Source organism: Falco cherrug, chromosome 2 (genome assembly GCF_023634085.1).
Source record: "Falco cherrug isolate bFalChe1 chromosome 2, bFalChe1.pri, whole genome shotgun sequence".
Taxonomy (NCBI): Eukaryota; Metazoa; Chordata; class Aves; order Falconiformes; family Falconidae; genus Falco; species Falco cherrug.
The window spans coordinates 49,094,822-49,166,910 of record NC_073698.1 but is presented as its reverse complement, the minus strand read 5'-3'; positions in this window follow the sequence as shown (position 1 = coordinate 49,166,910).

Here is a 72,089-nt window from a genome sequence, read left to right as displayed (position 1 = left end):
TAATAACTTAGGTTTCAACCAAATCTAATCAAATATGTGTTCAATTTAAGTACACACGCATGAGTACATAGGCATACACAGTTAAAAAAAAACTACATAAGTTTATAAGCATGAACACATATATGTAAAGAGCTTCCAATAAAAGCAACAGCAAAACCAAACCCAACCACTGAATAAAGAAGACATGACAACACAAAACACAATGGGTAAAAATTATAAGGGGGGGTGGGGGAGGTCAGCTTCAATTTACATATACCGAAACAAACTTCTATTTTTGCAAAAACTGTTTGTCCTTTTATTGAAATTTTGAAAGCTAATGATGTCTAAAGTAGAGAAGCACAACTGTTTGTTCAGTTAATGTGCTGCTTATTTTCGCACAAGTTTTAATGGGGCACATATATTACACAAAAGGAGAAAAAAAAAAGTCAGTGGAGATTTTTATTTGTATTTCTCTAATTTAAGAAGTTCCTTGTAGCTTTTTGCATGAGAGACCAGTTTCGAGAATAATCAACTTTAATTAATTGCTTTTCATAAAGGTGCTGAAAGACTCAATTTCTTGTGTTCAGTTCAGCTGGTGTGCCTCTGTGTATTCTGGAAAACTCATCTCATTTTAAAGACATGGATGATGGTATCTGTTATGACAGTTTAATATTTCCTATAAGGCTATATGCTGCAACTATTACTATTGTCACAATGAAACAGTGGAAGGATAACATTTTTAAGGACTTTATCTTGCATTAAGCTTTTAGTAAAAAAGTTTACTTCTACAGAGGCTTGGAAAGGGTAATTTATACCAATTCATTCATCTTTACACATGAACATGGCATTAAACATGGAAAAGCAAGTTGTCATGCATACAACTGAAAAAATAAAGATATAAAATTCAGTCAGGGAGTTACCTTAGTTATAGAAAGAAAATGCTGGGATAGCAGGAATGTCAGTCAGAATATTCACAGCCTAACGTATTTTTATAATGGGGAAATAAAATAGGAAATTAAATTCTAAAGTGCAGTTTGTCCAGGGAAAGTTGCATTCATTTTACATAGATGTCTGTCTTTATCATAAATAATGACTAAAGCATCCTTTTCAGGAAGAACATGAATACTGACACATCTATTTGTTGTGACTACAGTATGTCATAAAGGTTATTTACTCACCGGGGGGGGGAAAAAAATCTGAGCAAAGAAAGGAAGAGGCAGTTTTCTGTTATAAGAAAGAGGCAGCAATTCTGAGTTTAGGTCTTGTCTGCTGAGCTTGATTCAAAGGATTAAAGAAGCTTCTGAATTCCGTTCATTTTTTTTGTTGGTTTGTCTTTTTGCTTTTACCATCCATAGGATTTATTTTAATTTTCTGTATAAACTAATAGTGTTGGTTTTAATGTTTACTGAAGTTTTAACCAGTGATTTAGTATTAATTGTTGATGATATATTATCATATGTGGTTATGTAATAATGACAAAGTTAGGTAGGAAAGTAATACAAATACACACATATACTTTAAATGATAAGTATTTAGTGGATATCACCTACTATTTAATTTTAATTTCTATACAATTTTGATGACAGTAGTAATAGACTAATAATCAGGATGTTTGCTTTACTATTCAGGAAAAAAAGTGTTGAATGTAACTACTCAGTTATCATAACTAGTGCCTTATTCAAATTAATTCATTTATCTTGAAGAAAGGAGCTGAAGCCAACTCCATGTCTTGGTTCACCATCCTAAACTGATTTGTAGGGGACGTGGAAAATGGCAAAGTAGCTAGTGCAAATGACTTCAATAAAACGCTTTAACAGGAGCAAACATTTTTACACTTTGTGTTCAATCACTCTTTTCTGGTGGTTCAGAAGGGTTCAGCATGGATTTGAGCATGACAGTCAGTTGCACAGTAGAATTTTGTTTAAATCATGCACATTTCTGCTGTATGGTCATTTTCTTGAATTTCCCTGCTGGTATTAAAGATCTGTAGCTTAAAGACAAGGACAGACTTAGTTATTATGTGAATGGAGAAGAAAAAGGGCACAAGGAATTTCCAAGGAGGGTGGTTAGCTGTTTGTGGGAGTATGCCAACTACAGTGACTGGTGCTAATGGAGGAGCAAGAATTGTGTCAGTCACCTTAGCTTTGTCAAAGTCTGTCAAGAGCTGGTCAAGAACTAGTGCACCCATGCTAAAGAACACTGGTGAATACACATGTTAACAGACTAAATGCATAGCATGAGTCTTCAGGATTGCTTTGATAGGAACAATACTGAAACATACATCAGTCGCTGTGATGAGAATCTATCCTATATTTACTTTATAGAGGGACAATGTCTACACTAAAAGCAATTCTGAAATCTCCAGTGCTTGATGGCTGTGCAACCTTTTATAGTGTTGATAGTTGAACGTATGTACCAATTTATTTATATTTTCTTAGAATAATTCAATTCAAATTCCATATACATATTTATAGATCTAAGATCAGACTAGAATATTGTAATTCAATTGTATCTAATCCATAAAAAAGAGTGTATTTGAACTCCAGCTTTAAGCTTAATAATCCTGATTAATTCTAATTAAACGGTCCTTAAAAAAAGAAAGAAAAGATATTGAAAATCCAATATTGCAACAAAGATTCCAGTTACAGAAAGTTTTGGGGTCCTGCTGACACTGAAGACCTGACTGAGCTTGCCTGCCTGCCCCCAGGACTCCCTTTGCCCTGACCATGGCCCAGGACCAAATGTGACCCCCCCAAGGGCCATCAATCCCTGCACCAGCAATACTAGAGCAGGGTCAGTCTCCAGCTCCCCACAGCCCTGCCTTGCCTGGCCATAGGCCCACCAAGCTAGGCCCACACGTGGGCCCATGTCCTTCCTGGCCCATCACCCTGTTCTGGTCCCCATGGCCTGCTGGCCACCCTGGTATTGTGCCCACAGGGACCTGCCAGCCTGTGCTCCATCTGATGGCAAGACTAACTTTTTAAGTTGTAGCAAATTTTCCTTTTCTCCCATCTGTCTGAATTAATCTGTTTGCAACTTCTAGACACTGTGCAACCAATATGCTAATATGTATGGTATATAAAAGAACATAGGTTTAAAAATAAGCTACCATGCAACATTTGTATTGCATTTTTAAGACTACAATAACAGAATGATCACAGCCTTGTTCACACTTTATTATATAGAGAATACCTTTATTATATAAGGAAATAATAAACTTTCATAATTTCCTGGTATATGAGTATACATGTTTACTTATACCTACATCGAGATTCTTGATGCACAACTCATACATCAATGAAAGAAGTAAAGAAGTTGTATACAGCTTGAATACTTGTCTGACATGAATTCTTGTCAGATGGGTGGGAAGTGAAATCAAAGCACAGATTCACCAAGCTGTACGCTTAGTCCCAACATCTGAATACACAAAAAAAAAATATATATATATATATAAGGTATTGGAAAATGATACCATGTTGTAGATGCAGTAAAGTAATTTTATTTTAGGGGTGGTTTGGGGTTTTTTTGGTTTTGGGTTTTGGTTTTTTTTTTAATATTTTATGAAACTTGGAGAATCTGAATAAACTATCATGAATTCACACATGAAAGAATTCCAAAAAGCAAGTTTTGTTTTTTTTTTTCCCCCATCTGGAATCACTTACAGTTCTTTTCTAGAGTTATGAACCACAAAGGGCCTCTATACACATCAAATAATAAAAAGCATGCTGTCCCATTATAACTGGAATCTATAGAGTGATAATGGAGACAACTGCTGAAACATTAATTTATGGAAAGCAGAGTAAAAGATTATTTTCCTAATTCAGCTTATTTCAAGAGCAGCACGTTCTCTTAGATGTTATTGGCTGACGATTTAAATTATTCTTTATACTTAAATGTCAAAAAGGAAAAGAAAGCAAGTGTTGCTTGAAAATGTTAAAGAATGAAAGGGAAAGTTTACATTCAAAACATATGTTTAGGTGAAGTACTAGTAAAGCTTCTACTTTGTGGACTCTCAAAGTCACCCTGTTATTTAAATTAAAATCAGTACATGCCTCTCAATGATCACTCAGTTATCACTGTAATAGCATTCAAATACCAAAAGAATAACGTGGCATATTATCTTCATTAATTAATTGTAGGTAATATTTAAATTACTAAGAAAAAAATTAAAATTTTATTTTTTAAGAGAGAAAAATGAGTCTTTGAGAGCGAGATAATCTTTAGTCCATTTGCTATACTTAAATTAACATTGAATATTTTCCCTACTACTGTCAGTGTAAAGACTGCAGTTTTGGTACCATTTCTGTGATTGTGTTTATTCATCACAGTATGGCACTATAATTTCAGAACTGATAGATATAATTCTTGTTTAAAAATGCACTTTATTATTATGGTCTAATCAACACATGAGTTTATCTGATCAAATAAGAAATCAGCTCCAGATTAAGACTTCTAAATGAAGGTGTACTCCTGTGAACAAGGCATTTATGCTCCTGTCACACTCAATAGGGAATTAGGCAATATACTCAAGGGAGCCTATGGTGTGTTATAGAGCACCCTACCTTAGATACTTATGAGCAAACTTCAGTTGACAAAATGTAGGTATCTGAGTTATTTTTGTTCCTGCAAGGCCCAGCTTCCAGTAGCTAGTCCAAAACAGTGCAGGTCTGCATTCAGTTGTATTCCTGGATGACCTAGGGTGTCACACATGGCAATGTGTGCCCGTGTCTGGGTAATTGAAACACCTTTTTGATCTGACTGACTCTCTTCACTAAACATATTGACCAGGAATGAAATTGTAAATAAGCTATTGAGTTGTCCTGAAATGGCAAAGACACTTACCTGAGGCTGTCACTGCACAGGACATAAGGGAGATGTGTGCTCTTCCAGGGTGATAACTGGAGACAAGCTGGGATAACCTGGGGAATTTCAAAAAATCATCTACATTTAGGCAACAGAACTAAATCCTAGTTCTCCAATAGATATAATGACAGATTTCACACCTAGACAACTCTTCAGTTTCCTATACAGAGGCACCTATTTTTATTTATGAAGACTTAACGATAGCTAAAACATCTGGATTGTGCTGAAAGCTATTACAAAGGACCTATGGAGGATGTGCACCTTCCTGGACTGCCAGCTGGAAGCCAGACAGTTTATCATAAGCCTTAATACTTTTAAGATTCATTGCTTATATTTGGACAACTAAATTTGGCTCCTATCTCACACATTGACATTACAATTTAGTTATCCTAAAGTTCAAATCAGTTACAATTATCTGAGACATTCTAAGACATAAGAAATGTCCTCAGAGGCCCAGCAGATGCTACAGAGGACTCATGGAGACCCATGCTTTTCAAGAAAACCATCTTAAGTCCATGCAGGATAGCCCAGGACATCTCAAAGAACACTGGGCATTTAAGTGTGGAAAAAGGAATCAAGTCATAGATGTCTATATCTGAATAATTATTATACATTAGCTATAAGTATGTGTGGCCATATAAAGGATATTCCAAATAAATTAGTTGAATTATGCCTTTGTGAGTCTCACTTTCTCTTTTCATTTACAGGGAGCCAAAGTTCATGTAAACATGGGTGAGATTAATCTTGTTTTCAGTGTGAATTAGACATCATTTGTGGAAATGATTCCTTGTTACAGATAATGATTTGTTTCCATTCCTGTGGTTATTAGTTGCACTAAGGTAAGTTAACGTTACCGAGACAAATTACCCATAAATAAAACACATTAAAAAGTAAGGCTAGCTATCCGTTAGCTATGTTCTTGTTATGTTCTTGCATGAAATGTGATTTTATTTTTAATCTGAGTGGCTTTAAGACAGTGTAAGGCATTAGTGAAAAAAAAAAAAAGGCCTTGAAGAGTTTAAGGAAAGAATGAAACTATTCTCAGAAGGGCATCAGGAACAGAGATGTTTCTGAGGAAAAAAGGAGTCATGACCATAGCGAAAGAATTACAGTGACTGATAATTTTAAGAGTGGAGGGGGAAGTTCTAAAATGATAAAAAATGCATAGAAACAGGACAATCAGTGCTGAATGAGAAGGAACATAATACTAGCATGTCTGAGTCAAAATTTTAAGAGCTGTATTTGAGGTGAGCATCACAGTAGCTAAAGCCATGTAAGATAAGGCATTGAAGATTAGTAGCAGGAACAAGTATTAATGAACTGTGTGGATGGCTTTTAATATTTCTTCAGATTTTCTTTTGTTATAGAGGCTTCATGCAACTTATTTGTAAAGTAGGAGACTTTCAATCTCTAATAATCTGCACTGGTATGTAATTTTACCTTTCATTTTACATTGCTTTTATAACTTCAGTTCTTGTGGTGAATTTGCCTGGTTTTATTTTTTTTTCTTTAATATTACTTATTATAAAAGTTGTTATAGAAAATATTGACTACGTTAAATGTTTAGTTGGCTTCTATTACTACAACTATACTTATTCACTTTTTCTTTAGAAAATTAGAAATTTTTATGAAGTAGTTGAATTTTTTCTCAAATACAAAATGTTGAATTTCAATGGATTGTGTTTATTTCAAACACCTTTTGAAGTAATCTCTTGATCTTCTGAATTTCATGTTGTTATATGTAGGATCCAGTTGGATTGTTTTTTGTGACATTTTTACAAATGGTATAGAGCAGAAATACATTTTAAGTAGCAGAAATCAACAGAAGTGGGGGTTGTGCTATTCTCTCAAGGATCATTTATAGTGGGAGAATCACTGGGTATGGATAGAAAATGCAATTTAGAGGAAAGATGGTCTGAAACCATCAAGGATCCAGGACTGACAGGAAAAAAACAAAATAAATTCCTTCCCCCCCTGCCTCCTGCTGAATTGCTGGTCCTTTTTGTTTTACTCTCTGTTGAGTTCATAACCAAACCAAAGCCACTGATACGTGAATCAATCAATTTCTGTATATGAACTAATCTACTTAGAAAACTAAGTTATACATGTAGAAAATGACACTCTCAAAATGTGCATGCATCATTCGAAGTCGTCTCTCTGTCATTCCAAAGCTATGCACTGTTACCAAAGTAATTCTACATGGATTTTAATCAAAATACTATAGATATTCTTTTTAAGCTTTCTGCTTCCGTTTCAGTCCAAGCAAGTCAAGTCATTGCATAGATGAGGCATTGAGCCTGAGGGGATGTGGGGTGGGCACAGTGCTACTGCAATGCAATGCCATGCTACAGTGCACAAGTTTGGAGCAGCTTAGAGCACCGTTCTGTTAGCTTGGACATAACATCAGATTTGTATAATCCCATGACTTCTGGAGAAAATTTGTTTAGCAAAGGTCAAGTCTGGATCTGTCTGAAGACACATCTTAGTAATACTGCCCAAGGACCAGTCAAAACCTCTTTCTATCTGAGAGGCAAGGATGTCTAAAATGGAACTTTCTTCTTCAGGTATGGTGGCTGGAAATTATGTCAAATCTGGTACCAGAAGCAAAATAGACTGAAAATAAAATCTCCTATCTATTTCAGTTTCAGAGGTTCTTAGTAATCCTACCCATACGGTGCTGGAGGCTACCAAAATGTATATGCTTCCAGAGTTCCTGCATACGTCTTTTCATCCAGACTGTGGAACAGGGACTGGGAACTCTTCACATTTTCCTCAGACACAGGTTGGGCACCGGTTCCTATGCTAACAGAGGCTAGCACAGAATCAACCTAACAATATCAACATTATTGGTTGGCTGGTTTTTTTGTTTTTTTTTTTTTTTTTTTTCTTTTTCATATTGTTTTCTTAGTTTTCAGGTTATTCGCTGTGTATCCCAAAGAAGATTAAAAAAGTCACTAGGTACATGACCATGTTTTCTTGGTTTTCCCATGACCGAGGAGCTCTATTTCTTTGACAGCAATACAGAAAATTGCAGAAGGATATTTTAATAATGGGAATTTAAAAGGTAAAATACCAAGATAGAGAAATACACAAAATTTTTGCTTTCATTCTTAACAAATATTTATTCAGGGAAAAATCAGAAAGACAAAACCAGCAAATCCGTCCTCTTCCACATACTTGAAATATGTTTCCTTCACATTTCCTTGCATCAGATTACCTGTATAAAGAAATAACTTAATTACAGCCTGTTCTGATACATTTTTCATCCACGGTGAGCAACTAATTAAACCCCTTAGGGATCTATAGCATTGTAGTGATTATCTACTTTCAGTCAGTTGATAAGAAGGAAGAAGGATTCTCAAAAAGACTGGTTGGTTTTTGTTTTTATTTTGTTTTGTTTTGTTTTGTTTTCCCAGGGATTTGCTTTCTTCTATTGATTATGAGAAGACAGTTTTGTTCAATATGTCATTTTCTTCTTTTAGGAGCATTTCAGGAATTAATTACTTGAAGGACTGTTCAATTTGTTTCATACTACCATTATCTGGTGTGAATAAAGATCTAGCTATCTAACGATGTTCGTTGCAGTACAAGTGCAATGAAAGTCCTATTAGCCATTTTGAATTTGTTTTGCAGCCATATAGTACAAAGACATTTTGCAGTCTACCAGGAGACAAACAATCTGCTCATATTCCTGATAAATGAACAGTGATCTTTAAGATTTCCTGGGTTACTATAGATACCAACACATATTGTGTCTAACACGAAGTCACAAGATGTACACTGTGTCTGCATTAAAAATCAGTTTTCAAAATTGTTAAACATGATAGAACAGTAGAGTTCGGGTTTTTGGTTTGGTTTTTTCTTCTCCCCCCCCCCCCCCCCCCCCCCCCCCCAAAGAAGGCATAGTAATACTAAAGGTAGGGGGGGGGGGGAAAAACAAAAAGATACTCACGAGTAATCATTTACAACTAGGCATCTGCATCAGCTGAGTTGTCTTCCTTAGTTGCTGAGTGATAATGATTTCATTTTATGCAATTTTACTTTGAACTACTAAAGGTTACTATGGAAACCTCTACTCTTTCCCCTCTTCACATTCTTTGAACAGGTAGTGAGTCTGTGTGGGGGAAGTGGCATATCCACCAAGACTTGAATATCAGCTCCAAATTGCTTTTACCATTCATGAAGCAATGTTAAACTAAGATTTGTCAGACAGTGTGGTAGAATAAGAGAATATTTTCGGGGGTGGGGGAAGTTTACTTAAATAATATCAGTCAAAATCCTATTTTTGACTTATTGAAGTTTCATCTTTACTTGATTATCATGTTTTATTTTTATAGTTTTTCCGAATTTTCTAAGATGGAATATAAATGATTCCAGCAGAAATGAAAATAATATAAAAAGTGCAGGATATTTTCCCACATACTTGCTCTTGCTTTCAGTTTTTGATTAGCTTACCATTAGCTCTTATGTTTTACTTTTCCAACCCTATATGTGGCCTATCTTGGAGCTGCAATAGCCTTTTTTTTTTTTACACACACACACCCCGCCCTTGTCTGAATCATGCTAGCATTTCATTGTCAAACTACAAGTAATGGATAGCACTTGCCAGCTCTTTTTTTATCATCTCCAATTTACTTCTAACATTACCATCAGTTTCTAGTCTGGAATTCATGATGTCAGAACCTTTAAGTGGATTCCGAACTTCTCTTGATCTAAACTTTGGTTCACAATTTAAAGTTTTGAAACATTTAATTTCAGGCCGGTTTTTGTCTTTGGCTATCAAATAATCTCATTCTTCATATATTAAAATCCAGTCGTATACCCAGACTCTAAAAAAAAAAAAAAAAAAAGGTAAAAAAAGATTAATAGTTTTACTCCTTGTCATTGACTCTTATGGGGTTTATCCTTTATTTGGGTTTATCTGCTTTGATTGGAAAATCTCCAATATCAAAATTAAACAACACTTAAAATAAAGCCAATAACAAATCCTTGACAATAATTTCTATAAAGCTTTTGACTGCCAGAATTTAATTTAGTATTTTTGGAAGAGACATCAGTAAAGAACACTTTTTAATTTGCATTCAAAGCAGAATTGAAGGGCAGAAGAGACCAGAGCCTCCTTTGCCAAGAGCAGATGTCACATTACTCATCTCCCAAAGTTGCTCAGGCAATATTCAACTGTAAATCATTTTGTACTGCTACATCAGACTTATCCTTCCTCAGCACCATCAACTAACACCACATTCAAGTACATATATCTTACACTTTGTGTTCATTCTACCTAGTAAGTCTGGGAAAATGTATATTTTTATTAATATTTAAATCATAGAGTTTTTGCATGGAAATTCAGATTCAGGGAAGCTTTTGTAAGAAGTGAAAATGACATTTTTAGCTCCACTTTTTCTTTCATTTTTATTGAAATTACAATGATGAAATCAATACAAAATGCTATATTCCAGATTTAAGTGAAGTTTTCTAGTCTTTCCTTTTCAGCTGTCAGAAAACAATAATCTGATATGTAGGCATATAAAGATGCTCCTTCTCTACCATTTATCCCTTACTTTTATCATTAGCACTTTTTTTTGTGGTTCGCTTTTTAAAAGATATCTAAATACCATAATTTAAAACTTTTAACCAAAACCAGAGGAATGGTCATCCCCCTGCTTTTTTTTTGTATCCCAAATCAGTTCTGATATGGAATTTACTCTCAGAAGTGCAAAAAAGTATGTACATGGTAGTTCATGTTCTCCAAACTGATAAATATTTTGATAAACACACCACATCACATCCACACAATTCTCTTTACTCTTAAATAAACAGCCTTTTATGAGATTTCTGCTAAATCAAGGTTTTAGATTTTTGGTTATTTGCTATAAACCATTATAAACAACTTGATTATCTAAAGGAAGCTAGTAATTTCTGTCTATGTTAATGGACCATACATTTCTAGAGATAGATTAGGCTTAAGGAAGCATGAAAGATAAAAAGGCATTGTTGATGTGTTCAAACTTTATAGTTCTTTTAGAACAGATAACAAAAAATTCATTCATGAATTTAAGAAGCACCATTATATGAAGAATAAAATGTAAGAATGACAATAATAATAATAACACTGAAAGCAATAAAGCAATAAATTATTGGTTGACTTGGTGATGGCAGTGTCATGTTTATGGTTAGACTCAATAATATTAAACCTTTTCCAACTTTTTTTTTTTTTGTAACATATAACCTTTTAATTTTCCAATGTAATTAAAATAAATAATAAATCTATTTCACTAGATGTTATTTATATATTATCAGGTAATCTTTCCCCATTAGTAAAATAAATTATATAAAATACATGGTGTTTTTTTCCCCTGCTTGTATGTTTCCATAGTCATATGCAAAACAATTTACTCAAAACTGCTATAAGGAACCTGGAAAAAAAACCAACTTTGAAAGATTAAAAGTTTGTATTTCCATTTTAAAAACTTAGTTAGTTGCATTTAGTCTTTGAGCCATTAGTTTCCACATATTGGGATGCTGTCTGATTGCACATAATATAGCCTGTATTAATCTGTACAGAATTAAAACTGAGGAAGAAGGTGGAACAGTAGGAAGTGCACACAGATGAGAAAAATGAGAAAATCGTAGTAAGATCAGACCTTCATTAAACTTAGGATTTATCAAATTCCTAGGTGGTAATATTGTCATAAGGTGTTTCTAATCAATATCTTTCTATGTGTTTGATGATAAATATCAGTGAATTAACATAGCCAATACTATCTGTATTCAATATATACGTAGTCAGTACTAGTAGGTACAGTAGGAGGTAGTCAATACTATCTACAATAGCTAACTGTAGGCCTGAAGATTGGTAGTAACTTTGATCATCAGGAGATGGGAGTTTACAATGCAGCTGTTGTCCACATTTTCTGTATCGGGTTTCTAGTTAGGTCACTCACATGTGCTGGCCCATGTTAACTAGAACTCTGTCACTAGCAAGTGTTGGGCAATGGTTGTAGAAGCTCCATAGCTCCTTCTGCTATTGGCACTGGGTTACAAGGAATGAAGAGTTATAGACAAGGGGAAAAAAGACAGCAAATGTTATGGGTCTAGCATATTGGTTAGCATCCAGTATAGCATCCCATAATGGGGAATGGCAGACCTGGAGGTCCTAGGCTGCCTTTGAATTTTAAATTAGAATGCAACTGACAGTAATAAAGGAACAGGATCAAGATCATATCTATTACAGCACAAGTGTGGATCAGCATCCAATAATAAATTATGGTGGTTTTTGTTTGGTTTTTTTTTTTCTACTCATGGTAGTAAGTATGCAAAGTGTATGTGAACATCTTGCTTTTCAGTCATCCTTGATTTAAAGCAGCTGAGGTGAACATGTGAAGATGCCAAAAGGCTTCTCTTTTTGGCCCTATAGAAAAAAAAAACCCAAAAAAGCAACCAAACAAATAAAAAATGAAAAGAAAGAGAATCAAGAATTCCATGACAGGAAGCACTTATACTCAGGCTTTGTGTGGTTTTTCCTCCTTATTATCTTTCTGTATATGAATTTTACTGTCCTGTTGTCTGATTATTGATAATTATGAAAGGAAAATTGTAAGTCTACCTGAAAAAGTCCTTGTGATCTTCAGGTACCATTTGTTTCTAAAAGGATCCCATTATGTATGTTAGATACAGTTATTTTTATTACTTTTGAACAAGTCTTCCATTTTTCATTATTAGTATATCTTTTTGCTATAAGGATGTTACTACTGAAAGTACTTTTAAGGTCCTTTCACTTGTTATTTAACTACATATTGTGTTTGAGGGTTTGAGGTCACCAGTCCTAACATTAGATAAAACAGTGGCTGTGCTAATTCACTGACATTATCATCAAAGAAAATTTACTTTGAAAGCAATTGCTTTTCCTAGCTTGTTAATCTTTAGTTGGGCATAACGACTGTCATTGTGGATGTAATTCTTAACGTCTACCTTAAACAGCCTGTAACAGATTTCACAGATGTCATTACAGTGATGGCTGAGGTAGAAATTTATGGGATACATGACATTATGAATAACAATTTGTAGAGTATATTGGTCTTTAATGAGAATTTGATAAAGGAACACAGTGAATTGGTGCTGCAGGTTTTTTCTGAACTGTTTACCTTTTGTGGTAATGTTTCACTAAAGAAGGCAAGCTGATAGATCTCCTGTAGTTCAGTGGTAATCAATACAGTAAGAGAACAGCTCAAGATGAATTTGAAAGCATTGATGAAGCATTGAAGGAATTAGATGATCTGAAATCACAGAAACAGTTGGAGGAGGGTGAAAGCAAAACAAATGAAAAACCTTTACAGTCTAATTAAAAAATAAATGAAAGATCGGTATGTTTATACACAATTTTTTCTCAGTTACTTTTGTTCAACTTGACTTGACACATTATGAATGACATTTATTCAACCATTTGCTGTCTTTTCAACCGCAAAATTCATATGGATTCCAGTACAGTTATTGATATTCTTTCTCTTTCAATATTGCAAATACAGTCATTAAATTACTGCTGGGAAGTGGTTAAGTGCTGCTCCATGATTATGTGCAAGTGGAGGCTTCCTCAGAGGCTAGAAGCTGGAATTCAAATTATCCTGGATACATGGGTATCTGCTTTGTTTGTTATACAGGTGGGTAGATCTTTGCCTTAAGAACTTTATACCAATCCATGGTATAATCTCACCTTTCTATTATGTAGATTTAGCCTTAGAAAAAATGCTTTAGGTATATCCACTGGCTATTCACCTTTTCAGTTTCTTCCCAGCTGAAATTTTCAAAAGACATAACTAAGCTCCAAGTGACTTTTTTCAAAGTCAAGTAGATTATATGGCATCCAGCCACAGAAACCAATTTACTTATTTGAACAATTAGATTATACATCACTTCTCTTTAAGCTTTCTAATGCAAACACCTAGACCCTCAGATTATCTCAAAATGAAAAACTGTTCAAAAGTACAGAAATTTTACTACCCTTGATAGGCAGTTATTCTGTAGTCTTAAAATATTCATTCAGGTAAGCTATTCTATGTAAGCTAGATAAGAAAATAAAAATAACATTGCTATTGTGAAAGGCAGTTTTATGCACAAAAGCTTAAACTTTATCACAAGCCTAACGGTTTCCGCTAGGCTACACACATAACTTTATTTGATGGTCAAAGTAAAGTTTCAAAACTCAAATCTGTTGTATATAAAACCATTTGAGACAAAACCTGGTCAAATTCTACTAATTATAGGTTTACTGTGAATTTTTTATGTTTTCATTCTATAATTACGATTCTTGAATGAAAAGATGCACATAATAATGAAGTTGATTTTAAAGCAGACAGATTGAATTGGCATTAAGCCAGCCTACTACTTCACTGTATTATGCTTTTGAGTTCTATTTACTATACTTAAATAAGAATAGCTTGCTAGTGGTATGATACATACTGCAAGCAAAAATAATTTGTGGGAGGTAAGCAACAAGCACCACATATTGGTACACAAAGTAGGGCAATTTATAAGAACTAAAGTTGGATAAAAACACTAGCAAAACCACAACAATTTCAGTCTGGTTTCCTAAGCTTACTCCAATTGTGTCATTTTGATTTCTTCCTTCTAGCCCATATATATATATATATATTTTTAATTTTAAATTCCAGTTTCAATGATACCTTACAGTGGATGTGAGATCACAAAGACAAATAAGTTTGTATGTGTTTTCTATAATATTGGTGACAATGTAGGCAAGACTGATGTATATGTAAGTATATGTGGAGATAAAAGCTTATAAAAACTCAGATGTTATGAATTTTAAATTATTAAGTCATACATTAACAGAAGATATATATATTTGAAATTCATCATTGAGAGTTTCCAGAGGTCAGAGAGGTGATTATGGAAATTTTAGAACTGTGAAAACAAAAGAGGATAAAAATTTGGTGGGAAAAATCTTTCTTTTCTTAATTAACTTAGAATTTTGGAAACTTTCAAATGCTACTAAATGTCCATTCTAGTTACTTTTGTAAAAACCTTTTTGAGTTGTTCTGGGTCTTGGCCTTTAATGGGTTTTAAAAACTCTATGAAGCCCTACATGGACATTTGCAAGGCAAGATATAGAGGCCTTTTTGTGCACATTGTGGCTTAGGTCAGCCTCTATCAATCAAAAGTTTTTCTCAGAAGCTGGAAATCATATTTCCCATAGGAATGTTGTGATAACAGAATATGGTGTCTGTGCCATAGAGGAGTTCCCAGTTACCCTTTGGAGTTATAAAGATGATCTTCTTTAGGAAAAGGTGTCTAAATTCCTGCTATGGCATCTGTAGTCTAGTTTTCCAGAGAATCTCTGTTTTAAAAGCAAAACAAAGCAGATAATGCTTTAGAGGCCCATCATCCTGTGGCAACTTACCCAGAGAGTATATATCAAATAAGTTCTACTGAATTTTCAATTTCAATTTTGTGACCTTTTTTTTTAAAGTACTGCCAGATTTTTTCCACTTTATGAGAAAGAACAGGTTTGAAGTCTGCCTTTGTTTCCAGAAAGCAATTTAGCAAACAACTTTTATCTTTTTGAACAAACACTGAGAACTACCAAAAGCTTTTGGTCCTGAGAACAAAAATGACACAAGTGAGACACTGTCAGATATTTTTGAAGCGAGTTTTCATCTATTACTTTAAATACTTCAGCATAAATTACTGAGCCCAGTGAGCCTCTATCTTTTTTCTTTATAAAGATATTGACCTTAATAGACTACATCCAGACTCATGCTATTGTAAGTGTAAAAAGCAAATAATTAAAATGAAGGGAAACTGAAATGCCTGTATTTTCTGGCTACATAAAATGTTCTAAGAAGAACATTGTTTATAAGGAATTAATATGTAAATTGAAATTACTCCAGATAAACTGAAGAGCTACAGATAAAGTCAAGATGGTGAAATAGTTACAAAGACAGCTATTAAATCTAAGTGTCTGCTTTTAAGGAACCTTCACCTGGAAATCCAGAAACATCCAATGAAAAAATAGTAATAATTAAACCAGAAAAATGTCATCTTCACCCCATGTTACATTCTCAGTATTCTCAATGATAGTGATATATCTTGCAAAAATATGCTTTCTCATTTCTTCTTGGCATGCTTGCATTAAGTATATTGTAGTAAAGAAGAATGATAGAGTGGTAAAATATAGTGGTAAAGAGGAGTGTCAAAACAAAATATTTTGAAAATAACTTCACAGAAGTTATAAAGCAATATTCAAAACCTATGTTATTTGTCATTTTTGTACATACTTTATCTACCTTACTATAATGTTTCTTGTATATAACTCCATGAAGTCTGGACAGAGTGCTTGACATATCTGTTGTGCAGCAAGAGTTCTTTCACCTTTCCCTAAGAGACCCAGAATATGGTTTAATATTTGATAACAAAAAAATATTAATCGTCTTACAAAGCAAACCACTTGAAAATAGAGGGGAAAAAATCAGAATTTTTGCAGAATGTGATAAATGTAATTTATGGTTCTTTGCATGTAATTCCACAAAAGTGAATCTAAAGTGCAATCACACTGTTGTATCCAGTTTCTAGCTTCCTCATATCTCCTGTTCTTCCAATAGCTGAATTTTTCTTAACGCAAGCTTTAAAAAAACTGTTCCACTATTCAAGATCACACCTGTTTCCCTAGAGGAAAGGAGGGCGTGTGTGTGTGTTGGTGGGGGGGGCGGGGGAGGTAGGGGGGAAGTTCAATAGATTTAGATTACAGAAATTTCCCTTTCCTTCTCCTTAACCTCTTTCTGTCAGTCCTACAAAGCTCCCTTGGGGGTTTTAAAGTTTTGAGATAGAAGTGGATGGAGTTATAAAAAGAATTCAAATGTTCCAGTAAGGTTTCGGCTGTGTTCTGCAGTAGCCTCACAAGCGTCGTACGGGAGCTCCCTTTTCTGCCTATAGAAAATGACTCCCAAAGGCAGCATGCTGGATCTATTTCTCATCTTTTGAATATTTTCATGAACAGATTTCGAAGTCATTCTAAACATTGCCTTTAAACCACTCTTAATATATTTTTGCTTCACTCAAGTGAAATAGAACATGATATAAATAAATATTTTATGTTGCTCCATTTTTCATCATTAAGGTGTCATATCAATAAAAAAACAACCCTCATGCAGAACTCATTTTTGTTATGGAAAGGACTGTTGTGTACTGTCATTCTTTGCTTTCTGTAAGCCCAGGACATAAAGTTTTCAAAACAGAAGAAATCTAGTCCCTTAACAACCTTGTCCTTGAAAATATAAGAATGTAAGACAAAACAGAACTTAAAATAATTTATCCCAATTTCAAAAAAAAGCTGGAGCAGAGGCAAATTCTTGTTCTTTTAGCTACTACAAAAATAAAGAGCAAAAGGGTAAAATGGGACAAAATTCACACTAGAATGTCATATACTAGTGTATTAACTTTCAAACTTCTGAAATGTATTTTGTAAGGGAAACTTTCCTTTGAAAGGTTGAAATTTAACTGCCTCTGGAACACTTAGGGTGGATTTAGCTGTTAAAATTTGCTGATAAATGGTTTGACATGAAATCTGATATCACTTTCCACTAGATTTTGCTGTTATATTGATTTTTTTCTTAGTTATAATAAAGACTTATTACAGTTATAAATAACAGCTCACAGCTTTCTCTACTTGCCACCTAAAAATATGCCACATGTGGAAAGGAATTACACTGAAAGAGCTGATTAAATTTTAATAAAAAGTTTTTGTCAAGATTGCCAATTTATTGAAAGGAAATGTTTCTTGAGATACCATTGTAATTACACAATGCAGACATTGCTGTGATGGAAACGTAACTTATTTGTCCCTGTCAGCCCTTCCAATTACTCAGATGCCTGGTATATGGGTGTCATAAGACATCTGCTGTTTCTTGAGTGAACCATTTCAAAAGCCATAGCGTAAGCATGGCTAGGGAATCATGAACCCAGTTTCAGAAGAGATCAACAACTTCACTGTATGACAATCAGTACATTCAGGAGGTGAAATCACTAAAAAATCAGTCCAACCAGGCTTTGAAAATCCCACAACCACTGTGTGAATTTATGAGTTTTCTTGTTCTGTGTCAGTGAACAGAAGTACTAAAAATTATATAAATAACTGAACTCATTCAGCCATTGCAAGACACACAGAGTGCATTTCATTCCAGAAATAAATATCAACATTTTCAGCACCAGAGGATTTCTGTTTTGTGTTATTTTGGGTGCAGAAGAGCATTGGTCTGAATTAAAATTTCATATTCAAATCCAAGTTCTGAAATAGCAAAAGAACCACAAAACCTAAGTTTCAGCTTTGTCTACTGGCAATAATTATTCCAGAGAATAGAGTAAATAGGAAAGAAGAGAGGCAAAACCTTGTTTAAATTTTCTTTTGTCAAACTCCCGTCAGAACATTTGAGTCAGCCGGTAAAAGCAAAAAATTTTACAAAGGTATCTAAGAGAATTATTTTGAGATCAGCTTTCATAGTTCAGGTAAGTTTCATTTGGTTTAAGAGATATATGAGCTGTATTAAATTTAGTTTAATTCACAACAAAAAATATCCATTCTAAATTGAGTTGTCTCCCATCTGCTATGCTATGGGATATCAACATGCTAAGCACAAAACCTTATATAAAGAATGCAGACTCATTAAATTGCTAGGAAATTTTATCAGCCCTCTAAGTCCTGGAGGTATTTTAAAGCACAGACAGAATACACATCATATTCTATAAATTAAAATACTTATCAGATAAATGTATTTTTAATATAAAATAAATATCCCTGCTTCAGGAAGGATTTGTCTCTATGATCCTGCCCATATATGAGGCTCCAGTCTTTATTTTTACTGATTATGTGAATAGTTTCTGTTAATATTTCAGGATTTATCCTGTCACACTAGCCAAACAAGTGAACTGTGATGGCACATTTTCAGTCTAGGAAGTGTCTCCAAAATAAAACTGTCTCAGTCCTCTATGATTTATGGATGTTGAATCTCACAAAATTTTGTATTTATCTACAGAGGAAATGCTATTGAAGAAACCTGAACACATTAACTATTGCATATTACTTAGTGGCTACGCCCATAAAGCCAGCTGGCTCTCACCACTAGACACAAAGAAGAAAAGCTTCTTCATTTTGTGTTCATCACTGTGGGATCATATGCCAAACTCCTTAGCTAGTCTTTTGGCCTTTAGTAATCTGCAGGATGTAACAGAATACCAGCTGGAAATGGGACCTAGGATTAAACCCTCAGAAATTCCTACCTGGCACATTTTTCAAGCTGCTATAGCAACAAATAACAGTGCTCCCTGCTAGGATGCTGTTGTAGCAAATAAGCAGCAGTTTGTATTCAGCAGTTTGCTGCCAGCCAGCTCCAGTTGGCTGAATAGTTTGTGCAGCTGTTTTCACAACAGCATCAGCAGTTATGCCACCCCAGCTGCACCAGGAGGAAATGGCAGCAACTTAAATCAGCTGCTACTGAAGGGTCTTAGATGTGCTGTACTTGTTAAAGCACTGTTGATGGACTCACAAAATAATTATCAACATGTCTTCTGGAATCTTCCTTAGCTAGGATGGCCTGGGAAATGGGGTAAAAATAAATAGCCAGAAATACAAGGAGGAAAATGCTGTCTAGTAAACGTAGATATTGGGCCCTGTATAATTATTTTTTTTCAGAATAAGTTGATGTATGAGAAAGTTTTGTAGTCAGATCAGCATGGGTGGATTGCTGTACTGATTTTGGCTGGGGTAGAGTTAAATTTCTTTATAGTTGTTTTTATGGTGTTATGTTTTGGGTTTGTGATGAAATAGTGTTGTTAATGCAGAGACATTTTTGTTATTCCTAAGCAGTGCTTATACAGAGCCAAGGCCTTTTTTCCTTCTTACCCCACTCCACCAGTGAGCAGGCTGGGGGGGCACAAGAAGTTGGGAGGGGACACAGCTGCGACAGCTGACCCCAATGGACCAAAGGAATATTCCATACCATATCATGTCATGCTTTGCAGTAACAGCTGGGTGAGAAGGAAGGTCATTTAAAGTGTTTGTTTTCTCAAGTAACTGTTACATGTGATGGAACCCTGTTTTTCTGGAGATGGATGAACACCTGCCTGCTGATGGGAAGTGGTGAGTTAATTCCTTGTTTTGCTTTGCTTCTGTACCTGATATTTGTTTTACCGATTAAACTATCTTCATTTCAGCCAATGAATTTTCTCACTTTTACTCTTCTGATTCTCTCTCCTATCCCACTGTAGCAGGGAATGAATGAGAGGTTGTGTGAGGCTGAGCTGCTGGCTGGTGTTAAAACATGACTTATCCAGGAGAAGTTACGGTAGTGGCTCATTAACCAGAGAGGAAAAAACCAAGATCAGAGTATTATCCTTTTCTTTTCTTTTTTTTCCTTCTTTTTTTCCCCTTTTCATCTTCTTTCTTTTCTTTTCCTTTTTGGTTAAGTGTTTCTTGCTGGATTCCTTGAGAATAAAGATAGCTGAAATAATAACAAAGTAATGGCAGTAAGATAGGATGTTCCAGCAGAGATTTAAGGGAGCTTGTAAAAATATGTTTTATGTCTTAATGATATTAGATGGAGATACAAACTACAAATATTTTTTTTAAATAAGATTATGGAAAAAAGTGTATAAAATGTTTGAGGACATTGTTCTTAAACTTTTGTTCACACACTTCTCGCTTTGCTATTCCTGTAGCGTTAGGAATCCTGAACTAGTTTTATCTTATTGTATTGTTTCATTTCATGGTGGAAGAAAATTGTTACATGTTAAATAATAAAAGACTAATTCACTTCTCATTCTGGTTTAATATCTATGAAACATTTATGATTTACTTCAATACTTTTAGTGTCAGAGAAAAGTTATCTAGAAAGACAATAAATCAATTCTGCCTACAAAAGCATCAGCCTCTTGCTCTCATCTTTTTCTAGGAACTACATGTTCTACTCCTAAGCATTTTTAGAAATAACTCCAATGTTTTCTGTTCTGTAGAATAATACTGAACTCATCACTAGGGCCAAAGAGAGCACGTTTACTTCCTGAATGCCTGTCCTTCTATTCCCTGTAAGAACATATCAGGAAGTATTTAGCAGTACATAATTAACATCCTTCATTAATTCTGAAACTGAAGTATACTCCCCCCACTCCCTGCTTTTTGATTGCAACCTGTTCAGGAGATCTTTATATTTCATTTATATATATATATGTAATCCTTAACAGAAACATTTTTCAAAATATGCCTATAAACCTAGGAAATTTAGAGAGTTAGGACTTCAGAATGCTGATAACGTATCTATATCTATATGTGAGATCATTACAATCTTATGGGATCCGTGCCTTGTGCTGCCTGTTTGTAGCACTTTGAAAATAGCATTGAGTATATTTATTGAGCATTGGAAAATTAATAAATAAAGCTATTTTTTAAGAATAGGCTTTAAGCACTTAATTATATTCCAATTCAGTCTAATGCTTCTACTAGTCATCCATTATAAGAATTTTGGTTCATAGCATATAGAATCTCTTGTATCAAGATAAATACCATAGGTCCAGAGGGCTCATTTTTACAAACAGTGGTTAAAACACATACTTTTGTGCAATGGTTATAATTTTAATTCCCACCTCTTCTTAATTGTAAATCTATTGATATTTGCAAGGAATTATTTTTATATATATAGCTATTATAATAATGATTACAAAAATATGCTTCTATACAGTAACATAGTACAAGACATTAATACATGAAGAGATTATAAAGTCTGAAGTTACCAACACAATCGTTTTTACTGAGCTATAATTACTGGTGCTGGTTTTGGCTGGGATAGAGTTAATGTTCTTCATAGCAGCTACTATGAGGCCATGTTTTGGATTTGCGATGAAAACAGTGTTGATAATTCAGAGATGTTTTAGCTGTTGCTGAGCAGCGCTTACACAGAGCCAAGGCCTTTTCTGCTCATCACCCCACCCCACTAGTGAGTAGGCCGGAGGGGGCACAAGTTGGGAGGGGACACAGCTGGGACAGCTGACCCCAATGGACCAAGGGGGTATTCCATGCCATATCATGTCATGAATAGCATATAAAGCTTAGGGAAAAAGAATGAAGTGGGGAGGACAGGTTTGGAGTTAAAGTGTTTGTCTTCCCAAGTCACTGTGTCACGTGATGGAGCCCGGCTTTCCTGGAGGCGGCTGAACACCTCCCTGCTGATGGGAAGTGGTGAGATAATTCCTTGTTTTGCTTTGCTTCAGTACATGGTATTTGTTTTGCCTATTAAACTGTATTTATTTCAACCAATGACTTTTTTCACTGTTACTCTTCTGATTCTCTCTCCCATCCCACTGTGGAGGGAGTGAGCAAACAGCTGTGCGGTGCTTAGCTGCTGGCTGGGTTAAACCATGACAATACTATATGAGTCCTTGAAAATTAAGCTCTGTTTGAACTGAAAAAAATCTAAAAATAACTATTTGTGAAGAAATTTTTGTCATCTTTCACGGTTAATTGTTCTGAAGTGTCTCACCCACAATATGATGGGTGAAAAACTGGCTAAAATATCAGACTTGGCCCAATTTTAGGGCCAGTTCTTTTCAAAACCAGACAAAGGGATACAGTGCACAAAAAGTTTGCCAGCTGGTAACCAAGTACCACGCAGCCGCTCTCTAAGTCCTCCCATGGCCAGAGGGATGGGGAGGAGAATCGGAAAAGAATGTGAAGCTCAAGGGTTGAGATAAGAGCAATTTAATAACTGAAATGAAATGAAAAAAATCTAATAATAACTTTTATAATGAAAAGGAGGGAACAGGGAAGAGAAATGAAATCCAAAGGGAAGGATGGAAAGAAAATAGGTGATGCACAATACAGCTTCTCACCACCCACTGACCGATGCCCAGCCAGTCCCTGAGCAACAATCCACAGGCCCCAGCAAACCTATCTCCCAGCTTATGTACTGAGCATGATGTCCTATGGTATGGTATACCTCTTTGGCTAGTGGGGGTCACCTGTCCTGGCTGTGTCCCCTCACAGTTTCCCATGCCCCTCCAGCCCTCTTGCTGGCAGGGCCCAAGAAACTGAAAAGTCCTTGACTGAGTATGAACATCACCCAGCAACAACCAAACCCATCGGTGTGCTATCAACATTGTTCTCACACTAAATCCGAAACACAGCACTGCACCAGCTACTAAGAAGAAAATTAACTCTATCCCAGCTGAAACCAGGTCACCAATAAGTACTAAATTAGGAGGACCTGTTAATTCCCTTAAGTGCGGAGAGGTCTTATACAAAGATCCTGACATGTTAGAGCACTGGACAATTACCACCTGTATGAGATTTAAGAGAGATAAGTGCCAGATTCTGTACCTGGGTCAGTATAATCCTTGATGTACGTATAGACTGGGGGACAAGAGGCTAGAATGCAGACCTGCAGAAAGGGATCTGGAGGTTTTGGTTGATTAGAAGCTCAATATGAGTCTGCAATATACCCTGGCAGCCAATCACATCCTGGGGTACATTAAGCACAATGTGTGTAGCCAACCGGTCTAAAGAACTAATTGTTCCACTATACTCAACATTGGCATGGCCTCAGCTTGGGTACTGTGTGTAGTTTTGGTTTCCACAATATAAGAATAATTTAAAATATTTGAATGTGTCCAAAGGAGGGCAACAAAGATGGTGAACAGGGTAGAGGACGTGACTTATAAGAAGAGACCGAAGATACTAGGTTTGTTTAGCATAGTGGAGAATGAGGGGGTGGCCTTACAGCTGTCTACATCCCCCTCATAAAGGGGGCTGGGGAGTGAGGTGTTGATCTCTTCTTTCTGGTGTTCAGTCATAGGATGTGAGGGAACGGCTTAAGTTCAGATTGGATATTAGGAAAACATTCTTCCCTGACAGGGTAGTCAGCCACTGGAACAAATTTTCCATGGAAGTGATCGTGGCCCCAAGCCTGTTGGCAGGTGTTCAAGAAGCATTTGGACAACATTCTTAGATATATGATTTAACTTTTAGGTTGCCCTGTGTGGAGTCAGGAGTTGGACTCAATGATCCTTGTGGGTCCCTTCCAACTCAGGATGTTCTATGATTAGTATTATTCTGAACAGGTTCAGGTTTAGCTTCAGTTCCATCTGAATTTTTAATACCTTTATCTGATAGGCTAAAGAAGTCTCTGTTATCAGAGTTCAGTTTTCCATGTAGACACTTAAAACTGCTTGAAATTACCCACTAACCTTGTTTTTTATCCAGTTATCAAGCCAATATCTTTGAGCCTTTCATTATGTATTCAGTTTATGCTTTAAATACGGGAATGTTGTAATGGATTGGAAAGTCAAGAATGAGGTGTTAACTTTTCTTATGACAAATTAAATTACATGATGTGATTATTTTGGAGCTTGTTTGTGAACTTTCTGTGCAGGTTTGCTGCACACTGTCAAGAAGTCAAAGTCAGCTCTTCTCTGGAAGCCATGTACCGACCTTGCTAGAGTATCCAGTACTTCTGCAAACATAAAGCAGGTAAACTTGGTCATGAATAAGACTGGTTCATCCTCAGCAGACAATGCAATTGCAACACATTAACTCAAAGATTCACCATGAGTAAAAACAATAGGGAAAAACTACTTATAGAAGAAAGGAGCCATACCACTGTAGATAATCCAAGTGAGATAACAGGCTATAATGATAAAATACCAGATATTTAGTATCAGTACTAAGTATCATTATTAACAACAGTCCCATAATACATTAATGGATTATAGCTTAAATTTTTTATCACGGATTTGGTTTTTTGATGGGATACTGAAATATTCTAGTAAAAGATTACGGATATGAATCCATATTAATCAAAGGCAAGAAATTCAAAGACCTCCTTAAGTCGGCATTTCTGAGTGACTGTACTGCTGAATTAATTAATCTAGCATTGTAAGAATGCAAGATCATGAGATAGATTGTACAGCTTTTCTAATTTATTTCAGCTATTTTTACCCAATACCATAAATGACAATGGCAAGCTTAGGGTTAAATAATTCCTTTCTCATATTTGTGCGTATAAAGGACACATGACAAGCAGTTGTCCAGTTATACGCTACTGGAACAGGAACACTTCAAAAGACTTATTTAAAGGATAGAGGGAAGCTGTATATTACTGCTGCTTTTTTTCCTAGATGCTTCAAGGCTAATGAGTGTGACTGGTAGATAAAGGCATCTTGATGGTTATGATTTTATTTACTCTGTTTTCCTAACAGCAAGAGTATAAGCTATCCATTGTTTTCCTGTTAAGAGATGTCTTTAGAAGCTATGAGTAGATACATTGTAATATTGAACAATGACAACTTCAGTGCCATCATCACATGACATTTTTACCTCCCTTCTTCTGCTGTTTTGTTGCCCCACATCCATACAGTCTGCCATGCTCTGTGCATATTTCTTATTTTTATTGCAAATTCTACAATCTAATTTATGGGATAACTACATTTTCTGATATCTGTAATGCTTTCCTGGCTGTGAGAACTATGTAGTTGAATTCTTAGTTTACATCCAAACTTGCAACCTACACAAGACCAAGACATGGAGTCAGAAGTTTATATGTTATTATGCCAACTCTTTAATAATAACACACCTTAACTTGGTTTTCACCCATGCCAGTTAACTCAAAGACAAAACCTGAGCACTATCCAGAGAATAATATGGCCTGGAGACTTTCCCAATAAGAAAGCAGCCAGTCTGTTCTGGAGGAGAATCCATACATGCTATATAGATGTCAGCTGTGCCATTAATTTTGCCCTCATGTCTGAAGAACACTTATTGCTCATGTCTGTGAACTACCATAGCTGTAGGTTTTACTCTCAGATGAAGTACAGCCCAAAACTCAAGTTTTTCTTTTCCTAAATGAGTTCTCTACTACCAAATGCCTGTGCAATATAACTTTCTGCCTCATAAGATACCCAGTTCAGAAAGAATGCTTGGTAGTGAGAATTAAAAGCAAGGTATTTAGTTTTTCCTATAATTTTGATGTACTAGAGTAATCCTGGAATCAACCATCCTCTCTTCCAGCATAACCTTGAAATACTCAGATTATGGTTAATGAGTTGTTACTCTGTGTGGAAGTTAATATTATTTGGCATACCCCATTTCTCCAGGAATATGAGGTTACAAAATGTTTTTGTGTACAAATTTGATGTAATCCTGAATAAATATGAAGACCTGTACCATACTGAATACTGCATCTCAATAGTTTTCCGCTTATTTTTATTTTGCCCTATACATTTTCTTAGCAATAATCCATGACAAGCAACCCTGAAACTTTGATGACCTGCTTGAATATGACAGAGAAGGCTTACAGAAACAGATGTTGATGTTGTCAATGTGTTGTTAAGGGAATTGCTTAGCACTTAAATCTGGATTGTTTAATTATTTATGATTAAAGAAATTTTATTGTAGATACTGAGTGCTGAGAAAAGAAATAATACTGACTGACCAGTTATTATTGATAGCTATCAGTGCTCCAGAACTCTTCACATAGTGAGCAGAAAAACTGGTGTAAGGTATTTTGATAAAGATCTTTGAAATCTTGTCATACAGGGTATTGGTAATGAGAAGTTCAGAAAACTTATGTTTATGCTCAAAGCCACTGCAGCAGTCCTTATCAGAGGTGGTACATTGATACAAAAGAGTAACTTAAGAGGTGGCTTTAGGAAGGACATGTGAAAATCACACCTAGGGGCTGACGTACAAACGGGAATCAGTGATCATAACATTTTGAACGTGTTTTGGTAAATGTTTCTTTACAGTTGTTTGGCAGCCATTCACAGATGTTACTGTATGAGGAAAAGCTTCAGCAGAACTTTGAATGTTCTGTGAAAGACACTGTAAAAGAGTATTAGAAGACAAATGTTAAGAACCATTAAAAAAAAAGCCCTTCTTCCACCCCCTAATCTATGACCTCATATCGTATCTTGGAACCTGAACTCATGAAAACAGAAACTTTTTTGTGGCAAAAGATGACGTGACAGGGAATTGTGTAGCAAAGTGTTACACACATCAATAGACTGTCTTTTTGATGTCTGAACAGATATATTGCTTCTGGTACACTACGTAGTACTAAAAAGAAATCACCATTAATGATTATTTCAAGTTAAAAATAGCTGCTATTCAAGATTTTATGTAGACTTTTCCATACATGTTGTCTATTTTTATTTTCTTGCTTGATATAGCATTTTTAAGTTTACCTATATAAATCACATACTGACATTTGAGACATCCTGTCATGTAAAAACCCATATTGAACCATATCACTTTTAGCTACACATTTTTCAAAAACATGAAGTCTTTCAGTTGGTATAAAACATTCTAGGTCTACCAGGTACAAATCTGACCCAGGGTGTGAATATCTAAATGTTTAATGTTAAAAATGTTGTCTTGTTAATAGGAAATTTAGATAAGATTTTTAACGCTGTAAATAAAAGTGATTACATGATTTGAAAAAAAAAAAAATATCTAAAGTATTTTGGGCAATTGGACATAAATCTACTTCTTACCAATGCCTTTTTGGAATCTAGATAGTTATATTTCATTGTACTTTCATTGTACCATTTCACAAAATGCCTAATATTTAGGCATAGATTAGGTGGCCAGAACCTCACTGTACAGAATAGAAAGGCTGAGCTGTAAGCCTTAAAAGATCATATTGGAATTCCTGGACAAGTGCATCATAAATTGTTCTATATGTAATTATATACAATATAAATAATTTTAACTATATAGAATATACACTTAAAATTCCTTGTAATACAAAATAAGAATGGAGTAAAGATGGTCCTATTACAACAATCCTGTGTGTGTATATGTGTGTGTGTGTATATGTATGTATATGTGTGTATTTGTGTATATATATATCTCCCCCTCAGGGATAGGGGAAGGAAGGAAGAAGAGGAGTTGGGAATGAAGAAATGAAGTTGAGCCTAGGAAAAGGGGGAAGGTGCAGGGAAGGTGACTCTAGTTTTGCCTTTGTTTCTCAATATACAAAAGTATTTAAAGTGGGGAAAAAATTAAACTAAGTCAACTTTGCTTTGCCCATGATGGCAACTGATAATTGATCTCCCTGTCTTCACCTATCTGGACCCTTGAGCTTTCTCATGTTATTTTCTTCCCCTGTCCTGTTGGGGAGGGAGTATGAGAGTGACTGGGTCAGTATTTAGCAGCCAATCAAGATCAATCCACTATACCTTAACAAAAAATAGTTATACAGAGTAAACTATAAAGTACATTATATAAAGGGCAAACAAATTTGTGCTCTACTATAAGCAAAATTATTCACAATAAATAGACTATATTTGAATTACAGGAAAATATTAATAAGGTTTTCTAAAAGAAATAATACATGCATTTAAAATAAACTATTATAATAATAAAATTTAAAATGAGAAAAACAGCTATTTTATGTGCAAATTATTAATCAGGCAAAACATTATATATATTATTATATATATAGTAAGAGGAAACATTTCTGGGGTATTAAAATCTTCAGGCAAAAATTTAATTCAGGATGCAAATATTGTGGGTTTTTTCCTTTCTTTCTTTGCTTTCCCTTGCCTTCAATTCATTATTGATGCTTTGATGGCAGCTGTTTGGGAGATAGAATTAATATAATTTTAATGCAATACTACTCCAGCACTCCTTTCCTTTTACTAGCAATTTAGATTTAAATGATCCTTTAAAAAATAAATGGAATCCTTTAAAGATCTATTTTTCTTCAATATACTTGAACAGTTTTCATTAGTGTTGACAGTAGGAGTATCAGAGAAATGTTTTAGTCTTAAATATCAAAGAGGAAACATCTCCAAGTTTGTATATAAGATGCTGTTGAGTGCACTGTCCAGGGCTTGTTCTTGCATGTCTGTTTTGCTGCCTTAGCTATTTTAATTGCTGTACTTCATCTATATTGTCATTTTAAGACCACCACGATTAGAGATCACTACTTTGAATTTTTCTTTCTATTTCATATATGTTATATCTTTCAGATCAAACTTCACTGTACCTGTATGTACATTCATAAATTATACCAGGATATATACCATGGAATTTACTACCAGTGGTGCAAGATCCTAGACAAGAGTCAGGGCAATCGTAATTGTCAGTACAGACTGGGGGATGAATGGATTGAAAGCATCCTTGTGGAGAATGAAGTGGGGATATTGGTGGATGAAAAATTGGACATAAGAGGCAATGTGTGCTCACAGCCATAAAAGGCAGTTGTATCCCTGTCTGCCTAAGAACCGTTGTGGCCAACAGGTCTAGGGAGGTGCTTCTGCCCTTCTACTGCACTCTGGTGAGACCCCATCTGGATTACTGCATCCAGCTCTGGGGTCTACAGCACAGGACAGACATGGACCTGTTAGAGTGAGTCCAGAGGAGGGCCACAGAAATGGTCAAAGGGCTGGAACACCTCTCCTGTGAAGAAAGGCTGAAAGTTTGGGTTGTTCAGCCTAGAGAAGAGAAGGTTCTGGGGAGACCTTATCACTGCCTTTCAATAATTAAAGGATGTTTATAAGAACGATGGGGACATACTTTCTATTAGGCCCTGTAGCAATAGGACAAGAGGTCATGGTTTTAAACTGAAAGTGGGTGGATTTAGGTTGGACATAATTACGAGGGGGTGGTGAGAGGTGGTGGAAGAGGTTTCTCAGAGATGGATGCTTCATTGTTGGATGTGTTCAAGGTCAGGTTGGATGGTGCTTTGAGCAACCTGATCTGGTGAAAGATGTCCTTGCCCATGGCAGGGGGTAAAGATCCCTTCCATCCCAAACCATTCTACGACTATGAGTCTACAGTTCTAATTTCAGGAAATCATCTCAAAACAAGTCTTAAGTTATTATATGTGTCAAATTTATTGGTTTAAACATTTATTCCTGCTGGGAATGTTCTGGTGGTTAGGAAACGGTGGTCTTAAATTAAGGATCGAAACTCCTGATAACAATGAAATTATAAAGTTCCAGGAGAAATAGAAAGTGCTGGGGGAAACTGACTTGCTAAATGTCTGTGCCTACACTCCTTTTATCTTTTTTGTCCCTCACTGAGCCGTTAAAGTCCTGAAAAGCCTTGAATGTCAACATTTGAGAAAGATGTAAAAAGTTATGTTCTTAATAACTTATAACTTGATATCTTAATCAGTTAAGATTGATAAACAGAGAAGTAAGTAGGGCTGTGAACATGGCTGAGTGTACCAGTGAAGGTGCAAATGAGACAAGACTGGCCAGACTTGCTGCCCTGGCTGTGTACAAGGCAGTGGAAAGCTCTTGAGGTATCAGCATTCTCACTGAAACATTTTGGACTGTATAACTGCTGGAGCTCCTGATGCCAGTTGCTTCCCCATGCAACATCCTGAAAGTTCTAATGCTTAATAGATGAACTAGACTTTTACTTCTAGTATCCTGACTTATACCTGTAGTTAGGCTGCATAAGAGTAGACTGAACAATCCAGACTGAATATTCCAGGTATGTGAGCACCAATACTGTGAGCTCACCAAGCGTTTCCAAGAAGGATTACAGTTAAAAAGTGCAAACATGTCTACTTGGGCCAATTCTGGGACAAGTGAAGATTTCTGTGCTCATTGAAGAAGCCCATCAACTTCAATGAATTTTGTATTACACCCTTTTATGTAACCTTAGGCTTGCTTTAAATAGGGTTAATGATCACAGATGAAACAATTAATTTGGGCTTCTGGTATTCGTAGATGGATAAGCAGTTACACATTCTTTAGTGTAGCTAATTCATTAAACATACTGCAAGGCAATAATTTTCATTTGAATGATGCTGAATAGTGTCTGATAATTGACTAAAAGGTCTTTTATTAAAATACCCTTCAGGTACACTTTAATTTTCTTAAATGAGCCTGAAAAATTATTCTGGGTAAGAACATGCTAAAAAAAAAATAATCCTGCTTGCTCTTTTTAATGAACTCTAAATGAACTAACTTAAAATTCATTTGTTTTCATTTTAAGACTGCATAGCAAAATAACAGGCAAAGGTGCTTGCCATTTGTATATATCGTCAGCCATAAAATTAAACTGTAACAAAGTTGAGTACATGCTGAGAAGCTATGGAATTTTACAGTGAATAACCAAAAACTGTTCTCTATCAAGTCAAAGATATCTCTAATTAAGATACTTCTGTGTTCTCTGATAACAGCTATAACTCTTCAATGTCTTTAATTATGACCAATGCCATGTGAGACAAATGTTAAACAGATTTTGTTACGTGTTTAGTGTAAGGACATTGCACTTCATCCTTATGTTTTACCACTTTCTGGATGAACAAAAAGAGAAGGTTTGGCTGCTGTGGTATTCAGGAGTAATAGATCTCTTAGGCTGACATGACACTGATGTTTTGCTGCTTTTCAAGAAATTTTTCATTCAATGGAATTATTTCAGTGATGTCACAATGTGTGATGCAACAGCAGTAGATGCACTGAAGCAACACCAAAATCAGGTATGTTTCTCTGCTCCTGGATCAGGGTACTCTGTTCAGTTGTTCAAGTAATGGCTATGCTTGATCTTATGTAAGTGTACAAAACTCAAGTAGAATCTAGTTCTTGGCCTGCACCAAAGGCCAAATATCTTTTCATCAATTTTATCAGGATGCGAAGTATCTCCAGAGGGTATTATAACTTGAAGTTTGCAATGAGTTCTGGAGTTACCCACTTTCTTTTTTAATAGCAGCACATCTTATAGTGACAAGAAGAAATGACTCATTATTTAACTTCCATAATCTTGGAAAGAATACGTTTAAGCTGGTGTTTATATTCCTTCAATAAACAAAAGAAGGAAAGCCCTTCCTTTTCGGATGACGATTCCTATCCAAATGCATTCTATGATATTACTGAGTGAGGAGATGGTAGATAGGCGAAAATCAGCATATGTGTATGAACTATGAATACATAGTTTGGCAATGAATGCTGTAATGAAAATCCAAAAGTTCACAGAAGTTCCTTAAGCGTATTATACCTTAGGTTAGTTAAAATTGCAATACTTTCATTGGAAAGCTGTGCTTAAATAATTAATTGATTTATTTTTTTTAATCCATGTTAATCACTGCTAACAATTGGTTAGGAGATGTGTTAATGAATTTCATCATATTGGATAAATGTAAAAAGTTTATCATGACTATCAACATTCTACTGCTAGTTGTCATTTTTGTGTACCTTCCTTTTGTGTACACTAGATAGTAGCAGCTTTAGTAGAAATGAAAATATGTTCAGAGTACTTTTGAATTCTAAATGGTCCATTGGCTAATATTTAAAGGTATAAGTAGACACCTCTTCCTGTAGTCAAAAGAAGTGCCATATAAAGTTAAATGCCTTCCATGAGCTGGGTTATAACCAAACTAGCATTGTCAATTTATAACTTTTGTATCTAGGATGCTCTGTGCTCATCCAAATTGTGTGATTTTATTAGTCAAATATTTTACTCAGGGTAATGTAGCTTTAGAATTATTACTTCTTAGTACAAAGCTGCACTTCAAATAAATGATCTAATACCTGCCAAAATACTTTTTGTGCCATGATAAAAGGTGTGTATGATTTGCCACGGTGTATTGCTCTCTGATTTGAATGGCAAGTCTTTGAGTTTGGCTGAGTGTGGCATCTGAACAATCAAAGAAAACATGTGTGTAATTTCTTTTGGATGTAAATTATGTTTCTGGATGAGGATTTGATTAACAGAAACAAAATAATGATAAGTATAATAAGTAACGGAAGAATAACAGCAAGACTATCCTCTGTGATCTAGAATCTCACTCATCAGAATTAACAGAAGAAAAGAAAGTTTCAAGGATGTCTAATCAATTACAGGAAGGATATATGTAAAAGCAAAGGGTGATCCTAGTGTGTGTCACTGAAAGCATACATAGTAAAAGTATAAATTTCAGTCTATAAAGCCTTGATAGAAGCTTATTATGCTTTGTTTTGATTACCTCTATTTAACTAGATTAAATTTAATTTTTAACAGATGTAAAGGGAAGCTGCAAATATAAATAAAGATAGCTTAATATAAACAAACAAAAACACTTCAGAAAAGCAAACTTAAAGATTAAGCTCAAGTCCAATGCCAGCAAAAAAATAAACAGGTGTAAAACATCTGTAAATAAGTTTGGGCTGAAAATTTAGAAAGGATTCCAATCAGCAAAACAATGAGAGGCTGATAATATTTTCCTGTTAGAAAACCAAGGATGAAAACAAAAGCCCTGTTCTAAAAGTAAGTTTTCTGAATCTCTGAAGAAGAATATGAGGTAGTAACCTGTTCTCAATGACCCTGGAAACTACTATGAGTTATAATTCATTCTTTTTCAGTAAACACAGCTGTGCTTCCAAATGCAATTTTTTGTACTTCAGGATCTCCAAAGCTTTCATGACTATGAATTCAAGATAAAAATAATTCAAAAAAGAACAGAAAGTTATTTTTAGTCTTTTAGACTCCTTGGAGCTGTCAAAAGTTGTTTTTAAGAGGAATATTTCAATGAGGATTTTAAAATGTATCCTGATTTATTTTCATAATGTTATTTATAATTAACTTTTTGATGGCTGCACCTATTAATTGACAATTTTTTTTAGATCAGCAAGTAGAAATGTTTCCTAATGTCCAGTCTGAACCTCCCCTTATGCAAATTTGAAGTATTCCCACACATCCTGTCACTGGATACCAGGGAGAAGAGCTCAGTACCTCCCTCCCCACTCCCCCTCCTCAGGAAGCTGCAGAGAGCAATGAGGTCACCCCTCGGACTCCTTTTCTCCAAACTAGACAAGCCCAAAGTCCTTAGCCACTCCCCATGGGACATGTCTTCCAGCCCTTCACCAGCTTTGTTGCTCTCTCTGGACACATTCAAGGACCTTCACATCCTTCTTAAATTGTGGGGCCCAGAAATGCGCATAGGACTCATGGTGAGGCCACACCAGCGCTGAACACAGCAGGATAATCACCTCTCTGACCGGCTGGTTGTGCTGTGTTTGATGCACCCCAGGATGCGGGTTGCCCCCTTGGCTGCCAGGGCACACTGCTGGCTCGCACTGAGCCTGCTGTTGACCCCTTTCTGCAGGGCTGCTCTCCAGCCCCCTCTCCTCCAGTTTATACTTGTGCCCAGCATTACTCCATCCCAGGTACAGAATCCAGCATATGGACATGTTAGATTTCATCCCATTAATCATTACCCAGTGTTCCAATCTATCTAGATCCCTCTGCAAGGCCTCTCATCCCTCAGGGCAGTCAACAGCACCTCCCAGTTTGGTATCATCAACAAATTTGCTAATGGTGCCTTCAACTCCTGCGTCTAGCTCATTGATAAATATATTGAACAGAACCAGTCCCACAATTGAGCCCTAAGGAACACTGCTGGTAATCGCTCAGTCGTTCCCCTCAAGAAGCTAAATCTGGAACTTGCCAGTGATAATCAAAACAGAAACAGAAACTTGTCATAAGTATTAACATATTTATTATTTTAAAACTAAGAGTTATTTGTTAGAATACACTAGAGGAGGGACTCTTCCTCCTATTAGCCTTTTAGTCAAGGACTTTATGAGGCTATTGCTAGTAGATATTGACTTCTGGTCAGTTACTTACCATTTCTTCCCCCGCCCTGAGTTAGTGAGGTTTTTTAGGCGGCTTTTTTTTTTTGACCTAATGTAATTTATTTGAAGGAGTTGAACCCTTTCTCTCTAGCTTACACGTTATACATGTCAGTGCTCTCGAAGTGCCTCACTGCTATTCATGTTTATAGTATCACTTTCTGCAGTGAGTCTGCTTTAAAGTCAGCCTTTCCTTTTATCTTTTCTAAGCTTGGAAGTAGTTAGTATCTTCAAGGACCTTATCTTCATTCCCTCTGCTCTTACTGTCTCCTGTTCAGGTCGATTACTTTTTCTTTCTTTTTCTTTTTCTTTCTCTAGGGTTTTTTTTTTTGTTTTTTTTTTTTTTTTTTTTTTTTTTTTTTTTTAGTATGTGTCCTCTAGAGACCGGGAGAGCTATCCACACTGAATTTTTGAACTTTGCTTCTTCTAAATTGAGTGAATTTTATCTGTAAGCTTCAAGGATTTCTTTTTATTTGAAACAGATTGTATAGATATAGACTCTACCAGAGGTCCATTCCATGCAGCTTGCGTCTGTCTAAGAGGCATGGGGAGATGAAGGGAGCAATAACTATCTTTATACTGTACCCGCCAAGCAGCAGGTGAGCAGTGTCAGCCAGGAATGTGTCAGTGAGCAATGATTCTTGCCTGCTTCTCTTATCCTCATCCATTAGCATTCAAAATCTTTTTCTTATCACTCATTACGTTATTACCCCTTCCCTAGTAGCCACCCAACATAAAACATCAATGTAAGAAGTCTTACTTAAAGGTCATTTCACAGCAATCACAAACTAGATATAGGAACAGATGTTCCAGCACCAGCACTTCTATCCAAGCAGGCTACTTTGGGCCTTGGGGTGAAAAAGAGGAAGACAAGGACCAGGGCAAGGGAGTACTGAGATGACACCAGCAATTACCTGTGAGTTAAGCTGTGTCTACCTGCCTTGTATAGGCTTATACTGCATCCTTAGGTGACTCTATAAGAAAGACTTTTAGGAATTCCTTCTCTACAATTCTTGGGATAGAAATGCCTAGAGACTAGGAAAGCATAGGAAAATAACTTTGTCACAATATAGTACTGAAATAGCAGGACTGAAGGTGTTGAAAGTGAAAATTTTGGAAATAGAGTTGAAGTATGACGTGATGTCATATCTTCCTACCTAGAGATTGTCACCAGATGTGCTGATCCATTGGGCCTCCTCAGGTCTGTGCGATCATACATACTCCTCAGGGTGAACTGCTTCTATGCTTCGGTCAGTGCTTGAACATGTATTTGAGTTACTAGAGTTGCTGCTGGTACTAATTACTACTAGTTGCTGCTTAGTACTAATCTTTCAGTGAATAATCTATAGGCCTTGAATTCTTTTTTCTCTTTATTGCTGTAATTCATTTCTCAGCACAGCATCTCTTTTCCCCTTTCCCAGTCTCTCTTCCAGTATCATGCTGATTCCTGGGATAGCACAGTATCTTAATCGCATTCTATTGACAGAAATTAACAAATCTGTGGTTTACACTTCCAGGAATATATGGTAGCAAAGCAGTAAGAAGCAAAGATGCATTCTAGTTAGATATATGATTTGTCCTTGGTCAAAAGAAGTACATAAATATGATGTGTATATTTCCCTGTTGTACTTTCTTACAACACTTTCTGGGACTTCTTCAGAGTTAATAACCTAGTTTTTAAGTCAATAAAAAGAAAGGATCCAGTTGGTTTTCAGCTCTTGTCTTTTGGCGATAACGCTAAATAAAAATGTGGCTTGGGTAAAGCTGTGCTCCATTAAGTTAACCTGTAATGTAACAATTTTATGAGATGCACCTTAATTCATTTATATTTTGTTACTTTCCAGATTGCAATTAAGAATTATATCTCTGCACACAATGACTTATAATCCCCTAAAGTAATGATCTAAGCTATGTTTTCTCTCAAAAACAGGAACCCATTTTGCAGTTCTAGCAGTAAATTAAACATGGTTCTGGCATAGCTTTGATAGTAGTCTTCAGTAATTCCCTGCAATGATTAAGGTCATCTTTCCAGTTGTTTTTTATTTACAGAGTGGACAATAGCTCAAGGAACTAATTAGAAATGTGTGATAAAGAGAACCAAAACCTTGGCTATAAAGTCATTCCTATTCTAATAAATCGTGCTGGTATATGGAAAGGATTGGCCTAACCTCTACACTAAAATTATTATCATGTGTACAACAACATTCAGCTTGGTCCAAAATCTGCTTTGTATGTTATAAGTATTGCTAAATATATTAGGTTTAGAGAGTTCCTGATCTGCTTGTTACGTTGTGGAGACTGATACGTGTCCATATTGCTCATGTGGACACTTCTAGAGTGGACTGTCTTCATCACAGCACTTGTCCACAGGTCCCATACCGAGCTCCTGAATTTCTGTGTCTTAATTACTACTTTTGTGAGTTGTTCACTTAGGAGTATTTAAATACTTTGAAGCTGTCACAGCCCAGCTGAGTGTGGCTTTTATGAAATTACATTGAGGGCATGTTGTTTATGGATGTGTCATGAGAGCAAGAGGGTGCAAAGTCTGCTGGAATAGTGCTGGACGACTGTGGAAAGAAAGTGAAAACACTTCCTTCTGGGAGCAGCTTCTGGTATGAAGCATTGCCAGAATCACACAAACTGGACATTGTCTCGAAGAGAACTAACTAGAATGAGACAAAACTAGAAGATGGAGCTATCTAAAAATTAAGCAGTGTGTATGCTCACAGAACTCAATTTTCAAAACTGCTTCCTTGTCCTATCTTGTAAATCAATGCCTTCAAAGTCTGAACAATATCTTCAAGCCAGTATTAACTGTATTAACAGTATTGAAAGAAACCTAATCTGTTTTCTTAGAATTCTAAAACTGTTTCTGTGAAATTCTGATATTTGCATTATTAGCTCTCCTATAAACATTACTGCTTTTGAAGAAAAATGGCTTCAGGACATGGCACCACATGATTTATATCCTCAAAAGTACAATTTTGCTTCATGGGCTGTAGTTCTAAAGACGACTCACAAAGTCTTCTAATGCTTACCCAAAGCAAAAATAAAAACACCGTATGAATCATGTAAATGGAACTGCATTAACGTGACTACAAAATAGAACAACATATTTTACAACTTTGATTATAATTTCTTGAAATTATTCTGAGACTATTCTGAGATTAATTATACTTTCTTCATGGTATCAAAGTCCAGATAAAATTTGGCTATTGACTTAGGAGAAGAAATAAAGATGTATACTGATTAAGAATCATGTAATTTTTGTTGGCATAAGTGTTTGAAAACACATTCCTAATGGAACTCAGTTTTCACACCTCTGTCACTATTCATGTTTCCTGAGAGGAGAATGTGATGTGTGATTGATATTCTGGACAGACATATAACCATTCTCTTTGGCTATTTCACTGTGTCCAAATTACTTAATAGTTTTTTTACTGCCAGACCATAGGTTTTTCTGGTGCTGATTTGAAACAATTTATTCTTCTTGAGAGGAAAGAGACATGCATTTTAAAAATACTTTATATGAAAATTGCACAATGTTTCTTGTCCATACCATCTCTGATTAGGGATGAGTGGACAAATGTATTATGGAAGATTTTGTCTAGTTTGTTTTCCTGTTTCTTAGACAGTGAATTCCAACATTCATTTAGAAAGTCTGTAGTTTCATTAAGACATGTACACTAATAGTTCTGTGTTCCTTAGAGGCAAATATAAAACCCCAGAAGCAGTAAATATGAGAGGGTATATCTTCCTTTCAATCGTTGCTAGGTGAAGGCCCACCAAGATCTTTCTCTGGGGATTATAATTAATTTAGTGATATTTTTTACACATTTACAAAGCTCTATTTCTTCTTGCATATTACCTTACCAATCTTTAATAATGAACTTGAGATTTTACACATAATATGATAAATGTAGGCAATCAAGTGTGGAAATATTCTGCAAAAAATAAATCACTGATTTTAGAGAATGTAGCTAAAAGAAGGTATGCGGGTTTGCTATTGAAAAAAACCCCTACACACACACACTTTTAATGATAGCTTTGCTTCTGAAGTACTAATAGTTCTTTACTTTGGGGTAAGGGCATTGGAATTTCTGGGAAAAATAGTGAAGTGTTGAAATTAAAGACTGCATTATAACATCTGTGAACACATAAGCCAATCTACTTTGTACAGAAATACTTAGTTTTTAAACTATGATTTCTGAGTGCTTTGTAACATTGTTTTTCTCATGGCTCTAATGAGGCTCCCATTGAAGACATGAAGTTGTCTTCATTTGAAATTGCAATACAAATTCTTACAAATGTTATTCTAACAATGAAAAATCTGAAAACATTTAATTCTGAAACAGACATACCATAAGATTCCACAAACTGTGCTCTCAGCTTAAACTTCGACATCTATAGTACCAGAGAAGCAATACAGCAGTGTTTTCCTTTATGACTATTTAAAAGGTTATCTATAAAATCAAAGGCAGGGGGAGAAGCTAGATTCTGCTGAACTGAAATGCTAAGCAGGAAACATATTAATCAAACAGGGCAGATCAAAGTCAGAAGTTGTTTAGCATCTTTTTTTCTGATAGCTGATGTGAAGGCAGGAGAAAATAATGGCTCATAAGCTCATGAGCATACTCAAAATCAAATTTAAGGAGGAAGAAACTCAGGAAGAAACTAAGAAAAATGTTTTGAATGAAGAATTAGAAGTATCCTTTATTTGTTTGATTTTTCACCCGAAGATAAGTACTTCCTATAACACTTTGGTTGGTCTTAGTCTACTACAGTTGACTACCAGGAAAATTAATATTCTTAGCTGTATACAATGCTTCATAATGTTGAGTATAGTATAATAATCCAAGTATGTAGCTTATTAATACAGTGCTAAAAATTAGAATAACATACCATACACATATAAAGAATTATTATGGAGTATGAATCGTTTGTGTAATTTATTAAAATTAAAACTGAAAATATAATTTCAAATGTATATTGCTCTTGCTTGCTCTAACAAACCATATGTTACACTCACGTGATCACAGTACTTTTATAAGGGTTGTTTAACCCTAGTCAGTGAGGCTAGGCACAGACTGAAGTCTTTTCACATGTATGTACATACAAGAGCTTGCTGAAAAATTTAGCATTGCAGAAAGTGACAATTGAACAATAAACATGATGAAGCCTTTACTCAATCATAATTCTTACAAATGCTTAGTTTGGTGGGACACCTCTTTCTTACCATGTTGCCCCACTTTTGAGCCATAAGTGCATTTCCAGGAAGTATGACAGAACCCACAAGTATAGATACATTTTACCACACAATTAATTTGTTAAATGGCAAAATTCTTTAAATAAATTGCTATGTTTCTAAATTCACATGTCTTGTCAAGTGGGGGCTTGCAGTGTATTTTATGTATTATTAGAGCTAGTTACTTGGTGATAAATACAGAGTCACAACAGCTTTAAATAGACATTTAACTTGTAATTGAGAATATAATAATGAAATGCAATGCTTGACAGAGTTTATTTAAATAATTAGAATCTTCTGGGTCAAGTGTGTATTACAGGAAATGTGATTGTTTTTACAAACGTCTAAATTTGCTCAAAACCGTCATTATCTTTTGGTTGTATTTTGACAACAACAATCAATGGACAAGTACATCTCAGGCCATGTCTCATTCAAAGTCACAATTATAATGATGTGATTGTTATTGACTCCTGTGCCTGAAGTTTTTCATGCAATAATGAGAAGTTAGAAAGGAAATCTGAGCTTCTGTGTCCAAGTAAATCCATGCTTCAGAGCTCAGGTGAGAGTATGATCAGACCCAGGCTGTTTGGCACGGAGTTTATAGGCACTTGTATTTGTAGGAGTATAACTGAATTTTGAAACTTTCACAGAATCTAGATACCTGCAAGTAGACTGGTTGACTTACTCAACACCTAACTACATAGGGGATCAGATTGTTTCCCTTCCAATACTTTCTAACCCTTCGTGTTGCTCTAAACTTACCCTAGATATTTAAGGCAAGCTGTTAAATATTACTGAAATACAATGACCAGTAAGAACTTCCAGAAAAAGGAAAAAGCCTTATATTCTACTGCATGGACATTCTGGGATGCACAGGAGGAAGAAGGTGAGGAATTCGGTGCATTTCCCAGTGAAGCTACACTGCTGTGCAATCAAGAACACAAAAGAAGAATCATGGGGACCAAAATAATCAGGCAAAAAATATTACTTTTAGTTAGTGGCTACATAACTCAACTAGAAAGGAGAAGAAAATAGAGGATTGCAGTGTCTCTATGGATTGTTTTGGTCTGCCCAAAGGTAGATTAGAATGAAATGCACAAACAAGCTGTTGAGAGATCAAATAGACAAGTTGTCTCGGAGTCATCTGCATGCCTTATTTTATGCTAATTTGCCATTATAAAATCATCCTCTCACCTAGAATATGTGTTTGAGACTCATGAGCTTCATGAAGGTTTGAAACCTACTTTTTAGCTTTTCCTGGGTAAGTGCCTAATGGTTAAGTTACTGTGCAAAGAGCAGTTACTACTGACTTCTCTTTCTTCATCTCTTATCTTTTATTGATATATTTAAAAGCGGTTTCTACTTAAGTAAGTGGGTAAAACTGCTTAAAATGTACCTCTGATTCAACTCAGAGGTTGAGAGATCCTCTTAAGTATGAGATGAGACTTGCCTTTGCACTTCGCAATTTTCACTCATCAGCTGGACAGGTCTGCATGAAGAGTCTTTAAACTTTTTAACTGACCTGTTAATCTTTAGGGGGTCCTTGACTAGAGACCTATTGAAAGCCATTTCTATGTCCCCATTAGAGCTTGAAATCTAAACTTTGTATCGAGAAGTTGAATCAAAATGATTTTAATGATCAATCTCACTTGATTAGATGTGTGTGTGAAACTTTTCAGTTGAATGAAGATATAAAAGCCCTTTGAAAGAAGCTAAAGTAGCAAATGTCCATTTTAAAAATAAATGAATTGTACACCAGAAGTGTCTTCTGTTAAAGTAAATAGTGCCAAGGGTGGCATGGATGTCTACACGTGTATCTAAAGTTATGGAAAGTTAAATTAGCCATTACACCTTGACCTTAATTTTTATTTAAATTCTTTTAAACGGCATAGGTTTTAGCACTATTAACATGAAGGAAAATGCATTTCTTTAATTATCTCCTTTATAAGAGCATAGTTCCATTTGTTTTTCACAATCAGTACTGATTTTCTCTAATAAAATGTTATTTTTTCATGCATTTGCATGCTTATGCATTTTTGATTTTTCTTTTTCTTTGTTGTTTGGGTTTTTTTCTTCTTAATTTCATTTTTGCTTTAGCTCAATTTTATAAAGAAATTACTTAGTCTAGGAGAAATACAAATAAATATCACCAGGAGGGAACCGGTTACTGACTAAATTGGAAATTTTTATTGGCTAAAATGTTTGGCAAATTATTATGTAATTCTTTGGTAATATTTCCTTTATCTACTTTAGATGCTTTACATTCTTTTATCATTGTTCTTAGGTAATGCAAATAAATGAGAAAATAAAAGAAAAAAAGTCTCAGTAGAACAACTAAAAGACTGCCTGATTTTGAAAATTTAAGACATGCTGCTTCTTTTCTGGCTAGTGCTCAGGGATGTCAGAGAAATGACATATTATGTTGAGGGAGAGTACACAAGGAAAATTAAAAAGGAAGACCAATTAAAAGGATTTGGAAAAGCGCTGAGAATGTTGCAAACTGAGAATGTTATGGACTACAGGAATTATGACAGAAAACAATGGAAAATGCTCCATGTTTTCATTAGTTTCCTCTGATTATTAAATAAAACATTTTTATTTCTAGTTTTCCCCAATTATTAATTTTGCATAATTTAATCTGATAAAAAACCACTTGATTGACAATCTTGATAATCAAAGTCATTACAAAAGTTATACAAAACTGAGACTGTCCTAGTTTCAGCCTTTCCTCCTTCCAATGATCTAAAATATGATCTGAGGAAACACTGCAGGAGGTGAGAAGTCAATTTGTGCCTTCACCCTGTGGAAATTTGTTTCTGTACCGTGATTACAGAGGTTGGTTTATGTTATACTTGATGGTAGGCTTTTATCATTGACACTTCTGCATCAGAAACTGGAATGAGACTAGCAGCTTGTTTTGCATAAGCCACCCAATGATCTGGACAGTTTCCTAAACAAGGATGCATCTGAACAAATGACCTATAGCCTGAAATAAATGGTACTCATTTGTCTTCTAAGCTACAGTATTCCTGCTGAAGGTCCTTTTTATTATCAGCACTATTATATTTCCAGTGATTTAGGTAAGTAGTGAATAAACTAGTTAAATACCTGAGTGCACTAAAGTATTAAGACAATACATAAAATCCTATCTCTACTGAAATTGATAATTTTTTTGGTCAAATCAACAAAAAAGCTGACAATAAATCAACTGATATCTTTTTAAAGGGCATCCTGAAATTTTAAAATGAAACTATTAAAAATTAAAACCAATTGTGCTTATACTCACAAAACAAAAATGCTAGTGTTGTTCATATTACGGTTGATGGGGTTTTTTTGTTATTCCATTTCATGAAATGTGCAAAGTAGTAAGAACAAAACAAAAAAACCCACTTTGTTGTGAGTTTAAAACCTGTAAATTTATCCCTTAACATTTAATGCACAAAGATTTCCTGTGGATTTGTAGCTTATTTTGAAACCTATAGAAAATGACTGTGAAAAATAAAACCCACATTGCTCAGTTTTTCTAAATGTCTATTAATAAACAAAAAATGTTGGGAAACTCAGAGTGTTGTGTCCTGAAATCTTGAATAAAATTTTCAGGTGTATTTTATAGTTTTTATCCACAACTAAATCATGTATATTGTTGTTTAGTTAGTTGACGTATATCTCAGTTGTGCTTCCTACCAACTGAAATATGGAACGTAACACAAGCTGAAAACTATTGGTGTATTACAAAAGAAGGTTTATAATATTGCATATAAATTAATGCATGCTTATGTATATGTATACCCACACACATGTTCATATAAGCACATGCCTGAATTTTTTTCTAAATGTTTTATTTTCCCCCCTTCATTTAACAACTAATACAAGCTATTTTCTCAGTAAGGGTTATGCAGAGCTGATCGGCCGGTATGAGCTAACCCACAGCTGGAAGCCTGAGGAAGGTGGACCAGATATTTGCAAGTTACTCTGCTCTCGCCAGGTTAGGTAGTAGCATTAATGCTGGATCAGAAGAATTTCTGAGAGATCCAGCTGAGTATGTGTGGATAGTATCTGTATACTTTTGACACCTTTGCTGTCAGATTTTTTTTTTCCCACTTTCTCAGTTGTTCCAGTGATCCCATTTTATTGATCTGTCCCATGAACAGTTGTCCAGAAGAAAGAATAGGTCCTCAAGTATAGAAAACTGATCAGCTTTGATATCAACTAGCTTACTGAATTCTTTGGAAGATGCCTCTGGACACCTAGTTTCAGAGGAAAACTCCACACTGTACCTTATATACTAGGAAACTATTGTCTTTGCCTTTGAATTGTTGCCTTGTCCATGAGGTGAAAAAGGAAAAGGAGAAGACAAATACCAGTATCTCAGTATTTTTGTTGCTTGTATTCTGATGCCTTCCTGCTGAGCATATGGGCTTCCTGAAAAAACATTTTGGATGGATCTATGTTTGTTTATAAATTGTATAATAATTATTTTTTAAATATATTTCTAGAGGGCAGAACTAAAACGTTTCAGAAATGAACTGGTAGGAATTCATGTATCTTACTGAATCAAACTCTGCAATTTCTCTCAATATACTTGTTTTATAAACTAATTACCAATATAAAAATTGCCTGAGAATTTGAAATTATTACTATTTTTAGCCCGGAAAATAGCCAGACTGGATTCTTTTAGGACTGTTGCAATTAGGAGAAGTTGTTATTGATGGGGTCATGCATTTATTTGACACAGCTATTTTCATTCACTAAAAATAAATAAAGTGCTGTTTCTTTTAGGAATAAACAAATTACAGGAGTTCCTTTCTTACATCCTGAAGGGGTTTTCAGGCAGAAGCTGACCTAAAACCTCTTAACATCTTCTCTGGGTTCTGTTGAGGACAATGAATATTCTCCTTCCCCTAGCTGTGTTCAGACTATCTTGTTCTGTTTCTCACTACCACTTTCATTCACAACATGCACAAACACACCCATACATTGCTATTCAGCAATGTCTAACAGGAAAAAAAAAAACCCAAAAACACCAGCTTTAATTACGGAATTGACTTCCATATTTGTTTTTTAATAATTGTACGTTTCCCTTTTGGTTTGGGGGCCATCTATTGTTTCTTTCAATTAAACTGAACAAAAGGCAATTACTAATCTTAAGAGCTTCACAAGTTTTGCTTCCAAAGTACATATTAGTGCATTCATAAGTGGAGAATAGAGGCTAAATAAACAGCAGTCTTGTTTCTTACTTGCTTACTTTCTGATTTCATGCTTCTAATAGAGAAAAAGAGATGTGCTAATTTTAGACTTGTAAACAGTTAGTATAACATATCAGGTTATAAATTTCTGATCACCTACTGCCAGGTTTTTTTCTGCTTTATGACTGAATTTTACTTATGTAAAAAAAAAAAGAAGAAAAAGCATAATACTAAATAAGTCAAAACAGGATTCTTCATCTGTACTTAAAATTAATAATCTGCCTTTAGCATGGTTAGCACATAATGCAATCTGAAATATAGTAACAAAAATGAGCTATAAATTATCAAAGCTTCAGGGAAGAGTTTTCTATTAGTTTATTATCCCATTAAAAGGATGCACAAATGGGACATCCCGTTTAGTAATGGCTCATTAACTCTTTTCTGTGTTAATAATATTATGAAAAAAGGGGCTTAGAATACAAAATCTGTTAATAATATTGGGCTGCTACAGAAGGACACCCCCCCCCTTCATTCTGACAACCATATTTTTTAGTAGGGATGGGGCTATTCTATAAGCAGTGATCTGTGCAATGCCTGTGACAGCATCAGTAATTACCTCCATCCAGTTGTGCTGGGAATTAAGCTGTCATTTGTCTCCATTATGGCTGAACATTGAAGCTACCTTACACTTTATTCAGCAAATGAAATGCTTTAACATCTGACTGTGAAATACTACTGGGGAAAAGGAAAAAAAGAGCATAAAGAAAAGGAAGTTATCACAAAACAAAGATAAGAAACAATGCGTATTCTTAATAAAAAATTCTATCATAATGAATTTTCTGTTAGAAAAATCAAAGGTTCACACAGCAGACAGATACTGGTATATGAATACTCTACAGGCATTTTTGTTGATTATTATTTAAAATTTTTCTTGATATGGTATATGAATGTAGTCTATCTCACACTATTTTTTTCTAGATATATATTCTCTATCCTTGCATCCTTGTTTGTGATGGTGAAGCAATTGATGCAAACTGTTTGCTGGGTGCAGACCAATTGTAATTTTACCTTCTGTTATTTTGAACAATTATCCTCCCATGGTAGCATGAAGTTAGAATGAGGCCACAGAAATTATTTCCCCCCCTCCCAGTCACAATATTAGAAGCTCGTTTCTGAAATAAATAAACAAACAAATAAATAAATAAAATGAAGAAATATTACTCATTTCTGTTCATTACAGTTAAGACATTATGGTGCTGTCTTTGTATATACATGTACCACCTTAAGTACTGATTGGGAGTACACCCATGAATCATGATTCTATGTCAATCGGTTTCATGGAAGGATATTAATTCATTTCAGTAAATACTGGATGAATCGCCTAGTGAGAAACTGACATACCATGTACAAAGGATAACTCATTAGTAAGTGCAATAGTTGTTATTTCAGAGACACACACATTGTAAGGGAAAGCTGAAATTAATCCCTTGTGGAATTCTTTGTTATTCTAACTCTTTCTATGTCTACTTTATAATGACTACTACAAGTAGCTAGTTAGATTATAATAATGACTAGCTTGGAAAAGTGTACCCTGTGTAGATCTTATAATTTTTGTTCATCCTACTGGGACATGACCAGACAACAGTTTTTCTGCTTTCTTTTTCTGTCTTATATATTGTTGCATTTTTTACAGTTAACCATTTATTATCTGTCAGAATGAGGACAGAGTAGCTGAGAAAGAAAACAAACTGTCGTAATTTAACCACAGCCAGTAACTAAGTACCACACAGTCGCTTGCTTACTCCCCGCTGGTGGGATGGGGAAGAGAATTGGAAAGGAAAAGTATTTAGCAGATATCAAAACATTTCATTCCTATCATGTGTGAGATTCTGGAAGATACAGAAGCAACATCTGTAAATTTTTTCTTTACAAAAGCATTCCTGGAAGCTTTTAAGTACTTCATTACTTCAAAGTATCTCAAACTTCATAACTGTGAAAAGTATCTTTCAGCACTACTGTCTCATATACAAAACCAAACAGCTCACTTTGCAGAAGACAGTGTGAGACTTTATGGTATGTCTCAGAACACACTGACATCAGAGCATTTGTTTCAATCTGTGAATGTATGTGCTTAGAGTAGTATCAGTGGAAGTAAAATAGCTTTTTCTTCTGGATAATACAATCATTGAAAAAAACCTGTACTAATGCATTCTAAGGAGAGTTCAACTTACAATGATTTCTTTCATTTTTATGTCCATTTATTTTGTGCTCATCTGACCTAACTACTTCTGTTCTGTCTTAATCTAAGTTATAATATAAAGCTGGAATCTGGTTCAACTAAATTTAGACACATAGATAAAAGGCATCGATGGTGATGACCTCCCTCTGACAATTCTATTTGCCTTGACAGAATAACTTAGGTGCTTCAGGGATCTTTTACTTGGACCCTAAGACAGGAGAAAGCTAGGTACTGAAATTAAGTCCTCTGTTCCAATTGTGTTGAGTTTGCTCCTGTATGTGTATACAGGCACATATGACTTGCATATCTAAGGCTGTACAATTTGAATTAGTCACTTAACTTTTCCTGTTCCCCTGTTTTGGTTTTTTTTTGGTTTGGTTGTCTTGTTTTGTTTGTATGTCACCTATAACAAAAGCAATGCTCTGGAACCTTCTCTAAGTACTTGTATTAAAAGGTTTCTGTCTTGTCAAGCATAAGGCAGAAGAATTTATTAATAATACATTTTTAAATAGCATCATGACCCAGTTCTGAAAAAAACCCCAACAAAACCCCAACAGCTCTCTAGGCATTATCATACACAATGGGACAATTCTTCTCATTATATGAACTGTTCTAAGTGAAGTTTTAACCTCACTTCTAAATTTTCACTTCTAGATCCTCAGGCTCTGATCATTCCAGAAACCACACCGTATTGTTCAATTTTATTGTTTCCTGAAAAGTACTGTTCCTCAGGATCCCTTCTTATCATCTTGAACAATGGTGCAAATATTTCCCTGTTTGTACTGGAAATGCTTAAACTGTCTTAAAAGTCTTTATTTATATTTATTTATATTTATTTCATTCTGGTGCCATATAGTCATTCAACAATGAGATAAAATGTAGTTTTCTCTTACTCTGAAATTTCAAATCACAATTTATTGGTTTCCAAGAAGAACCTGTTATTTTAAAACAAATGTTATTTCACTTTGTAATATTAGATTTAATTTCATTCCCGTCATCAGCCCTGCATCTCCAAAACAGATTAACTAACGAATGCCAGACCACTAAGTAAAATGGTTTTGGCTGTATTGTGTTCTTGGAAGAAAAAACATAAAAATTCAATTTACTCAAATAATATATAATTAATTGTGTTTCATGTGAATATGATGTGACATTTTTCTTCAAGAAGGCCACTTGCTGTTCTTCTAGGACTGCTAATAATTAGCTGTTTTAAGGTAATTTTGGTAATATACCACTTATACTATTGTATCTAGTAGATAGTAATAACAAGCAGTCATCCAAACATCATATCTGTCTGTCTGTAGATAGAGATATTTCTTCTAAATTATCCTTATTCTTGTAAAATATTCAATGGCCTTTGAACAGGTATGTGTCTGAGATTAGGCTGTGCTAATAAAACATGTTATAGAGATACCAGAACTTGCAGGTCATTGAGGAAAACCAAGAGATTGTAACAACAACCCCTGCCAAAATAAAATCAACAGATTATGGCAGAGGCCTTGAAAAAACAAGCACAGCACCTGTACCGATCACTAAAAGGATGCCATCTCATAACCCAGACAAAAGCAGTTTTAGGGGTAACAGGTGAAGAAAAAGTAAGTGAACACTAGTAAAAAACATCTGACCCCAAGCATACCCTAGAAGGAGGGGGAAGAAACTACCTCCACGCTTTGTCTTAACTCATTCTGGTAAGAAAGTGGAAGGGAAGTTATTAGCAAAGACTGTCCCTTTTCCATTATTTTTCTTGAGCAAAACTAGAAATATCAGCTGTAGTATGATGAGGAGGAAAGGAAGGGTATGAACAACACAAGGTAGAAGGGAAAGATACAAAAAAATCTGTGTGTACCAGTATAGTGGGGTTTGCATGGAAATATTTTGGTAGTGGGGGGCCTACAGGGGTGGCTTCTGTAAGAAGATAACAGAAGCTTCACCCATGGCCAATGGAGCCAATGCCAGCCAGCTTGGAGACAGACCTGCTGCTGGCCAAGGCTGAGCTAATCAGCAACAGTGGTAGCACCTCTATGATAGCATATTAAGAAGGGGGGAAAACCACATAATAATCTGCACCACTGGAGGAAAGAAGTGAGACTATGTGAGAGCAGCAACTCTGCAGACACCCAGGTCAGTGCTGAAGGAGGGGCAGGAGGTGCTTCAGGCACCAGAGCAGAGATTCCTCTGCAGCCCATGGTGAAGTAGGTTGTGCCCTGCAGCCCATGGAGGTTAGCAGTGGAGCAAATACCTATCTGCAGCCTGTGGAGGACCCCACACTGGAGCAGATGGATGGCCAAAGGAGGCTGTGACCTGTAGAAAGCTTGTGTTGAAGCAGGTTTGCTGGCAGGACTTGTGGACCCATGGGGGGACCCATGCTGGAGCAGTCCATTTTTGAAGGACTGCATCCCATGGAAGGGACCCAGGCTGGAACAGTTTGTGAAGTACTGCAGCCCATAGGAAGGACTCATGTTGGAGAAGTTCATGGAGATCTGCCTCCTGTGGGAGAGACCCCATGCTGGAGCAGGGGAAGAGTGTGAGGAGGAAGGAGCATTCTGAAGAACTGACTGTAACTCCTGTTCCCCTACACTGGTCAGGGGAAGGCAGAGAAATCTGGAATTAAGTTAAGTTGGGAAGAAGAGAGGGGTGGGGTGAAGGTGTTTTTCTGATTTAGAATGGTAATTAGACTAATTTCCCAAAGCTGAACTTGTTTCGCCTGTGACAGTAATTGCTGAGTGATCTCCCTGTCCTTATCTCAATCCATGTGCTTTTCGTTGTATTTTCTCTTCCCTGCCCAACTGAGGGACTAAGTGACAGAGCAGCTTTGGTAGGCACCTGGCATCTAGCCAGGGTCAAACCACCACAATCAGTTCTAATGGTATCATCATTGGCAATGACTGTAATAACTGAGTGATTTCAAATAGAAGTATTAGTATTATTCTGAGTAGGCTAGTAATAATTCTTTAAATAGATTTTTAGGATTGTAATTAGGCTCCCCATTTTTTTTTCCTTTCTTTGTACATAAGGTTGTTTTTACTGTAGCCCACTTAAAAGCTATGGTGGTTTGGTTTGGTTTTTTTGTTTTGTTTTGTTTTGTTTTTTCTGGTACCCTGCCTTTGAGAACTGGCTCTTAAAAAATAAGAAACAACTTGGCTACTGAATCATACTCTCTTAAACTATGCATATTTGACTTTAGCTAGATCTTAAACATAAAAAAAAAATTAAAAATTAAATAACTTGCCTACCTAAATAAAACATATAAAAATATTTCCTTGGTATTAAAAAGTGTGTGTATCTTTCTTTTGCTTTTTTTTTTTTTTTTTAATCTAAGACATATGTGAAAGGAATATTGAAATTTATTCAAGCACAAAGAGGTTTCTTGCTATTTTTTTTCTTTATACTACAATGCCATTAGGAAAAGTGAAACTGTGACACCATCTTCATTTCCAAAGAGCTGTAACCCATCAAAGTAAGGCTCACAGATAGTCAGCACAGGTACATAGCATCCATACTGAGTCATTTCTTCAGGAGAAAAAATGTAATGGGTTATCACTGCATTGAATGTATGTTGAAAATATTTTGTTAGATCTGTAAAAATTATGGATACATTTACAAATTATGGATAAGTATTCTTAACATTGAGTTGAATAGATGTCGTGTATTATCATATTTAGTCCCCATTTACCTTTGTGCACCATAGTATATATTCCTGTCACACAGTCTCATTACGAAACCAGGTAGGGATATCTTAATTCAATAAATTCATAATGATTTACACCTGCTGTGTATCTGGCTCAAACCATGTTGAAAAGATTCATTTTTTAGCAGCTTTACAGCATGGGAGTCCTGTGAAGAATTTAACATTACATACTTTATGACAGGAACACTTATGTGTCTGAGTACTGATCTTTACTTTGAGTTAACAGAAAATCTTTTTTAAAAAAAGTCACACTTTTGCACAGCTCACTACATAGCCAAAGAAGCTCAACAGGTTAAATTGCTATAACAAGTTAGAATTATATTGAAGAAATTTGATCCACTTTTTGATGTAATGCTGTAGAGAGAATTATTGCCATACCCAGTTGTTCTCTTTCTGAGGTGTTCACACTCGTTCTTGATACTATCAAATGTAAAAAGTAGTATCCAGTAGACAGACAGACCTTACTCTGATGAATAATGAAAAAAAGTGGTCTGCCATTTTTTATCGGGCACTCCATACAGACCTTTAATTAATAAATTGTTTCATCTAACGTAATATTGCATACATAGATCTCTGGGATAACGAAAAAATGTATATGCAAATTTATGTTACAATTTTAAAGCAGTTGAAGTGTTTTGTCTTGAAATATGTAAAGCATTGCAGAAAGATGTATAAATGGGGTGGAATTAGTAGCTAATAATTCCATGGGGGCAAAACTGCATCTGCTGTTTTGGAAGTAGAGCTTGCTTCCAATGGGGAGAAGGCTGTTGTTTCTTTCTAGCAGAAGCTGATGAATCATATATAGGAACTAGAAATTTTATTTTGTTCAAGGTAAATGTGTTCAGAAATATATGAGAAAATATTAGCATGGTAATGGAAGAAGAAACTGAAAGATGGATGATTGTAACACTGAAATCCTTATAAGTCACAACTATAACCCTAAATTATTTTCAAGGGTTTGAAGCTGCAAATCTAGATTTCTATTCCCACAATATTTATGAAGTTTTTACTACATTCATTGTGCTTAAATGGTAGAAAAGCAGAGAAGTAATAGCCACAGGCTGTAGGATTCTCATATCCAGAATTTTCTCAGTGTTAATAGGTTTATGCCCTTGCCCAGTCAGCTGAATATCAGCTGTGCTGTGCTTACGTGTGCATGTGTACATGGGAAGTTTAAGCTCTCTGCAATTAGTCTGGCTGAAAAATAACCGCAGAAAAATGGTGGGGGTTGGGGGGGGGGGGGGGGGGGGATGGCGAAAGCACTGAAATTTGCAAGTCCAAGCACAAGTACAAAAGACTGAAATTAAGTACTAGGGAACTTGGCTCTGACATATGCATTCTTAAAAAACTGTACTTTACTATTAATATGATTTTACATAGGGCTATAATATAGCTTTAAAGAGACAAAAAATGCAAGTATTAAGAAGTAAATCACAAGAGATTTCTGTTTCATTATGTTGTCATGAACTACTTCACTCTGTTGCTAAGCAGGTTGATAACATGTTTTCTTTTGGTCTGGTTTTCCTCACAAGACAAAGAAAAATAAGATTGTGGTTCAGATTATTATTTTTTTAAAATTATATAACTTAAAATTATAGCATACTAAACCGTCATGTTCTTTCATCTTTCCATAATCTTAGAATGACTGTCACTACAAAGTATTGTGGGTTCTTTTTTGTATAATACTGATTCTCTGTAACCAAAGATGAACTTTATCAGGGACAAAAGGAAATGGCACTAAGAAAAAAGAAAGACCACCTTTTTTTCCTCAGGATCCCTTATGCTTCACAGAAACAATATTAAACACTGAGAAACGTGGCATATTTAGCTATATTTCTGGCATGGAAGGCTACAGATAGTAATCACCACAAAAAAATCTCTGCAAAGCTTTACTACCAGTGTAAATATATGACTATACAGGAACACTCCAGAAAGGTTAACTCAGCACACAGCTGAAAGGGAAAGCTGGTTGTCAGTTTTAATCACAGTTAAGCCCATACAGCCTTCAGAAAAGGTAGCAATCTCAGTTTCTCTAGGCCTTGCATAAAAATGTGCTATTGGATGACTTTTTTTATGAAAGGTAGATTGAATTACAGCTTTGGGCCAAAATTCTGGGTGTAGTAACTTGCCTTGGTGATGCATCTGCTCATTAATTATGGGTACTTCTAGAAGTATGCTTCATCTCCATTCTCCAGCTGATAGCTCGTTCTAATAAATCCTAATGATGCTACGTAAACAACAAAATAGAGTCCTGAATGTAGTAAGTACTTCTTTTTTCCTCTTAATTTGATAGGTTCCTATGTATACAAATTCCCAGGAGAGTTTTCCAGAAAACCCAAAAAGTGCTTTGAGAGAGATCGTCAAAAGACAAAACCTGGCATGGTTTTGATAATATCAACAATTTCACCCTTAATTTTGACTCACATTCCTCTTTTTCATTTTCTGCCTGCACTACTCTACCTTCATTTATTTTTGATAGTCTGGGTTTATGTATTTTTATGTAGATTTAAAAGATTAAAGGACTTTTTTTTTAAAGTAGTTTTCAATGTTTATACTTACTTGAGAAAAAGAAAGCCTAGGTAATTTATTCTGACGAGAAAACAATTGGGTTTTATTATAAAATCTAAATGTTACCTGCAAAATCAACATTCTCAGTAATTTGCTACATTCTTACATTCCTTAAATGACCTTCTGAAACAAAGGGAATAGATTACAGTTTTCTCTTCCTAATCATAACAAAACTAGAAACCTTCTCTTTCAGTTTTAATAATCAATATTTAGAAAATAAACAAAAAGTAGGAGCCTATATATTTATTAATGTATTTTTTAAAGTATTCAGCTCAGAATTTTTGTGTAGTGTTTCAAAAATCTAGGGAAGAATTATGTTTACTAATGCTGATGTGTTTAAAATTTCTTGCTTCTCCATCTTAATACTTCTTTACTTCTAAGTTTAGTTATTATGACAAAAGTCTTTTTTTTTTTTTTTTAAAGCAAATTGTTCCCAATAATTTTAACAAGAATTTCAAGAGGTGTTTTATTGTTGTGTCTTTTCTAAATACAGCTTTTTTTCTCTTCAGTGTTTAACAACAAAATTATCTCTTGCTACATAGAGCTATGTGTATCTTTGTACTTTTGGTGGTCACAAACTGAAATAAAATGCTTTTAGATTGTTCCTAACTTTGACTTCACAATGTTACAAGTTACATATATTGTTATACAGTGCATACACAATGTAGTGTTGCTAATGCTATTTTAGTATGCTTGTATTTGGGATCAGGTCCTCCTTTATGGATGTTACAAGCCCCTGCTTCCCCTAAAATACACTGCTGAAAAGGTAGTAATGGTGCTTACAAATGATACTTGATCTAAATAGTAGTACCCAAACTTTACCTTGGTCTTGCAACTTTAAAATACACATTCTAAAGACAAATCATTTTTAAGGACTGTCAAAAAGCATGAGGGTCACAACATTGTTTTCCCATTACAGCAACTGAATTTCATCTTTCATCTCTCATCTCCCTACAATTGTGCAGCTGCAAGTCACTGTATTATATGCAAAACTTTTGTTAGCAGGTAGGTGCAAGAAAGCTAGGGGAGTTACTGCCTTAAGGCATGTGGGACTTACTGTGGGATGCCAGGAAAGATGATTTTGGAATAAAGCAGCGAGTCTGGGGATTGTACATCAATTCTTATGGAATGGTGGAGGGATCAAGACCAACCAGGAAAGAACAAACTTGGGAAAAAGGAGATAAAAAAGACAGATAACGTATTAGCAGAAGCTGGTCATTATATTTGTTGGACTGAGTGCTAGTGTGATCATCACAGTCTGTCCTACATTCTTACTAAATCCTGTTTCTGTCTTCTATGTGAATGCCCTCCCCATTTTGAGCCTCTGTGTGTGAACATCATGTTGGAACAACCAGTAAGTATGACAAGAACTCTGCGTGCCATATACTGGGGAATGTGATACTCTGTATGAGTATTTGTGTGAAACTGCTAGGGGACTTTCAGCTGGTGATCTTCATGGGTATGGAATAAAAATCACACAAAGTGATGGGAGAAAAAAAGACAGGGAAGAAAAATTAAAGCATAGTTCAGTAGAAAACAAATCTTTTCTTTCAACTTCCAGGAATTTTTATTGGAAAAAAAAAAAAAAAACCCTGTCTGATTCAAATTTCTACTTCATAAAATAAATAAATGTCTTGCAAAGATTGAAATGGCTTGCAGTGGCAAAATGTCTTTTCTGAATAAGAAAACCACATTTTGACCTAATCATATCTGGACTCTTTCCATAAATACTCAATGGAGTAATGATAATGTTGAAGTTAACTGCAATTCCTACTGACTTCAACTGTGTTAGAATTTCCCTTCAGGAGTCCTCATTCAGAAAGTAATTGTTCTAATATTCCCATTGAAGAAGGCTCACATGTTTATATGAAATCTGTTTAAAGAAGAATTTATACATGAAAAGAATCTATTGTTTCTTGGTCAGCTAATTGTGTCAGATCTTTGTATTCATGTCATGGATCACAGAATCACAGAATGGTTGAGGTTAGAAGGGACCTCTGGAGGTCATCTGGTCCAGCCCTGCGGCGAATGAAGAGACGGGACACAGCTTGATGCAAGCAAATTGTCCCTTTATTAGTGATTTTCTTACAATTATATACGTTTCTACCTTCTACATATTACACACTGATTGGTTAAATCTTAAGCGTAAAAAACACTGATTGGTTGATATTTAAGGCACACCGTTAGAACAATAGGAACTTACTAGTTTATCTTGACATAGCAATAATTTCTATTCCAAGGTTAGGGAGTTTCTTTCTACGCGGCTTTCTTGATTACATATCGGCGCCATCCGTTCCCTTATCTGGCTACTTGTTTCTCTGTCCGTCTGGTTGCCTCCTCAACTGTGACGGCTCAGGGGTCTGCAGCTAGCTTGTTCCTTTGCTCCGAGGGCTTGTGCCCTACAAGTTCTAACAAGTCTCTATTCATCAGGCTATCAGTACTTGGACTCTTGTCCTTGAGGCCTTGTCCTACACAGCCCCACCTTGCTCAAGCAGGGCCATCTAGAGCCAGTTGCCCAGGACTGTCCCCAGATGTCTTTTAAATATTTCCAAGGATGGAGACTTCACAACCTCCCTGGGCAACCTGTGCCTGTTCTTGATCACCCTCATAATAAAAATATAAAAAAAATAAAATCCTGAAGTCTTTTACTGTGAGGATGACTAAGCACTAGAACAGGTTGAATTTAGGTGTTATAATGTATGTATAGTATAGATGTAGAGGTTATATATATGTTATAGAGGTAGAAGTTATCTCTGTATATATGTACAGGTTATCGTGTGTATAGAAAAGCTGCATATGAGTCACACTGATGCACAATTTAAACAAGCACCTTTTTAAAATTATAAATTGCCTACAGTATGTTAAAAAAATCTGTTTTCAATAATCACATTGATATTGAGATTTTCTAAACTAAAAAATTGCAGTTTCACAGTTTTCCTTTTACCAGTCTTCTCTAAAAGAAAGTAAATTTTGTGACCAGTGATATAACGTAAACACACTCATTGATTATTTTTTTAAAGAGTAAAATACAAATATCAGAATGCTAGCAGCTACAAGTATGAAACTGTTATAGTCTACACCCAAATACAATAAGAGCTAAGTGTCTATAAAGCCTACACACCACTTAGTAACTAATGTTTTGGAAAAAAAACCTAGTTTCAGAGGGTCCATCAGACACAAATATGTTGTTCTTTTCCATTAGGCAGACCAAAAGATCATTATTGAGTATTAAAATACTGTTGATCAAACAGCTTTAGAGTTTCGAACAAGTCTGTTTTCACTATAAACTATGTCTCAAAACTTTCTCAAATATTTAGCCAACAAAAAAATTTAAGTCCCTTTGTAAAACAAAAAATATGTTGAACTTTATATAAACTGTATCCTGTCATCAATAATTCTAGAATAAATTTTTGTGTATTTAATGATCAATATCATTAGACTATATTACTGCTGATTTCTTTGCCTACTAATATTATTCCAAAAAGAGACTTCTAAATTTCTTTTTATTTGTTTTGTGGGCTTTTTTCCCCCTTTTCTCTTTTGTCTTAAATATAAATATAAAATTTTCTTCTCTGAGTGTAAAATCAAACTGAACTTTTAGAAACACTATTGACTCATGACTTTGATATATTACTTCCCCAAAATGTAACATATATACAGTTACATGTAATTTAAAATTGTGTGAGGGTGTGTGAGGGTGTCTGTGTGTGCTCCAGTAAAATTCCTAGATAATACAGTTTCATTTCTGGCTAGTTAAATACATAGTGTAAAATGAAAGGACTGTTAGCAGTATGTGAAGAACAAATAGCCAAATTGCTCTAACTTACAGCTCTCTGAATAAATAAAATATGATTATTCAATTATTCATAATGCTTATAAAGGATATGTGTATGATTTTTGTGTATGTATGTGTGTATGTCCATGTACACACAGTTATACACTTGTAGTACTGTTGATTAGGTGTCATAGAAGATTCTTGATTACTGAAATGTGAAAGGAAAACCTGATGGAATTTGCATACAAATGTAGAATAAAAAGGAAAAAAAGCCCCACCAAACCAAACAACAACAAAACCCAAAACTGAATGACCAGCTTAGACTCAGTATTAAAATAAATTACTAATGAACTGTGCCTGAGTGTTTGAAGTTTTCATGTTCTATTATAAATTCAGTTGTTCATGACTCTAATGCTTGCTTGTTTTTTAAGAGTCAATGCTTCTCAGATATTGCAGTATGATATACACTACGAAGTATCTTAAGATTTTTATGCATTTCAAGGATATATTTTGGGGAAAAAATGCATTAACATATTTATAAAGTGTATGCATCTGGGTAAAGTTTAAAAGAATACTAACAATGAACAAAAAGTTTTCTATCTACCTATTTTCAGATAATTTTATAATACATCGTATAATAGCAATTATACAATTACACATTGTTTAATAAAAATTTACAGTTTCATGGTGAAACAAATGGACTAAATCAGAGTCAGTCTTCTAAGAATATAAATTTTTTTCCTAACAAAAATGGGGGGTTGGCATTTGTGGTGTTTTGTTGAGAAAACTCTTAAGTGTTCATTCTTCGTGTAACCAGGGTTAAGTTGCTCACCAGATCTGGTAAGAAGAAGGAATCTTTTTCCAAACAGGTTATCAGGGACTAAATACTTTTCTGTGTTTTCCCCTAAAGCTTCCAGTCTAGTAGCATTCTAAGATTATCTGACATTTTCAGTTAGTAAATTCTCCATTATTAATGACAACAGTTTCTCCTGTTTCATTCTGATGGTACTCTGTAGCTTTAAGTGTTTGGCTAACTTCTACTAAAGCTCTGAAGTTTGCTGGAGATTGGGTATGTTTAAGTTTCATGAATGTGGAGGCATAAGTCTGTTGCCAGAAGTGGGAAGAGATTGATTTACCAGATGCAATTTCTGAATATTTGTGAAGGCTGTTGAGAAGTATGGCTTAGTGCACACAGTTGGCATGATGGTTCAAATCTGTGTGGTCAGGAGCTGCACAGTATGCTCTAGAGTAGCATATAAATACTTAGTCCTCAGCTGTTCCATCAAGTATTCCACAAAAATAAGACATTGCTTTTAAAATAACTTTTAAGTTGTGGACTAGTTAAAAACAACAACAACAAAAGATCTGTGTTAAAACAATGCCAACTCAAATACCTAAAGATTTTCTGATAAATCCATGAATTATAATGATATACCTTTAAAATTCTTTCTTACAGAAAATCTAAGCTTGATCTCCCAGAAGGTGCAAAAACTAAAGAAGAGATGGCACATTGATCTCCTAATTCCCATTATTTTAAATATAGGTATTTTTACTCTGTAATATGAATTAAAACAAATTGTTGTGATAGTATCTAAAAGAGTATTCTATTTCACTGATGACTTCTAGAATGTGAAGTCAAATGCACTGAATTACTTCAACAAAAGCAATTCAAATCAATTCCCTGTTCTATATATCTATCAAAAGGTAAAAGAAATTTAGGTCTACATATTATTAATTCCTTATCTCTATAATGAGATAGATTAACATTTAATTGCAAATATTAAAATGAACTTTTTATGAATAAGAGGTCTTACACCCAGATCTGCATCTCAATTTCCTTTCCAAACAGAAATTAGACTTGAACATAACACATGTAAAGTAGAAATGGCTATATGACCTTTAAGTGTTCTAAGAATTCTAATTGTCTAGGTGTGATACTTTCATATTACTCTTATATTGAGACTGTAAGACACATAGTGTCTTTCATATGAGTTGTAACAATAGAAAAAACCAAAACTGAAACATAATAAAAATTAAGGTGAAGACCCAATAAAACAGCATGTTTTCAAAATCTTATTCTAATGACCTACATTCTTGACTTTTCATACTTAAGTAATTGAAAAGTTCAACATAATTTGAACTTACTCAGCAAATACCTCTACTGCTTTATGAAGGAATTAAAAGTTTGCTTCAGTTATAAGAGGTAGCTAACAAAAAAAGGCTAAAGCTAACCAAGTTTTAGTTCCACACAGGGAAACTTTATAAGCTTATTCAAAATGCAAGGTTTTGGGGAGACAGCATGTAACATCAAACCAGTTTTCAAATTTAATTCAAAAAAAGTGTACCTGAGAAGCGTTTTGAATGCTGTTATGAACAACCCTTACATTTCTCCTCCTCCATTTGTAGCTTACAACCTTTTCCCTCTCTGTTTCCCCACCTGCAGCTGTAAAGAACTCACAAGAGGACTTGTGGCTTCTGTCAAGAAGAGGAGGCTTTTTTATCCTTCAGCATGTTTTCAGAGAGGAGTCATCTGTGCTAGGGAAGGCATTTGGGCCAGCCATGCCTGACTGGAAGCTTAAGCAGAAAGAGGAAATGATGGGCAAAAGTAGTGGTGGGTTCCCTTCTGAAAGACCTGTTATATTTAGAGGTTTGCTGCATCTTTTGGACCTAGGGCACCACAGACACATTAGCAAAGCTTGTCCATCTCTGCAACTTATCATACTTTGCAACAAGTATAATGATAAGGAAAATCATGAGCAAATCAAAGGTAATCAGAGGTCCCTATGGCACAGGATGAACGAAATTGGGACTTGCTGGTATATTTTTTTTAAACAGCTAGAAGAAATGTCTTGATCACAGAAAATTACTCTTATGGGAGACTCTAACAACTCCAGATTTCATAGCAGGCACCATGGTGGGCACAAAAAAGGCAGGTGCTTTCCAGTGCCTGGGAGACAAATACAGGATACAGATGGACCAAAAAGAGAAAGTGTTTTCACTGTGTCTACTAATCACAAAAGGAAAAAAAAAACCCAAAACTGGCCAAGGACGTGGTGGTCAATGGAAGCCTTGGCTGCTGTGACCATGATAGAGTAGAGTTTAATGTTCTGAGGAAAGCAAAAGGCAGACCAAAGACCCTGGGCTACAAGAAAATAGATACTGGTTTGCTCAAGGCCTGAAAAGCTCCCTTCCTTGCCAGGTTGCCCTGAGGGGCAAAGGAGCCCATTAGAGCTGGCCTGTCTTCAAGGGACAGCTTCCTCAATACACAAGACCAACCAATCCTCAATTACAAGAAAACAAGAAGTAATAGGAAAAGGTCAGCTTGGCCCAGTCGGTAGTACTTGAGTCAAGCTAAGGGAAAAAAGGAAGAGGGTGGGAGGTGGAAATGGGAGAGATTACAGAGGAAGAGCCTAAGTGCAACACATGACGATGCACAAGGGTAAGTAGGAGGACCAAAGTTCAGCTGGAGTTGAAACTGATGAAGGGTATGAAAGGAAATGCGAAATACCTGAGCAGACCCAGAGACAGTGAAAGCAAGCCAATGAGCATACCAGCCCTCTGACAAATAGGAAAAGAAAGCTAGTCATGGAGCATAGGGAGAAGGCTGAGGTACTCAGGTCCTTCTTTTCCTCGCCCTCTGCTGAGCCTGGTCTGCAGTCCCGGGTTTTCATGTTGAGCTGCCAAGCCTGCAGGAGAGAAGTACCTCCCTCCTAATACAGGCTTGAAATAGAAGCTACTCAGGAAAGCCAGAAATATACGAGTTCACAGCCCCTGGGGAAAGGCAAATGCCATTTCTATATTCAAAACCATCAAGAAGATGATTTGGGAGCACTACAGCCTCCCTGCGGTCTTTGGGAAGATTACAGAGCAAATACACCTGAAGGCTATATTGAGGCACATGAAGAACAGGAAGGCAACCGGGAACACCAGCATGTATTTACAAAGGGCAAATTGTGTGTGACCAACCAAACCATTCTGTATGATGAGATGACGGATGTATTGGCTAAGGGCAGAACAGTAGATGTTACTTAGTTTCACTTTAGTAAGTCTTTTGATATGGTTCCTATAGCTAATGGAAACCTTGTGAAATACAATAAAGGCAAATACAAAATCCTACACCTCTGGCAGAACAACTTACTTTCAGTACAGTCTGGGGACTAACTGGCTAGGTAGTAGTTCTAGGTAGCAGAAAATAAGCTGGAGATCTTGGTTTACAGCTAGGTCACTGAAAGTCAGCAGCACCCCCATGCAGCACATACCATGCTGTTTTAGTGAAAGTACAGCCAGCATGTAAAGGGTAGGTTATTCCCCTCTATTTGACATTTGTGAGACCACAACTTGATGACAGTTTTGTGCTCTGAAGTACCAAAAAACTCCCAAAACATATTGGCATACTGAAGTACATCACGTTGTGGATCTCCCAGAGCCCATTATGGTTAAGGAAAGACTGAGAGATCTGAGTTTCTTTATTCTTTAAAAAAAAAAAAAAAAAAAAAAAAAAAAGTAGGGTTATGGCAGTTACCTTTTTCTGTCTTCAGCTACCTAATGGAAAACTGTAGAGAAGAAGCAGCATGACTTTCCTTGGAGTGATATTACAAAAGGCAACAGACAAAAATTGCAATACAGGAAATTTTTCACAGGAGGGAGGTCAGGCTTCAGAACAGGTTTCCCTGAAAGATTGATAGAATCTCCACCCTAGAACACATTTAAAGTAAAACTAGAGATGACCCTGGGGAACCTAATTTTAGTGCTACATCTGACTTCAAATTTGGCCCTGATTTGGGAGAGTGTTTGATCCAGCTGATGTCTCTTCCAACATAAACTGTTTTGTGATTCTAAGTCTCATCTTCCCAGACCAATCCTTTTCAAGATAAATTCACTAAATAATCATTCCCTAATACACAATTATCAGTCCCTTCAGTTTATATTGTTGCTTGAATCAAAATATGTCTGATATCTAAATACATACTTTTTCAATGTTTTGGGGTTTTTTTTGCATGCTTCATGTTTGTCCTGGTTTCAGCTGGGACAGAGCTAATTTTCTTCTTAGTAGCTGGTGCAGTGCTGTGTTTTGGCTCTGATGTGAGAACAATGTTGATAGCACACTGATGGGTTTGGTTGTTGCTGGGTGACGTTTATACTCAGTCAAGGACTTTTCAGTTTCTTGGCCCCTGCCAGCGAGAGGGCTGGAGGGGCATGGGAAACTGTGAGGGGACACAGCCAGGACAGGTGACCCCCACTAGCCAAAGAGGTATTCCATACCATAGGACATCATGCTAAGTATATAAACTGGGGGAAGAAGAAGGAAGGTGGGGACATCCGACATTATGGTGTTTGTCTTCCTGAGTAACAGTTACACGTGATGGAGCCCTGCTTTCCTGGGGATGGCTGAACACTGGCCTGCCCATGGGAAGTGGTGAATTAATCCCTTGCTTTGCTTTGCTTTGCTTGCATGCGTGGCTTTTGTTTTACTTATTAAATTCTTCTTATCTCAATCCGCAAGTTTTTCATTCCTTTCTGATTCTCCTCCCCATACCTCTGGGTGGGTGGGGGGGAGTGAGAAAGTGGCTGCGTAGTGCTTGGTTGCCGGCTGGGGTTAAACTACAACAATGTTAAAAATACAAATGCTGTTAATGGTCAGCTCTACATACCAACAAAGAAATTCAGTTTTGCTCTGTGGTATACTCCCTTGCATAGTCTGTCTTATTCCCTGTAAGTAATTTTCCCCTTGTTACTTGGTTTTATAAATCACTTGACTATGAGCAGCTATCTGACAGTTTGTAACAATGAGGAAGATGCTTCTGGAAAACTGGATACCATTAAGCAATGAATTGTAGGTCACAGAGTGTTTTCAGTATTTTCTGTTTGAAATACAGTTGCAATGTCCCTCACAGACAATTGGGAAATATTATGAAGTAGTTAAGCAAAACACACCACAACATGAGTTGGTTACAATGATTTTACATAAGTAAAATTACATACACTTAAACATAATAGAATTTACCTATCTTTCTCATTTTTTTTCAGTCATGAATTATTTAAGAGCCTAATGACTGAATGAAACATTAAACATTTATTAATAGGTCCATTGGACAGACGCTGAATGGAAAAAACTGTATTAAGAAACAGTGTCAAGTACATAACACTGAACAACTTGATAATCAAGATTCATTTTAATACTTAAGAGGTTTCCTCTTGATTAAAATTTCTATCATATGTGAAAGGAAATGTGGGCAGAATAACATAGAAGCACATGAGCACACTAGAAGACATACAACAGTATAGATTATTGCTAAACAGATTTCTATATTGATTTTGTGTTAGAATATTAGACACCTCTTTTCTAACAGGAAGCTCTGAGGCTTAAGTCTAATGATATCTACTTTCCGTCCTTACTTTGACTGACAATTGCTTGGCAGCTGAATTTGCTTAGCAGATACCTGTATGATCAACACTGGAAGTTAAGTATGTGCAATAAAGCCTTGTTAATTTTTTCCACTTGTACAAGCATCCAGTAAGAAAGAAAGAGTATATAACCTATTCTTCCCCTCTTCCACCCTCCCCCCCCCCGCCCCCTCCCCCGCCCTTTTTTTAAAAAAAAAAGTTTAGCATGTCTTCTCTTTCTTCTCTTTTAAGTGCAGGTCTGCTGTTTTTCTTTAGAATTTGGGAATGTAAATTTTATGCATGATCAATCACACTACAATTCCATCTGCTCCTTTAGATATATGTCTAATGAGTGAAAATCTTCCTTTGTCACAGGTATTAAAATGTTGTGAACTTTTTAATTAGAATGGAGGGGAAAAAACATTTTAATGTCTGATTACTTAAGTGATATCTTTATAAAAGGCAAGAAATAAAAATGGGAAAATACAGTAAGAAAGAACTTCATACCTCAGACTTAGGCAAAAAAAAGTCTCCATTGAAATTTTTGAGGGAATGGTTAGGAAAATGTTATTGACGTAGCAATGGCTAGCTTGAAAACTAAAATCTCCAAAATCAGGCTTTTATTCTTTTTTCATTTTATTTGAATTTTTAAATTACAAAAGAAAATAGGCACATATTTGTTTATATACTCTGAAATGTAAACCAAATCATAATGAAATTACCCTGTACAGATATTTTTTTTTTTTTTTAAGAAAAAGAATGGTTTGAACATAAAGAACATTTAACCAGGTCTACAGAATGTTATTAGTAGGAAACACAGGTGTTAGTGTTTTTGTTTGGAAAAAACCCAAACACTGAACCAAAACAAAACAACAAAAACACCACAACCCAGTCTTTTGCTTCTCCATGTTTGCTTCCCAGTTCCACTTCACTAAGCATGCCTGCTGTACCTTACCAGAAAAAATGGTGCCCTGGTTCATATCCATCTATGTATTTTTTATATAAGTATATGTATTCTAGTTTTTAAGAGACTATTTTTTCTGAAATGCCATGGATCTTGCAATGTCTTTGCAAATAGTGAATGATATTTATCTCTCAGAGATATCTGTTCAGTTTTCAAAAGTAATTTCTGATAAAATAATTAGAAAGTCTACCAGATTCATTTTAACACCTATGGAGTATTATTTTCTAGTTTATAATGTGTATTGAGCTTTATTTCTTTTAAATAAAAATTAGAACATCTGTAGCATGAGGTTTTCTCAGAGTTATATTACTTTATTCTAAAAAAAAAGTTGTATTCAAAAGAAAAGAGTATTTCTTTGGTATCTGTCTTCTCACTTAAGTTTTGTTAATTCTATGTATCAATTTTTCATACCACTGTTACACATTCTTCTGCTTCTTCCTCTTGTAACTGTTTTCTCTTTTCTCTGATTTTACATTATTTTTAATCCATTTTAATGGCCACATTCATTTAAACTAATATAATGATTAAAGCAAATTAGAAACTTCTAGATCCTTTTAAATTCCAGGGCAGTACGCTTTAATATAGCTGGCTCATATCACCTCAGCAGAAATATCCCTCCTTAGACTACCCAGACTATTTTTTCTTCACTGTCTTGATTTCTCATTGCTCTACTGCAATGTGAAAACTTACATATAAACAAATGATATTGTGAAATCTAGATACTACAAAGTGACGTATATTGTAGACAGCCTTATTGCATTTGAAAGATTGCATGTATACACAGCCTTTTCTTCACAGAAGAAAGATAGTCTTATTCCCTCTTGCTAAAAAGAATGGTGGAGAGTGTTGGAAAAAGCATCTGGACATTTTTTTTTTTTATTTCAGTTATGCTCAGGGTCTTTGACCTGAATGATATGAAACAGTAATAAGAATCTCAAAATATTTAAAGTGAATTTCGATGAGAATTAGTTTTTCACTATAAATTCATAAACCCAGTAAATTTACCCGATCCGTTTCACAAGACTTCAGTCTTTAGGCTTTTCCACTCATAAACAGGTCTTAATAAATCTGGCTTCACACAAATGCCATCTCCTCGCTGTATTCAATTCCAGTCTGCCTCTCAAGCACACATTTATATATGCATATGTGCCAATTGGTATTGTCACTGCTAAGCATCACATCAGTGAAAGTGTTGGCAGCAGCAAAATCATGACTGAAATAGAAAGAGGAAAGAGGGTTTAATAAATTATTTTAGCAGCTGTGAATTGTTCTGCTTCTTGTATTCAGACTTGTTCCACAGCTAGTCACAGCACAACCAGGGATGAAATTATTTTCTGAACATGTATTTAATAGAAGGTAGATAATTTTTTTTGTAATGGAAAGAACTATATTGGAATATAGTGTTGGTGCTTTCTGTTTTGTTCAGAAAAATGAAAGCTATATCTATATTTCACCTTTCCATTATCTCTTTGTTGACTGTGTAGTTGCAATTGGCACATCTGGCTGACTGGATTTATTTCTGGAGTTTGACATAAAATCATTAGTAAAGTGTAGCTTTATAGTGACATTAACTTTGGGGATTTTTTTGCATAAAAGAAATGAAGATTACTTTTCTGTAACTAGTTACCTAACACAGGTGTTTAATAGCCGACTTTACCTAGACTATCCAGAAATATGCCTTGCGAATGGACTGTTTTCTTTCACAGTACATAATGTGTTTATTCCTAAATATTAACCTGTAATGCAAAAAATAAACTTATAGTAACTCAAGTATAATATTCTTAAGTATCCAAAAAGCGAACTATTACTTATATCTTGTCATATAACATGGCTAAAACCACTGATAAAAGGAGATTATTCTCTATTTAGTGCTATGGGATTTACAGTACTTTATGTATTATTCCAATTATTTCATTCCTTTTAAACTGATTAAATTAACTAGGATTTTTTTCTGACATTTTATTACTGGAATAAATACAGAAGAAGCAAAGGCTGAGGACTAATATCTGATGTCTCTTTAACTTTTCAGCATCTCTTCAGCCTCCTTTACTTTGGCTGTCCTAAAACAAGTAAAGATGACTAGCAATAGTATTTGGAATATTAGCTGGTTTTAAACTTCGGTAAACTGCAAAAGATATTGGCAGCTTTAAAACATATTTCATAAAATCATAGAATAGATTGGAAGAGATTTCTGAATGCAACCTAGTTCTACCTCCTACTCAAAGCAGTGCCAACTTCCAAGTCAGATCAGGCTGCTCATGGCCCTGTCTGGTCGTTTCGAACATTCCCAAGAAAGCAGATTCCAGACCTCTTAGGTCACATGTTCCAGTGCTTAACCTGTTCTGCTGTGGCAATTTTTCCTCTTCAGTTGTTTCCAGTGGCAGAATAAAAATTAATGGATACCAATAAATTATGTTTAAGCATTTTTTTCTTCTCTTTTTAAATTGTGATGGTGATCAAACCCTGGAGCAGGTTTTTCAGAGAAGCTGGGAAGTCTCCATCTTGAGAAATATTAAGAACCTCTAAATAAGTCTCTCTACTTAGTCCTGGTCAGAGCAGGCCAATTGGACCAGAAAATCTTCAGAGATCCTTTCCCACTTCATTAATTCTGATTTTGTGATAAGTTTCTGTAAAACTGCAATGGAAGTTGAAGGCTCAATATGACTTTACAGGAGTGAGCCACATGTAAGACAGGACCAATTTCTGTTCCAGTTGAAGGCACTGGCAAAAGACTAATGACTATAGTGAGAGAATCAGGTGTACAAATATACTGTATTAGATTATTATATGGCATATTATTTGCATAAAATACAACTTCTTTGTTACAGGTTTTCAGTGACTGAAAACAAATTAATCTGGCAAAGCTACACAAAATTATAATAATCAGTATCATGAGAAACTTCTGACAGCTAAAGAAATATGTTAATTTTTAGCTTTTAACCTCTCATAAAAGTTGCTTGCTAACAATAAGACTGCAATTTCACTTTGACAATGACATTCAGGAAGACAGGATTCCATTAAGCAGTAGATATTTGTTGTTATTGATAACATAATGAAGGATGGTTTAATGCAAAAACATCTACCTACATTAAGGAACATGATTTACTTACAGGCACATTAGGAAACTGGTGCAATGGTTCACTATTTTGTACTTCAAATATTTCTGAAGGAAGGGACAGACGGTTCTACTTTGTCAAATGCTGTAATTCCATAGTTTTGGTAGCCTTCACATATCTAGGGCATAATCTGTTCCAAATGAACTCAGTAGGAAAGCTACAGGCAACACGTGAGATTCAAAAGCATGGGAATTCTGATTACATTAATAGGATACTCCATTCATCCTTAATGCTTCTCTCTGCTTATATTTCCATTCAGAATTTCTGCACAGTATTATTGTTTTAATTTGGAAGTGATAAAACAGCAAATTATAAAGGAAAGACTGATAAGTAACTACTATGATGAGTATTGCAATGTGTTGTCTATTATCCACACCAACAGCCACAGGAAAATCCATACTCATAGGACACATGCATAGAACATATTCTTCATGCTGAGGAGCACTGTGTGTTCAGGAAATGCCCACAAAAGCCTTTGCACTAAGGAAAAAGCAGAAAAACAATGCAGCAAACATGAGTCTTTTTTTTGTTTTGTTTTGGTTTTTTTTTTTTTTTTTGTATGGAGACTGAAGCTCTGGATAAATTCTTAGTGTGAAGGTGAGCACATTTCATCCAAAGTCAGTTTTTAAAAACTGAGATGCTTGGCAGTCTTGATTTTCAAAGATGATAAAGGACTAGGCAGTAATGAAGACTTGCATTTTAAAGACCTAAGAAAATTAAGTTTAAAATCAATTTTCTATATAGTAATAGCTTCATGTAAGCAGTAGACTCCTAATAAAATGCAGAAAAATAGAATCACAGTCAGCTACTGTCATGTAAGTAGTAAAAACCAGCCAAGGTAACCTACATCTGATCATTACTTGGTCTTCAAAAAAGTGTCTGTTTCCCAAGAAACAGGAAAAGAGCAAGGGGTCATGGAATTCAGGGACTGCAACATCTGTGTATAAAAACCAGGGACTTAGAGAAGTGAATTTTTAAATAACTTGTCACTTCTGGAAGTTATACTATCAAGAACTGGGTTTGCAGAAGTGTCTATATCCACACAGAACCTGGAATGACTCAGTCTGCTCTCCTGAGATCCCACCTGGAATGCTGCATCCATCTGGGGTCCCCAGAACAAGATAGACATGGACCTATTAGAGCAGATTCAGAGGAGGGCCACAGAAATGGTCAGAGGGCTGGTACACCTCTTACATGAAGCAAGGCTGAGAGAGTTGCGGTTGCTCAGCCTGGAGAAGAGAAAGTTAGAGCTTTTTATCTCTCAATATTTAAAGTGGGGTTAAAAGACGGTTGAGAGAGACTTTTACCCAGGCCTGTAGCGACAGGATAATGGAAAATGTTTTTGAACTGGAAAAGTGTAGATATAGATTAGATATTAGGAAGACATTTTTTACAGTGAGGTTGGTTAAAACACTGCAACAGGTTGCCCAGAGAAGTTGTGGATGCCCCATCCATGCAAGTGTTCAAGGCCAGGCTGGATGGTGCTTTGGGCAACCTGGTCTAGTGGAAGATTTCCCTGACCATGGCAGGGGGGTTGGAACTAGATGATCTTTAAAGGTCCTTTCCAACCCAAACCATTCTATGATTTTCCGCTTAGATGCCTCAAATACCTAATGTTATAGGAAGGGCAAACCTTCATCTCTTCTATGTATCAAGCTAAAATTTAGAATCTCAAAAAGCTAGACACCAAAAAGTAAAAAAAAATAAATTAGATTATTAGTTACATATCTGTATGTGCCTATTGATTAGCTGCATACCAGGCTAAACATGAATCAAATAATTAATAATCTGCAAGCAGTTTTAACTAAATAAGTTATTTTTTTCTTGTAGTAAAGCTCTGGAAATTGTGAGATTCACTAAGCAGAAACTTGTATTTTTAATAACTGAATTTCCATTTCCTTATGCACCTGATATCTTAATTCAGTAGGACCTTTATTGTACCAAGCACTTAAGAAAATTAGCTCAAACTTTTCCTAGACATAGAATTATAAACCTAGGGGGCTTTTTTATAACCTTAACCTTAGACTAACTATAAAGTTACTCTCATTAAGACTGACCTAATTAACATCTATAGAAGCGGTCTTGGAAATATTTTTTTTCCCCAAGTATTTTTCCCATAGTTTTATTCTAACCTGATAGTATACAATACAAAGATACACTTTTCTATTAATAACAATAATTTTTACAGAAGGTTCCACAAAGGTGGTCTGTATACTTCATGAATATTTTCATTGATCCCTCTTACTTTTTCCATAGGAGCTGATGTGAACATTGCCAATAGGTAAATCTTTCAAAGATAGGTGTAAGTAATTATGTACTTTACTCATTCATATTTCTTTCTGATCTCCTACAGAGATTAGACAGTACCCACTAACACATTAGCACAATATGTGTTATCCTTACTTTAAAACAAAATTTAAAATGCAGTGTTCTACAGAACTCACTAATTTTGTCATAGCTGTGCTTTGCCTTTTAAGTACTACTATAATACAGGGTAATTGCATGTGCTATACAGGAAACACTTCAGTATTTCTGGTTCAAGACTAAAATCACAACAAATTACCAAAAAATGAAGGCAATTTTCAGGTAAGAAATATTGGTACATGTGCATACAGAGTTTAAAAGTAAAGGAAGGCACAGTAAATTACTAGATAAACAGATACAGCGATTTCGAGCTATACTGTGTTAGGATAGAATATGCTCTGAATTTAAAGCCAAGTTCAAAAAAACCCTGAGAGGTATTGGTCAGAATTTCTTGCATTTGAACTGTTAGGATTTTTCTATCAGATTGGATGATGGACAATTATGTTTCTCAGTTAAATGTTAACAGAGAAAAAAAAAAAGTGTTTTGTTTTTTTTTATTTTAAAATAAATTCTCCTTATCCTTCATTAATTTTAAAGTTTGTTTTAGAATAAAATTCCTGCTAGTTCATGTCACAGATTTCAGTGTGCCCCCATAAAGATTTGAAATTCCAAAATCAGAATGAAGAAGTATGTTCAGCTCTTATTTCCTATTGTCCTCAATTTGAAATCAATTTCATAAGGAAAAGATTAATTACATGATGATAACAAATTTTTGTCAACTGCACTGAAACTTCAGCCTTTCACAAATCTTGATACATGACAAAAATTTTGATGCATGTGTATTCCAGGTGATTATTTTTTGTAGATCTGTGTCCTAACTATTGAAACAGGGTTTTTTTGTTGTTTTGTTTTTCCCATGGACACATACTTGTTACAACACTTGTATAATTGACTTTTTTCTCATAACTTTTTTTGTGTGCTACTAAGCAGATTGCACTGCAAAAGAAATTGAGTCATTTTTAGCACCTAATTCTTTTATCAGTTGCTAATTTCATTGGGATTACAAGATAACAGCAATAAAGTGCTTAAATACCTTTAAGCATCTCTGTTTAGATAATTACAGTCCAAAACAATTACATTCCTGAAGTTTACATTGGGAAGCATTAAGCCAATGGTTCACAAAATAAATGCAGTCCCTAAATACCTACCTGCACTGCTATTTTATTGTTGGAAAATGTAGGGAACCCCTGTTACATGGGCTTGTCAGGTGATAACACCATCAGTATCTATGGTCATTACACATGGACATAGCCATGTGAAGGAGGTGGGCAGAAATAACTCTTTCTACTATGTTGAAGTCAACGTTGAAAACTGTAGATGCTGCTATAATAACTCTCCTGCATCCTTGCATGCAGTAATATAACACTTTTCTTAATGTTTCTTCTTAAAAACAGTTGCACTAGATAGAACACAGAAATCTGACTGAGTTTTGTTTAAGTGCCACTGTTTTTCAAAGGAGAAAGCTGAACAGGCATAATTAAATATAGTTCAATTTCTATGTAAACAAAAAAATGAACTTATACATCCATAGAAGACTGGGGTGGGGAATAACAGAGGGACATATTTACATCATTTAGGATATAATTTACTTTGGTTTATGCCAGTGATTATAATGAAATCCTACTTTACATATGACTTTCCAGTGTAAGAAAAATATCATCACTTTTCAGCTGTTCATGTGAAAAAAAAAATAATATCAAAGTCCTCTATTAAGTATCTTAAATATGTCAGTCTAGTCATGGACAACATTACAGTTCAGAGAGGAGAAATTACATTGGTCATGGAATAAACTTGCCTGCAGCTGGTAAAATCTTCTGAAAATTCTAGAACTGACAGCTATCCAAGGATATTTTTTTTCCAAATATTATTCTCTAACTTTTTGATGTAGTATCTCTTTGCTTTCTAATTGAATTAATAATTAACACCTTAAGTCTTCATCTTCTGCTCTGAACATTGAGATTTTGCATCTTTCTCTAGTTTGTTGGTTTTCCCACTTAATATACATGCTTTTAAGTAATCTAACCAACCATTTGGCCGTAGAAAGAAGATAATAATAATTATTATTTACATTAATTTGAACATTCACTACTGTATCTTGT